The sequence below is a fragment of the Anastrepha obliqua genome, chromosome 3, assembly GCF_027943255.1.
Source record: "Anastrepha obliqua isolate idAnaObli1 chromosome 3, idAnaObli1_1.0, whole genome shotgun sequence".
NCBI classification, from domain to species: Eukaryota; Metazoa; Arthropoda; class Insecta; order Diptera; family Tephritidae; genus Anastrepha; species Anastrepha obliqua.
The window spans coordinates 67,991,504-68,063,592 of record NC_072894.1 but is presented as its reverse complement, the minus strand read 5'-3'; the positions used below and the strand labels follow the sequence as shown (position 1 = coordinate 68,063,592).

General features: G+C 38.3%; 2 protein-coding genes and 1 non-coding gene across 7 annotated transcripts in view; 2 read left to right on the top strand and 1 right to left on the bottom strand.

The window, feature by feature from the left end:
* Positions 1 to 2,698, top strand: part of LOC129242049 (uncharacterized) — a 3,137-nt gene extending 439 nt beyond the window's left edge. Inside the window, exons 1-2 of the mRNA XM_054878609.1 lie at positions 1 to 2,508; positions 2,562 to 2,698. The exon at positions 1 to 2,508 is cut by the window's left edge and continues 439 nt beyond it. Of these exons, the coding sequence (XP_054734584.1) occupies positions 1 to 2,508; positions 2,562 to 2,698 (2,645 nt within the window). The remainder of the gene's footprint in view (positions 2,509 to 2,561) is intronic.
* A 19,920-nt stretch (positions 2,699 to 22,618) lies between these two features.
* Positions 22,619 to 22,691, bottom strand: Trnar-ucu (transfer RNA arginine (anticodon UCU)). The gene has a single exon. It is a non-coding gene; the product is annotated as a tRNA-Arg (tRNA).
* An 8,829-nt stretch (positions 22,692 to 31,520) lies between these two features.
* Positions 31,521 to 60,541, top strand: LOC129242934 (uncharacterized). 5 transcript variants are annotated; one of them, XM_054879877.1, is made up of 2 exons: positions 31,521 to 32,090; positions 60,511 to 60,541. In XM_054879877.1, exons 1-2 carry the CDS (start codon positions 31,705 to 31,707, stop codon positions 60,524 to 60,526), a joined length of 402 nt encoding a protein of 133 aa, XP_054735852.1. In that variant the 5' UTR covers positions 31,521 to 31,704; the 3' UTR covers positions 60,527 to 60,541. The 5 variants fall into 5 exon arrangements, with proteins under 5 accessions (XP_054735852.1, XP_054735849.1, XP_054735853.1 ...); XM_054879874.1 differs by lacking the exon at positions 60,511 to 60,541 and adding an exon at positions 38,895 to 39,042; XM_054879878.1 differs by lacking the exon at positions 60,511 to 60,541 and adding an exon at positions 38,832 to 38,859.
* The last annotated feature ends 11,548 nt before the right edge of the window (positions 60,542 to 72,089 follow it).

Below are 72,089 nucleotides of genomic sequence, written 5' to 3'. Positions count from 1 at the left end.
TGCCTTTGTTAATGCTACCTAAATTTAGTGGGGCGTACACCGAGTGGAGCAACTTTTTCTCGATGTTCACCTCCGTCATTGACAACGATGGCGACCTAATGCAAAGCGATAAGCTGCAATACCTGCGTTCCTGCTTGAGTGGTGCTGCTTTGGATACTATCCAATCTTTGGAGATAAATGAAACTAATTATAAAAATGCATTAGATTTACTCAAAAAACGTTTTGATAACAAGCGAATTATATTTCAGGCACACATCAGACAGATCTTTGGGCTGGACAGGGCAGATGCATCCGCAAGCAAGTTGCGGGAGTTGACGGACAAGGTTACATCGCACATACGCGCGTTGCAGTCGCTTGGATCACAAGAACAAATCGCTGACTGCATTATAGTTGAACTGCTAATCCAGAAGTTGGACAAGGCTACTCAATCCAAGTGGGAAGAAAATTCATCAAGCAACGAACTGCCGTCGTGGGATCAGTTAGCTGCATTTTTGGAAAAGCGGTGTCGTACCCTCGAAAATGTGGAGCATGCCATACAAACCCAAACGGATCAAGTTGACAGAAACGGTAAAACTGTAAGTACAAATAAAAGAAAATCATTTGTCGTTTCGAATGCCTCAGTAGGTGGTTGCGCGTTTTGTCGGTGCCCTGATCATAGAATTTACCACTGTCAGCAATTTTCCACTCTTTCTCCAAATCTTCGCCAAAAGGAAGCCAAGAAGCTCTCGCTTTGCCTTAACTGTCTAAAGGGTGGCCATCAAATGAGAGATTGCAAATCTGGACCCTGTAGAGCTTGTCAATTGAAACACCATACGCTTTTGCATTTTGACCGCACATCTTCTGCTTCAACTTCTATATCAGGCCCAGTCACGCAACCACCCACGTTGCAATCAAACACCATAGCTGCAACATCATCTGTCCCTGGCCATGCCCTCACTTCGAGATCTCCATCTGATGCTGTGCTTCTAGCCACTGCAGTCATTTTTGTCAAAAATCGTGCTGGTACCTTCGTGCCATGTCGGGCGCTTTTGGATTCGGGTTCCCAGCTTCACTTTATTACAAATCGTTTTACTAATCAATTACAACTTCGTAGGACCAAATATTCGGCGGCAGTTTCGGGCATCGGGGATGCCAACCTGTCAACTGAAGGCTATTCGGTCAATGTCGTACTGAAGTCGCGGACTTCAGATTTCTCAACGCACATCACTTCCGTCGTTGTTCAAACAATCACTGACAATCAGCCTGGTTTTTCAGTGAGCATCGCGGACTGGAACGTCCCTTCGAACATCCAACTAGCTGATCCCAATTTCAACATACCTCAGCGTATTGACTTGCTTATCGGAGCAGGACTATTTTTCGAACTTCTCTGCGTTGGGCAGATACAGTTGGCGCCCGGATTTCCTGTTCTTCAAAAAACTCTTCTCGGTTGGGTGATATCAGGTGGTGGTCAACAGACTTCTAAGCTTTCGTCATTTGTGGCCAATCAAAGGTCTTCGAGAGACATCGACTCTGATACCCGTCTAGACGATTTGGTACGTCGCTTCTGGGAAGTAGATCACGTTTTTGAGCCAATCACTAAAACAACAAGGGAGGAGCTCGACTGCGAGGCGCATTTTCAGCAAAATGTTTCGCGTTTACCTTCAGGCGAGTACTCGGTTCGCTTACCTTGGAAACTCGGCACAGAATCATTAGGCGAATCATACACACAAGCAAAGCAACGATTTGAGAGCCTTGAGCGCAAGGAAGATAGCTCCACAACAAAGCTCAGGGTCGTTTTTGATGGTTCTGCTGTCACAACTTCGGGCCTCTCATTAAACGAGATTCTAATGGCGAGGCCGACCATACAACCCAAACTTTTTGATATTCTTATTCGCTTTCGTACGTTTCCCGTTGCACTTATTGGAGACATTTGCAAGATGTATCGTTGCGTTCGCGTCTCTGCAGCCGACAACTTTTTCCAGTGCATTTTGTGGCGGGACCTTCATCACATTTCTGATGCAGAAAGGGAAACCTTCCTTAAATTCGATGACGCGCGACACCTTAGAGGCACCAGAAATTCTAAACGGTCTGCACTATCAACAATAGCTCGAAAACCTTTTGAGCACATCATGGCTGATTTGCCTAAGAAGAAATGTTATATCAGCGTCTTCATCTGTTTCGCAACCAAGGCCGTATGGAGGGAGCTAGTGAAGGACCTTCCAACAGGTGCTTTTTTGGAAGCTCTCAAGCTATTTACGACAACACGCGCCATGCCAAGCTGTATTTGGTCAGACAACGCAACCAATTTCGTAGGCGCTAAGAACGAGTTGAGAGACCTAAAACGCCTACTCCTAAGCCAAGAGCACCGCAGCAAGGTTCATGTTCACTACCTCAACAATGGTTTCGACTGGCGATTCATACCACCTCGTTCACCACATTTCGGCGGCTTGTGGGAAGCCGCAGTAAAAATGGCTAAACAGCACCTGTACCGCACTCTTGGCTCCGGAATTCTTGGTTTCGATGAAATGCGTACATTGGTATGTCAAATCTCTGCTATAATTAACCTCTTGTACCTCTTTCAGAAAATCCAGAAGACCTTGATGTTTTAACTCCAGGTCATTTTCTTATTGGCGGCCCGCTTACAGCTGCTCCTGAGCCTAACATCACGCATTTGAATTACAATCCACTAGGTCACTGGCAGCGTGTCACATACTTCTAACAACTATTTTGGAAACGGTGGAGCGAAGAATACCTCACTCTTTTTCAACAAAGAGCAAAATAGCGCACGCCTCACCCCAATGTGCAAATCAACGATATTGTATGCATTAAAGCGCCTCTTAAGTGGCCTCTTGCGCGCGTCGTCGAAGTTATTACTGGTGAGGACGGTGTTGCACGAGTAGCTGTTCTACGTACATCCACTGGCCTTACACGTCGAGCTGTTATTAAATTGTGCCTCCTTCCGACTAAGGAATCAGTTGAAAGCCCTGAACTTTCAACGGAGGGGAGGATGTTGGGAGCAGCACCTAATTTACATGACATAATTTAAGTATAGGGTTAATTGTATAGTTTTTATTTAATAATTTAGTATTGTAGTCTAACTTATAAGATTGTAATATTTTTAACTCGTAACACCTGGTCACCCTAATCCTTGTACTTGTCCTTGAATTATATTAATACACATTATCCTATATTTGTCATTTTCCTAACGTTCGTATCAACGCATTCTTATGTACATACATTATATATAAGCTGTGCTAAGCAAATATTTCGAGACTTGAAGCTCGACATCAGCTGAGGCCGGTGAACTTAAATATTGTAAAGGGAGTAACAAACACACGAACGCGTAAACTCTAAGTGTGAAAAATAAAACTATAAAGTGGTTGGAAAATTAAAGTGTTTAATTTATTTCAAAATTAATAGCTGCCAAAAAAGCTTGGTGGCTCAACAGCGGCCATTCAGGTAATTCAGATCGACTTAGAAATAGTGTTTTGAAATTAATTTTTTTGGTTTTCTGAAAGCCTAATTACTTGTTTACAAAGTTCGCCAAGCGGGAAGCATCCTCAGAAGGTTCTTCATGTCATGTTCACCAGATTTCCGGCAACATTCATGAGTTTGGTAAGGTCAATCACCTTCACAAGATAAAAACATCACTAATTGCATCTATAACCACAGTAACGACAAACATAGACGAAGCTTCGATTATATAACTATATAATTAGATTAAAAAAAGGATCCCATTACATTTTTAAACTTTTAAATTAATACATTCTCATCTAAGCGACGCTCCCTATTATACATGAGTAATAGTATATGGTATGCAAGTCATCCCAGCAGAGAAGAATACAGTAAACTAGAAGACTACCAGTCCATTCTTCATTTCTACCACTTGTGTTAATACGGCGATGTCCTACGAAATGTCCGACTATGTATCGACAAAATGTCGGTTAACATACCAGTTCACACTAGGCAAAAAACTGCTGCCTCAATATTTTTCTAAAGTTCTAGACCAGTTAAATTAAGAACGAAAAAAACCATTCCATCTCTTCACACCAAAAATATATACATACTATGTTTGCACATAAAGTTACTCAAACTTCTTTTAGCTACAGTAATTAGTTAAGCCTTCAGAAATTGATTCAAACTTACGTTATTAGTAAATTCCCGAAAAATTTACACAAATTCTTTGAAAATAATTGTTGGCGTGATGATCCGGGTTGAATCTTGGACTCCCTCAATGACTTCGACCAAGTTTCACGATCCCTTGCAGACATCCTAAGTTTTTCCAAAGATTTTGGCTTATACAGCTTACCATTGTAGATGTTTCAACTTAAGGTGTTGAAACTTGATGTAGTTCCCGATTTGGAAGTCGATTAGCTCAGCGATGTCGTGTAACGATGGTCGACGTGATCTACTCGCTCCAGTCCAAAAACGTGGCGTAGAATTGTTCGCTTAAATATGTTAAGTTTTTCTTCAACCCTCTTACGCATCTCCCAGTTTTCGAAAGCATAAATGGAGAACCTAGAGCCAGGTATAGCGAACAGCGTACCAAGTTTCCCGCCTAGAGCTTCGCACTCACTTCTTGTTTCGCTGTTGCGTCCGCAGAGGTGATTGATCCAATTTATGTGAACTATGCTAACGCTCAAAAGTAGAACTGTCGATCCTTATAGCATATTTATATTAATTTGGAACTTTTTTATTGCACAAAAATATTGCTTTTGATTCGTTTGTGCGGAGGCACAAACTTCTGGCTGTATACTCAAGTTTTAGAAAATTCTTTTTCAAAACTGCTTTCCACCTCTATATTAGATCGCTGTCATCCGCGAATGCTAGAATTAGCGATGATTTTACTATCATACATCCGCGCAATCTTCTCCAGAGCAAACACGAATAAAGCTGCGGCAAGTCGATCACCCCCATGCTAGTGACAAAGGGCGGAGACAGTTGTCCAAAGAGTTTTACGCAATTTCCGCTATTTGAAATTGCCAATTTAACCAGTCTTACAAGCTTAGGAGGCTTAATAAAATCATAAAGTATATTGCAAAGTTTTCGAATGTTAACACAAATATGGTAGGTTGTAAGTAATAGGTGTATGGGTACCAGCTTTTCTTTAAAAATATTAATACTAATAAAACTGAATAATAAATAAAAAACTGAACCATCAACATGCAACAAAGTGAAAGCATGATCTTATAGAGAGAAGTGAGCCGAGAATACTAAATTGAAGCGCACCAGTCTATAACTGGAAAGGACGGTCCAAGTTAGGAAGGTGGATTGGCATCTGATATACGCTAATTTAGTTCGCAAAATTTTATGATAGACTCTTTAAAAAGACTTGCAGACTCCGCATGTAGACTTTCCGTTCATAAAACCGTGGAGTTTCGGGCTTGTAAGGCTAGATACAACAGAAATGAGCTTTTTGCTACCACAGTCTCAAAGAAATTCGAGTTTTAGAACTTAAACTTAGTTAGTGCAACAATAGATCACAATACCTTATAGACTTGTGGTGCGAGGCTAATAATAATTAATTGGAAATATAATAATCATGGAAATATTAATAATTTGTTGCCTTTATTTGATAGACTTATCCTCTACTCGTCGCAATGCCTTGGTGCGTCCAAAGACAATCCTTAAAAACAAGTCCACTAATTTGCAGGCAAATTTTTTATTTTACTACTCTAATCAATGAAAAAATGCGTCCGCCGGAGCCGAATGGGTTGGTGCGTGACTATCATTCGGAATTCACAGAGAGAACGTTGGTTCGAAACTCGGTGAAACATCAAAATTAAGGAAAACATTTTTCTAATAGCGGTCGCTCCTCGGCAGGCAATGACAAACCTCCGATTGTATTTCTGCCATGAAAAAGCTCCTCATAAAAATATCTGCCGTTCGGAGTCGGCTTAAACTGTAGGTCCCTCCATTTGTGGAACAACATCAAGACGCACACCACAAATAGGAGGAGGAGCTCGGCCAAACACCCAAACAAGGATGTACGCGTGTATATATGTATATATAAAATCAATGACAAACAAGTACAATTTCGTTTATTAAATTCCAGTATCTGCACTTGAATGTTTCCATTTGACTTTTCCCTGCAGGGATATTGTACTTACACATGTATGTGCGGTGCCATATGCGTGCACGTGTGAATGTGTGTATATGTTGCCCAGTTCATGCATTTATATGTTTATGTCAATGCCAGCAATGCAATCCATACAATAGTCATTCAGCGCATGTCGGTGGCACAAGAACATGGCGACATTTCCGTTTGCCTTTTCACAAAAGTAATCCGGAGAAGGCGAAAATGGTAAAGAAAAATAGAAAGTAATCTACGGAAAAAATAACAGCAATGCACGAATGACTTTTAATTACATTTCAAAGCTTTATATGTATATCTTTGGCTTCGTATTCTTGAACGGTCAAATGCTACAAGCCACACAAAGGAAATAAAACAATAAATGAAATTCAGCCAAAAGCAATAAAAAATTGAATTGCTAGGTATATAAGAAATGCTTGCTGGCAAGAAAATAGCAAAGGATATTTGCACCGGATTGCACGAAACGACAGCCACTGAATGCGGTATTAAGCTCCTGGAATAGTGAGGTGGAGAAGTGTGGGTGCACCAGGAAGGAAAGCAGGAAATCAAATGGCACTGGCATGCCAGTTAACAACACGCAGTTGAGTACTATCCATCGAATATACATACATTTATACGAATACATAAACACTTATTGCGATTCTACTTATGCATATGAAAGTATGAATACTGATGTGTGCGTGCGTATATAAACACCTAGCAGCTCCCATGCAGAGAACACTTGAAGTTATGAAGTAAGCTTCTGGAGAATACTATTTTCAGTACCACTACGCCCAAGATGAAAGGGCGGAGTAGGCGGCCAAAAATGTTTATGCCGTTTATAGACCAAATGCAATATCGAATGCAATAGCAAAGCGACGGAGCCTACGACTACATTCTAGTAAAATAAAGCATGAGGCACGCTCTGGTCGACGAATAGTCAAATGTTGATAAAAATCAGAAAAATCGTAGACGGGAATCATTATGTGAATTATTACTCCGTTTCCAAGAATTGAAGATTAGTCAAAAAACAGTTTGGTGCCATTTATTTCTTCCATATATTATATTTCCATTCATATATTCTAATTGACCTAATATTTAATACTTCAAACGATAAATTGATACCCAATTCCAATAAAAAAAAAACACACAAAAAAATAAAACTGGCACTTTTTACCTTTCTAAAAAAATCAAGTTCAGGTCTCTGTGAACAACGGTAAAATAATGCATAGTTTTGTTTCGAATAGATAGAAGCCATTAAATTTAATTTTTGCTCGGAACTATCCAAAAAATACAGCGCCTCGAGGTACGATTGACACTCCTGAGGTTATCACCGTTTACTAATTGCTTGTGATATTTGGTTATTAAATAAAGAGATTACCTCTGCTACTGAAAAAGTATACCTGCCTCAAGTACCAGAGACCGTCAGCTGTTTAGCATAAAACCTTCGTTTTCGCATGAGTGTAGACATAGCCACAATACCAAAAATTCTTGTGAAGTTCAATCAATGAATTCAAACTTGGAAAACCTCCTACTGATTTTAAAATTTATTGAAAGTAGTCTATGACAATACAGGTTGCTTGGTCCTCTATCAAGATGTTTTTAGACACCTCAAAAGTCCCTGTGTAAGAGCATCCATTTTAAGAAAGTATACGCCGGATCTTCCGACGTACGATTTCAGGTAGAATCAAAATTAAAAGGAACAAGTTGGAGTCCGCTGGGACTAGGGAAGAGAAAGTGACACTCGTCCTGAAGTTGCTGACAAACAACAGCACTGTTTCGGACAATGGAAAATTCGTGTGGACAAATAAAATCAAAATAAAATTCTCCAAAGCGTAACATTCGTTATTTAATAGCAACACCTCGTAAATACTACTTCGCTACTATTTCTCACCTTTTGCTCGTATGCTAGCAGTCTGGATTAGTTTTCAAATGCTCTGTTTTTTTGGCAACAACAACAACATACACACACACACATTCTGCAACTCTCATGTGGCGCTATTCCCTTAACACGAAAGTTTACTATTCCACTTCGATGGAGACAAATTCAATTAAAGCAGGTGAAATAATATTCATTGACTTTAGTGGCAGGCAAAATTATTGTGACAAATACAAATATATCTACAAAGTGTATTCGAACAAGTGTGCTAAGCCCTGACAGCGCCAGTACTCGGCTATCAAATTATGTCCAAACTGTAAAAATGTTCACAAAACTTGTAAGGAAGCGCTAAGTTCGGTCCGGACCGAACTAAAATTTAATTAATTTTTAGAATCAAACAAACGCTTAGAAAATGAAAATTATAGCTTGTAACGCTATATGGATGGATGGGAATTTAGCCTTAACACATAAAAAGTGGGCATGGCTTTTATTTGATCTCAATAATAATTCCATGTACTATGTCGGATTCAAATGAGGTAAGGAGCAATACATGCACCAAGTTTGAGCGACTTTTATCAAATCGTTACCGAGATACACGCATTCACCCAGAAGTGCGCGGCGCAGTGTTTCTTTTTAATTTTAGCAAATTTGAGGAATTTTGATTAATTAATAACAGACAATGAAGTATTTTTTTCAGTTTCACTAGATGCACACATAGAAGGCCTCCCGCAAAGAAATGTTCACCCGACCTTTCTCGATTTATTAAATTATGCCACGTTCTCAACAGGTGTATGGGATAGATGTTTCGCTATGTTGGATTACCCGCTGAGTCTTATCAATTACATAATTCTTAGAATATTATAACTTTTTTAGATAGTTAAAACGGCATACGAGTTTTGAAAATAATTTGCAGAATTTGTTCAATGCAACATTTTTTCTTTTAATGATGTGGAGAAGGAAACACTTGATAAAAAATTGAAAATTCTAAACTTCATCAAGCAACCAGTCCCTTCAAGCAAGGCTTGGTTAAAATTTTATGTATGGTTTTCATGATTTAATCGACTCTTTTACTAAAAAAAAGACCTTTAAATTTGAATTTCTCGAAAATGGTTAAGTTTTGGGCGTTATTTCATATTACCAAACTATCTGCAAATGCCCTTATTTTTCTATTTGTCCATAAGTATCTAAGACGACTTTCTCCAGCGAAGATAGACGATAGATTACCAGATCTGGACATTAGCTATAGTAACTGTAAAATAGTAACTTCGGCTGTCGTCAGTAAAATTCTGTCCGCTCATTTCAAATGTATTCACACACTCGTCCAATCAGTCGGTAACGAAATCACTGTCTTGATTTTTTTCGTACTTGTATATCACCAACTCAATCTCCGTTTTTTCGTAGGCAAACCGCTGTTATGGCCCCGGTTATGCCAGCTAGTCTGCTGATTCTTAAAAAGTCGCTGAAAATGGGTTAACGGTCTGATCTTGGACACAGCTCTACAAATATTTTCACCATGGACTTTCCCGGTAAGCCAGTATTTAGTATGTCAACATATATATACCTGGGTCCCTTTGTACTACCATTATGTGCTTAAAATTATGATTTCCTCGCACGATGCTCAGAATGCAAAAATGTGGCCAACACCAAACCGCAATGATTCATTAAAAGACGCCCGAAATGAGCAGGCACAATTCTGCTGTCAAGTCTTCTATGACAGGGCAACCAAAGTTACGCTCAGAATTCTGTTTCGGATGGCAAAACCTTATATTCTATTATTCTTGAATCCCTTGGATGCAAGTGCGCAGGTACAAAAAAATGTATATTTAGATCTTATGGGTCCTTTTTCTTCCAGTGTGCATTCATTATATTACTTAGCATACAAATTTGAATACACATTACTTACGAACATGCATAAACTTAGAGCAGTTGTTCGGGCACTAGCAATATTTATTAATTCCAGGCTTTCGCACTGATACCCACACTTCTGTCTAAGTAAAGACTCATTGACAGCCATTGAACCAAGAATTTCTTTTATTCTTATTTGTTTCTGCATTAATGACATGCATTTCTTAAGGCGTAATTGCTAATTTGGCACTGAGAGCTGAGTGTATATTCGTACCTATGTACATGAATATATTATATATGAATGTATATACATACATATTGGTTTATCTCTTTGCTATTTACCTATTCATTCATCTATCTATTTATTTAATATTGAATTCCAATCTACCTGCAAATTAATTAGTTTTCCATGGCCTTAAGTTTATTTACAATGAAATCTAAATAATACTAAAGTTGATAAAGGACTCGTGTTCAGAAAGCAGAATATTATTACTAACACACATCACAGTAAATTGGTTTTTTAAAAGCTTCAAATGGTGATACAAAATAGAAATAATGTTGGAATGATTTTTTTTTTATTGCAGTCTGGTAGATAATTTCATACCATTTATTTTTTCTCGACTGTTTTGCATAAATCTGAATAATATCGGGTATGGGTATAAGTTTCCGCCCTCGCAAAAGAAGTGTCGCTGCTGATACTATTTTTGTGTTCGCTCTAGTAATATACTGCTGATTTGAAGTTGAATATGTGAGGTCTTGACCGCAGCGACCGTTTGAAGCGTAAAAATCCTTTTTTATCTGACGTCAAAAATGTCTACTTTCGTACCGAAAAAACAGCATTTGCGGGAAATCATTCTTCATTTTTTCCTTTTAAAGAAAAGTGGCGCTGAAACGTTATGACACACGATAAATATTTACGGTAATCAAGAGTGGTTTCAACGTTTCTAAATATCGCAAGGCGCACCGAAAACATTCGAATATAATAGTCAACTACAACAACTATTGGATGAAACACATGTTGAACTCTTGATGATATGTCTAAAGAGTTGGATGTTGGCAGATCAACCGTCGGTAAACATTTGCACGCGATGGGGATGGTCTAGAAAGAAAGTTACTGGGTGCCACATCAATTGAATCAAAGAGATATCAAGAGACGTTTGGTGACGTGTGAGATGCTTCTTGAACGGCAGAAAAAACAATTCATGCCTCAAAGGTTCTGTTGCGCAATTAGAAGGTGTCATCTATTATGAACTCTGCACGACTGCAGCTAATGCGTATGAATCGAGATCTCAAAGAAATGCCACCGAAATGGGACAGTGGACATGACATACTGATTTTGCTTCATGACAACGCCAGGCCACACGTTGCTAAATCGGTCCAGAAATATTTAGAGGAACTGAATTTGGAAATCTTGCGCCATCTGCCGTATTCCCCAGACATTGCACCTTCGGACTACCGTCTGTTCCGATCAATGTAGTCAGCCTTTATTGAAGAGCGGTTCTCTTCTTACGAGAGCATCGTCAACTGGCTCATTGAATAGATCAAGTCAAAGGGACTCGAATTTTTCGTCAGATCAATCTGTTTGCTGCCTAAAAGATGAAGTAAATTACAGCTTGTAGCTTCCAATGGCACGTACTTCACATAATATCATGTATTATTTAATTTTTTAAATAATTCGTAACTTTGGCTAAGAAAGCACAAAAACTTATTCCCATACCCAATAAATTTTGTGAGTTCAATCAGCAAAAACGAGACGCAAAGGACGGTCAATTCTTGCTTCGAGCAGTATTTTATAGGCACGTAACCCAAGAACTTTATTGGGTCGAAGGGCAATGGCCAACAAGTTGAGAACGACGACAAAACGATCTCGGTGCGTTCTTCAACATTTCGCTCTATGAACTTCCCGAACAGATTTATTTTTTCAAAATAAATTTCCACAATTCGGAAGCGTTAAGCGATTTATGAAGACTTGTCAAACCTTACTGAAGAGGACTAAGGGAGCCTCATTTTGACGAAAGCAGTCTTCAATTTGATTAGACATGGCCATTGCGCCAAAGTTGTCTTGGCAAGCAACAGCTATTGGAAGCATCTAGGTCTCTTCTACTCAAGCAACTAAACTTATGTAGCCATACGTGGTCAAGAAAGCAATGAAGAATTTCTAGTATTCTTGAAACCTATCTAAAAATATGTCTTTAGTAGGGTTCACCCCTCCAACACACAATGACAAACCTCCGACTGTCTTATGTCGCCTCTCATTAAAGTAATTTTCTATACGGAAGCTGCGCAGAAAATAAATGCGAGTTTGCGCTCACAAATTAGACACGAAGTAGTCCAAGAGTAGGGCATCACCATTACATGAAGTTTCTACGAAGACTGAATAAAAAAACAGTTACTCTTTTTGCCACGTTTCATTTGTTAGTAAAGAAATCCAAAAGAAATTACAAAATGGATTTTGAACGGTACACAGATAGCCATTTTGTAGTTATGTTCTCAATTACCTTCATTCAATGGGTGTTAACAAAAAATTCGGAGCCCCAACCTAATATAAATGACCCTTACATCCTGACCCTACATTTGGCCGAGCTCCTCCACCCATTTTTGGCGTGTGTCTTGATGGTTTTTCACAAATAGAGGGACCTTCAGTTTCAAGCCGACTCCGAACGGCAAATATTTTTTATGAGGAGCTTTTTCATGGCAGAAATGCACTGGGAGTTTTGTCATTGCCTGCGGAGGGGCGACCGCTATTAGAAAAAAACTTGTTCTTCATTGTGGTGTTTTCCAGTTATTCGAACCTAGGTTCTCCGAATTCCGAATGGCAGTCACGCACCAACCCATTCAGCTACGGCGGCTGCTATTTTTGTTTTGCCATTTCATGCTAATGCATAAATGGGTTTGATTCGTCCAAAACTTTGCATTTTGGAAGAAACTTTCTCGCAGACTCCAAAGGGTTCCCTTATGTAATGTTGTCCTCGTTCAAGGTTGCCCCATACGCGGCCAGGCAGATCGCGCATTGTGCGAGACTTATAAAGAGTGATTTTGGTTCGACGAGCGAAACCGTTCCTACTCAATCCCCTACTTAATCAAAAGTTAGGTTGTTGGCAAAGGTACGTCTGTTGAATTTCGAAACTCACCTTATTGGCGGTGTTATTGCTGGTTAAAAAGTAAACGAACTTCATCACAACTTCAAAATTACAACTGCCAACAGCGACATGGGTGCCGCGATCGTGTATACCTCATCACCACTAGAAGCATGCGTTTCGCTTCTTTACTCAGGTTTAAATGCACAATAAATGGTGCGTTGTTAAGACCATTAATTTCAAACTATTGGTGCTTGAATAGCTCAGCCGTTGCTTTTTAGCTGTACTATTACTACTTTGTGGCCGGAAAACGGCACGAGAGCCTCGGCCTCAACGATTTTTCAAAGTAACATATGACTCAAAAATTTTTCAGTATTTAGACCACTTTTTCCACATTTTATCTATTTGCATCATTTCAAATGACGCGTTCTAACTTATTGACGTCCAATATGATCAGGGTAAAATAATACCTACTTTTCCAGCGAGTCATACCTTTTCTCGCCTATTTTTTTATTTTCAAATCTCATAATCATGATTGCCTGTCATTGAAAAAAGAAGTCATAAAGTGAATTTTTGTCTTGTTTTCAAATCCTCCAAACATTCACGCTCAAACACTATTGCACGTTCCATCCTCGAGCATACCTTCATGTGCACGCACTAACCTGGCTATAATCAGCCTTATCAACCATGTGATCTACTAAATGTGTCACGCACAAAACACTAATCCCACTACCTATACATACACTCGAGTGGCTGACTTCGTAGCGAGTGACGAAAGAAAGAACAATAAAAGATACAACAAAGGCAATTGTAACAGTAACTGAAAGGTTGACAATTGTAAGCGTCAGATGTCAAAGTGTAATTAATTTTTGTCATCACAGCACACAAATAAAAAACAAAACAAGTAAGGAAATACTAAATTCGGTCCGGACCGAATTTTGTATACCCAAATTCAATTTACAAAGAGGCGGTTAGAAATTTAGTCTTGACTTATAAGAAGTTCGCGTAGTTTTTACCTGATTTCAGTAATATTTATGCCAGATGAGAATGAATGCATGTTCCAATTTTGGACGAGATTTTTGAAGGCATTATCGAGCGTATTTAATCAATAGTGTAGTGGTTTCCACAATTCTTCACAATTCTGCTCTTTTAATACTTATTTTTTTAGATCCGCCTCTTGTGCCAAATATGTGTAATCTTACTGTGCTTATAACAGAGATATTATGCTTTTTCATTTTTTGGAAATTAAACAATTACTGACGATATTTGGCTTAAGATGGATAAAGATCTTGTGGCTTTTTTAACACTTCTTGATCCTTCTAAAGCATATAGCACTGTAGTTAAGGTTGATAGAAGTTTTTAGTTTCTCGTCTTCAACGTTAAATCTAGTCAAGTCGCATATTTTTGACAGTTCTCAGGCTGTCTGTATTAATAATGCTTTGTCCAGTTTCTTGTCCGTAAAAGGTGTCACCTGAGGTTCTATGCTTGGCCTTCTGTTATTTGAGGTACCGTATGGCGCAGCAGCTTGGTCGATGACAACATCCGAGGAGGAATCTCTGGGAGTGTTTGAGAGGAAGATTCTGTGGAAGATTTTTTACATTTGCACGTCAGCGAGTTCTACGACGACATAGAGGTAGCGTAGCGTATTAAGATCTAGCGGCTTCGTTGGCTGTATCATGTTGTCCGAATGGATATAAACGCTCCGACTCAGAAAGTACTCGATGCGGTAGCAGAGGAAGAGGAAGGCCTACACTACCTTTGAAAGATCAGGTGGAGAAGAAACTTAGCTTCACTTGATGTTTCCAACTGGCGCGCTTTGTTAAACTCGGCCAAAATCGCTGTTTAACCGATTTTTCGGCAATGAATGAGAAGAAGAAGAGGCACTTAATCAATTAGAGATAATTAGATTACTCCTTGCCAAAGCTTATTTGATTGCATCTTTGTTATATGTAGGGTTGTGAATTATTCGCCAGCTGTGATATTATCTGCTGGATATATTACCGTGCTAAACGCGCCGAGCACATTTCAATACTCGCGCCTAAAATTTATTCCATGCCCCTGGAAAATTTATTAAAACTAAGATGTTTATATTATTTTTATTATTAGGCGATTCAGCACTGCAATCCGAATGGTCTATTGCGCCCCATCATTGAGAATATTTCTCTGATCCCAATTTCCTTAACAAATTTTAGTATTTACCCTATCTATTATCTTTCCTTTACTTACTAAATACGAGCGTGGAATTTGCTTTTTCTTAAGTCACAAAAAAGCCATGGACCAACCACTAAATGGGGAGGCCGCCCCTTTCTTAATTTATTTATCTGCTATTTCATTCTCAGTAATTCCTATGAGGCCTGGACCACATACGTGGCCTGGAGCCCTGAAATGCTCAAATATAGACTTTATATGGCCAATAGACGTGATTATTAACCGATTTCGCCTATTTTAATACCAAACTACTTTGGGTTGATAAATATGAGAACCAAGTTTCTTTGAAATATACATATGTATTATTTTTGCTCAGACATGGCTAAATCTATTCTCATCATTCTAAGCATTTTGGTATATACATATGTACTTATATGCATCTCTATCGGTCCTTTAGTACAACATAACCGTCATGGGAACAAAATTATAACAACCCTGTGCGCAACTACACGCGGGTATAAAAATGCAAATGCACACTCACATGCCGAAACACAAATACGAAATTGGGAAAGGTAGAATATGTGGTATTCTCGTACAACCATAGGTAGTACGTAATGCAAATGGATTGGGTAAGCTAAGCAATTCATGTAATATCGGTGTGCGGTGAATGCAGTATAATTGGTTTAATTGAAATTCCACAAGCATTTGCGGGTGGCGGAAAACTAATCATTGTGAGCTAAACATCGGATAAGACATACAACAGAATAGAAAACAATACACTAATCTCGGCGGTGGTGATGAACTCAGAGGCTCGTTAAAAATCGATCACGCAACGACGGTTGATCGTCAAAGGCAGATATAAAATTTACGAGCTGCCTTAAAAACTGTCACAACTTGATGTGAATTTCCACAATAACACTTGCATAAGTTTGTATGTATATTATGTAGAAAGTCATACACCCTGCAGGAAAAACTCCACAAATGAAGAAAAAGTAAGGGTATAGATCGCTGTTTTCGGCTATGGCGATAGTTGGTTATCAGGGCAACGAGGGAGCTAACCAATTGATCAACGATGAAACTTTTCTGAATGAAAGCGAATGATTCAAAATGAAACATGACGCACATTTGGTCCAATCACGAGATATCAAGAACAGAAAGCTTTCTATGAAGCTTAAGATTGAAAATTTTCAAAGTAACAGCCTTCATTACTTAACATTAGCTCTATGGTCATCATTCGGTTAAAATGTGTAGCCTGAACCTCAAGACTATAGCTAGAAACTTCGTTATCCCTGCAAGTGCCCAACCGGGGGGTACAATAGACGCCAGCCACGAAGTATAGTGTTATTAAAATCACCTCGTACTCTTTGACTAACAAAAGCAGGTGGTTTTTAAATAACTGTGCATCGTAACAAGTAACGATATCAGGGGTTTCAAGAATAGGTAAAATAAATAAATTGATATAGCCATACCTTTCGTTTGCATTACACTCATTTGTTTTGTTTTACCGGAAAAAATTTTAGTTTAACAAAGGAATAACGAGGTGTTTTCGAATGTTTTTTCCCCTGAAAGTTGTAATGTATTTAAAAAAGTTTAAAATAAAATGCTCAAGTGGCTCAATAGTTTTCAATATGGCCGATGTGCTGTAGTCTCTCAAAAAATAAGTAAATATGCGAATTGCGGAAGTGCAAGTTACGGGTTTTCGGCCAAGACAATCATCGCACCCACGTACAACATACCAGTGTCAGTCCATCAATACGTTTTCTATCGCTTCCTTAGATGAAATCTGAATTTAGAGGACCGGGATTTCATTGAAGCTATACAAGAGAATGGGACATGCGTAGGGAAGAAGTTGGCATAAGAAGACTTTCAGTAGTGCTTTGAACAGTGGAAGATTCGATGGAGCATTATAGCGATGAAAGAGAGATGTATATTGAAAGTGATATGAAAAAGATAAGATACTTTCCATCTCCAGTTTCGTGTATCTGTTGGTAGGTCTAAATATTATATATAAGTAAACTTTTATATGGCAGCCAGCTTCGTTAGAAGTTTGTGTTTTATGGCCTAATTTGTGTACCTTCTCCTCTTTAACGTTCAAGTGATCTTATAAAGAGTTAAAATATGACAAAATTACAAGGCGAATAATTTATTCAACCAATGAAGATATAGAAATCAAATTAAAGTATCGTATAATGAAGACTAATAGCTATCTATAAGATCATTTGTGTACCGGAAATACGTCCCTAACTCTATGAAGCCAAAATGTCTCCTTAATAAAAGTATACATACAATATATTTTTCCGTGGTTCCTAGGTAGAACAAATGGCCTCAACATATTGTAATTTGATTTATTTGGCAGAAAAAATTGTATTTGCCTCCTCGACTAGCCCGCTTTCTGCGCCTCTGCGCTTTGGTTACACCTGCCGCCTCCAGGTGTTGGCTAGTCTCCCCGACCTGCGACTCCCTTGGGGATTCCAAGCCAACGCAGCTCTTGGGTTGTCATCCGGGGGTTTCGCAGTGTACGGTCGATCCATTTCTATTAGCGACGTCGTACTTCGAGGAGGATGGGCATTTGTTCAGTAATAGCCAAGAGGTCAGTGTTTTAGACGAAGATAATCGCATAATTTGGCGTAGGCAACGATTAAAAAAGTTTGCATCGTTTACAAGTCGCACGTGTTCAGTTCCACGTCTCACAACCATATAGTACCACCGATTTTACGTAAGCGTAGAAAATTCGCAACTTCGTACGTGTGCATACGTGTGCCGACCTCCAGACTTTATCCAGCATACCAAAGGCAGAACATCCTTTTGAAATGCGATACAAATATCTGACCCTGACCCGCCATTTTTCGAAATCGATGTAAATGACGCCTGAGCGATGTAGGCAAAAGCCGCCGAGCTCATTGTGTACATCCTGCATCAGCAAGATAGACAGCCTTCTGTAAATTATATAGGCTTTAAGTTTGATTTTTAAGGTGAGCAATGTTATCCGTTTCCAATTTTTGCACTCAGATGAATTACCCTGCTTCGAAGAAAAGTAATTGCACCTTCTATCAGCTTCGATGGTATCTTTACGGAGAACCAAATGCCGCCTCTTAGCGTTGAGTAGTTCTGGGCGAGACTCTGTTATATAGGCAAAATAACTCTTGAAGCTCATTCAGGGAACGCAGTGAATTGTGACTGACTTTATACATAGGTAATTGATGATTCTACCCATTTTAAGCCTGACTAATAATGAATTTTAATGAGTGTCATTGAAATTGCTGATGCTGCTAGTCGAAAAGAAATTATTTAATTATGAAAAGTAAAAAAAAAAAAACAAAATATATATTGTAAGGTCAATTGGCACTTTTTGTTATTGCAAAAAACACAAAACACATACATATAAGTTCTACTATGCGCGTACCCGTTCGATACGCATCAGTTTCCCTACAGGTCATCTAACGTTTTGGCCACCGTCCAAAGTGAATATAGATATGTATCAAATTCAAAGAATGCGTAACCAAAATCTACATTTGCTGATACAAGTTATAAAATTTAAAAATATTTAAAATGTCGGCCAATGAAAAAATCATGAAAAGACATGCTAAGCGCACTTTAGCCAGTAACTCAAACATGTGTATGCGGCACGAGTTTTATGTGTTTTTCCTATTTTAATGTTTATGATGTTTCAAAATTTTATGCTCCATGATATGGAAAATTATTCTTAACATTAATTGTTGATTTTTAAGAGATTTATGAGCCACATGCGATAATTAAATGTCACTCAGGTTCGGGGACCTGCTCGTTTTTTCAGGTCATAAATACTTTAACACGATTCATTCAAACAATACAAGCAGTAACTTTTGTATTTATTAATTTTCCAACTGCATGTTTTTATTATTTTTATCATTGTTTTTTTGGTCATAAAATACATGAAAAATGTGCTTTTTTGCTTTAAATACTTGTTTTGGCTTGATGAACAAATTTCTGGTGTTAGGCGCTTATGTGGCGCACTTTTGGCTTGAAAATTTCCAAGACTATTATTTATGATGAAAACCGAAAAAGAAAAAAATATTTATGATATTTGGTAGGTATAATTTTACATTTTAATGTGTTTTGGTTGGTCGTCTTTTTATATAAACTTGTTATTTGAATTAAATTTTAACTACCGTTTCGAATTTAAATGTAAACAAGCCATAAATATTTTTGTTGATAACCATTGATATTTAAAAAATATATAAAATACATACGATGCATACATACCTATGTACACATCGAAGTCTTATAATAGACTCCCTCTATCCAAAAGTTTAACGGGTTGAATGAGTTTTTGATGATAACGTGAACTCTGACTTTTACTCCAACCATGTAATTTTAAATTTAGCTTTAATGGGATTATAATCTCATTTTGAAAACTCGACTATTATTATATCAAAAGAACAAAATACTTTTTCAACACAATTAGCGTGTTTCCTTGGGCTACCCAGCTCAGCATCATATTTAGGGGTTTTGAGAGTACTGATATAAAACTTCTCTTTTGGTAATATGAAGGAGAAGAAACATAAGCAATCTTCCACGTGAATTGTTACAAAAATGCATTCGAGATGCTTAGACAAAATTAAAATCTGACAGCGTTAAGCGGGACTTCATTTGGGCGGCGACGAAGAGATGTACCTGATAAATTTATACCTTTAATACGGACAACATACGAAAATGCTTGCTGCCGTGTGCTACAAAAAGGGAAACTGTTGATATACAAAGCGGCGTTCCCCAAGGGTGTGTCCCATCAGCTGTGCTGTTTTTGCTTGTTATTGGTGATGTCTTGAAAGCTGCCCTGCTACCGCGTTGAAACTGCGGACTGACTGAGATGAGGCATGCTTAGCTAGCTTCGACATCTCGATTGCTGACGATGTATGCTTCCTAGTGCACAAATACCGGAATTGAACGATATGGTTGATTCACTAGAGAAAAATGATATAACTGCCGGCTTGAAAATTAATTGTAGAAAGACAAAAATTTTAAGTTGTCTACAACTCAACTGCCACTGTAAGTATTTCGGGTGCTCCAGTGGAATGTGTTAAGTAATTCACATATCTTGGTAGTGAGGTAGCAGCTTTTGGTGGTACGGATAAAGTTGTCAAATCTCACGTTTCAAATCCAACCTAGTATCGGTTCTGCTTTATGCTTGCTGCACATGGAAAGTGACCAAATCCATCACCTCCCGCACCTTCCAACATTTTCCGCATTTTTTGGACCAAAACAACTTCGAACTCAGATCTACCGAAAGAAAGCAAGTGGAGGGAGTCGAAACGCTTATAAAGCGCCAAATATGGATGTGGATTGGGCACACACTGGAATGGAATGGAACCCTTTCACGAATGTTGGTCGCAGGCCTGGTAAACTAAGAGAAACCTGGAGGCGGACACTTGAAAGGGAAGCTGGAAGCATCGGCAAGAGCTGGAATCAACTGAAATACATTGCCAAATGCCGTATGCCCCACGTGGGATTAAGGACCTGAAGACAAAGAAGAAGACAATCAATCATTACATAACAATGTGACAGCATGGGAGATGAAACATGTTTAATAGAAGTTGAAGGACTTGTAAATCATACACATTTTCAAAAACAGATTTATTTCAACTGAAAATCGGCAGTTTTCAAGAGCTAATCAATTCAAATGTTATTAATTTATAGTAGTAATAGTAGCGTAGCATTAAAATTTTTCCAAATGACCTCATTTAACATGGAACTTAGCTCTGCTCTTCTGTGCTTACATTACGTAGGTTTACGTTCACTTGTAAGTGCTACCAATTACAAAAGGCTGTACAGCCAACTTAATGCCACAAAACAAGACGAACAGAACGAATCATAATTTGAACCAGATTGCCATCAGGATCACATCCTTGTTCTTGACTTTACGTGCAAAATTTGTATCTGGATCCCGACCATTGACTATTGAAAAACAATAAAAAACTTTCAATAAATCTGAAAAAGGCAATCCCACTGACATTTACCCGTTGATGAAAGTATCTAAAGGGTGATCAATTTCGAGGTATCGGATTTTAAACTGAATCAAAACAACGAAAATTCAAATTGATTGGCAATCTTTTTGTATAATCATGCATGGAATTTATTTTTTTTTTAAATAATACTTTTCAAATGTTGTTCGTTCTTTCATAAACATCAATTTTGAATGACTCACTGGCGGACTTCGGTCGGTATCTCGTTAATAACTTTAATAATGTTGGTTTCCAAAGCCTTAATTGCAGCTGGCTTACCTACAAAGCTACAAAGCATTTAGATTTTACATACCCCCACATATAAAAATCCAAAGGTGTGATATACCACGACCTTGGTGAAAAATCCACTGGTTCGAGACGAGAGATAAATTGCTCAACGAAACAACGACACAGTAAATCTCTTATTTCACAGATTTTATGGCAGTATGGCAGGTAGCGCCGTCTTGTTGGAACCAAATGTTGTGGAGTTTACGGGCTTGAATTTCGTTTATCATTGCCCGATATCGTCCGCCATTCGCTGTTACATTGGCGTCAGCCTCGTCTTTGTGAAAACATGGACCGTTGATTCCTCCAGCCAAATTGTTTGTTTTCAATGGATGTAATGGCTGCTCGATTAACTTCGGGTTACTCTTTAGCTTAGATACGGCAAATTTTGCTTAATGAAAGCTCCATTAAACAAAATTCAGGTCCCAAAATGTGGATCTTTGGCGAGTTTTTAAGAGCCCAACGACTGAAATTATGTCACTTTTGAAGATCGGCCTTTGCATAAAATCGCCCAAGTAGTGCCATCAGATAGGTCAAGTCGTTGAGATCGACGCCTCCTCAAAACTCTCATTTACAGCCTCAATATTCTCTTCACTTCGGTCTATACGTACTGTAATCGGTCGTGTATCATCCAGTAATGTAAAACTATTCTCAATTTTGCCGAATGGTGCGTTCGGTAAGACGGTTTTGTACACTATAAGTTGGTCTGAGTGCGAGATGAACACTTTTCGGAGAACGTCGATTATAACGCAGAACGTCGACGTAATATAATACATTTGTATGACTTGTAGACGTTGTTGCGGCGTAAGTCTTTCCATGATGAAATGTCAATGAATACCCGTGGTCTGTCGAAACCATCCTAATGGAAAAAGGGCGGCCAATCTTACCACCCTTTCTGATAAAACGTCTAGTGAGTATAACGTTAGTTCTTCTAAGAAACCAGCATATCTTTGTGTGGTGCTCGATAACAATCTCTCTTAGAATGCTCCCTTAGGTGATGTTATCAAGAAGGCGACGGAGGTATTTTTCGCCTGCACAAGTCGTTTTGTAAAACATGGGGAATCTCACAACAGCTTACTAAGTGAAGAATTTTTCGCCCTATACCATAAGTCCCCGTGCTCATATGAAATATTTCCAACAGAGTTACAGGGGTAAAAAGGGAAAAAATAGTATCACTACTAGTAATGAATTGAAGAAGGTATTATTGAAGGTATTACCAACTTTTTTAAGGATGGGGTGGAACTTCCAGAAATTTTAATATAAATGTACGCTTAAGCCATAAAATTGTGTTTCTTTTATCGAAACGCATCTTACGATGTATAGTAAGGGAAAATTAAAAAACTTACACTATCTTGAGCTCTTGCAGGATTCGAACCCGCGACGTTTGGATTAGAAGTCCAATATGCTTACCACTGCACCAAAGGGCTGAATTGAAATACCTTGAAAATAGCGTGACCAATATACTTGGCTTTTCACAGAAGGTCAAGAAGATGTGAATGACGAAGCTCGCTCTGGATGCCCCAGCGCATCAGCAACCGATGCACATGTTGAGGAAGTGAAGAAAATTGTATGGAGAATCGTCGACTCACAATTAGAAAAGTTGTTGAGACTATCGGCATGTCAACATATCGGCTATAGGTTGGCTCATGCCATACAATCTTCTCGGAAATTTTGGGCATGAAGCGTGGGAAGTAAAGTTCGTTCCAAATTGCAGAATTTAGACCAAAACAATGTCGCATTAGCATCGCTCAGGAAATGTTGAATAACGTCAATAATGAGCCAGATTTACTTAACAGGGTCATAACTAGATAACATCGGCATATGGTTGTGACATCGAAACCAAAGCATCCCAATGGAAGAGTCCAGGAGAGCCAAGATCAAAAAAAGCACGCCAAGTTCGACTAATATCAAAGTTTTACTCACTGCTTTCTTCGATTACCATGGCATAGTGTATCAGGAGTTCTTACAACAAGATCTTACGGCAAATAAGGAGTATTATCGGAATTGTTGAAAAGAATCATGGCTCTTGCATCATGATAATGCACCTGCTCACTCATCTTTGCTTGTAAGAGATTATTTGGTCAAAAACAACACCGTTATAGTGCCTCCGCCACGGTGTTCACCAGGTTTAGCCCTCTGGGACTTTTTCCTGTTTCCAAAATTGACGAGACCTATGAAAGGACGACCTTTTGCGACGATTGAGAAGATAGAAACCGATCGCTGAGAGAGCTCAAGGACATACCAAAAAATGCATATCAGAACTGCTAAATATTTTTTGAAAAAAAAAGTGAAGATTCACCTCATTTTTTAACACTCCTGGTATTGGTACTGTAGCGTAAAGTGTTGGTAAACAACATTCAACATCGATACCGTTCTCGGTAGATGTTCTCAAAAATAGTTAAACCCGAAACAAACAAAGTTTATATAATATATTTTATTTCAAAACAACATTTAGGCGCGTATTTTGAAATACTCTTTACATGTAATTGGTGCTTTGTTGGGTGCTGTGGCCGCGCTTAAAGAAAATGGATGTATGCATCTTGAAGTTGTTTCGCAAATGGAGCAGCATACATTTTTACGTCGACTCCGAAAGCAGATGATTTTTTTTTAAGTGGAGTGTTTTCATGGCAGAAATACACTCGGAGGTTTGCCTTTGTTTGCCGAGGGGCGACTACTATTAGAAAAAAAACGTTTTCTATCAGTTGGTGTTTCATGCTCGAGATTTTAAACCTAGTCACGCAACAATCCATGCGGCCACGGTGCCCGCTCCACGGCTGCCGCATTTGAATATCTGAGCCAGCAGTCGTCAGCCCCAAGAGGGGATGGTGCCAAAGGCCGTAACCGTAACCTAGTCGTTATATTTTTATGCGTATTGCTTCATAGTCGCGCAACGCGATGGTATTTATTTTTTGTTTGGAAGACCGTCGCAAGAAAGTAGATTCTATAAAGTACAAAAAAGTTTGGGAACCCGAGCCTTACATGGTTAATGAAGCCAATAAGAACAGGTAGTTCAAAAGAATAAGCTCGAATATTTAACGACTTTCGTCAGATTTTAGACGATCGTTTTATCAAGCCCAGCTAAGCCTAAAAATAGTTTAAAAATTTGTGGCTAGAATTATTTACACCGGAAATGCGTACGTAGAACCAAATTATATGAAACGAATATAAATGTACCTACACCTTAATTCCGTTTATGCCTTCATGAATATAAAGATTTAAATACTAAATATGGTAGTTGATATATAGTAATTCATCTTCTTGCAGAGATTTAAAGCCCAGCAAATCAAAAATGAAGCAATGGTGTCGCGTTTCTCATTTTATCCATTCGAAAAATTTTATTCGTCTTGCCAGCGCACAATCGAAGGTGAGCATCGAACCACCCACACGCCAATGTCAGGGCAAGCATTTCGACGATGCAATTTGCTACAATCGGGTTCGATGGGCGATAGAACAAGTACAACAAGCAACAGTGGGGGAAGAAAGAGCAGAAAGCAGAAACGGGAACAGCAATAACCACATGCAAGTAATAGCAATGGCTTTGGGGTGCAATAACAACAATTACCATAACTAAAAATTGCCAACAAACTGAAAATGCTGTGCGATGGTGCGACAACAACGCAAACATACATTAAAGAATATATTGCTTAGAATTCAATGTCAGCAAATTTCTATCGCCAGTGAAATTTCAACAATGCCAGACGCGCCAACGAGCAATGTGGCAACAAGTAGTTGTAGCAAGCGGCAACTGTGGAGCAGTCATGCGCGCCGTTCAACGAGCTTGCCACCGAAGTCTACAGAACTTGTATAAGTACAACATGCGCCGATCACTAGATTCACCAAGAGGCAGCTGAGCTTTCGCAGTTTTCTCCATACACATCATCCATGTATGTATGTGTACGTATGTAGATATATTCGTGCATACATACATGCAGTTGTTATTGTGCAAGTTGAAAATTGGGCGAACAATTGTTGCAGCTGCAAACATTGCATGCGTCTAACAATTGCCTATTGTTAAATTTAATAGCACCTTGGCAATGATAATTTCGGTTTTTTTTATCGCAGATCAATAAATTGGCATTTGCTGTTCGGTTTTTCATTTGGTGAGGAGGTGGACGAAAATCTACCAGCCGACCCGGTGATCAAATTAAATGTGCGGCACTCGGCAAGCTTTCTCTGTGTAAATGATGGTTGTGGCAGCGGTGGCAGTGACTCACGCATTTGTAGCGAGTGATGGCGATAAATTTGCAACATCTATGGTGAAGAATGTGTATTTGTAAATATGTAAATTAAACCTTCCTCAATTTAAAGACTTTTTTAAGATGCGGAAACATTAGGAAATATATAGACGTTCGTGACGCAATGGTGGCGCAAAGTTAACCATCCAATTTTGTGTTTGAATATCTTTTTTACTAAATAAAAAAATATGATTTTGAGAAAAAAACATTTACTTTGGTCTTTACTCGCTTCATTGCTTCCTGCTGTCTGTACGTCTATGACTGACGTACGATGCCATTTGTAAAAGTTATAAACCTTCCGGTAGGGTGATTATTTTAGCGCCACATTGTATATACCCTTGAATATGTATGCACAATGAAAATATTTTAAAGATGTGCTCTCTAATAGGCCGTTATTCGGCTCTGAGCGAGTTTGACAGAATACGTTAATGAGCTGTCGTCACTTGGGGTATGTTTACAAAAGGGCTGAGATTGTGTTAGGGATATACGAAAAAGAAATCAACCAAACACTTCGTTGCTGTCTGAACAAAGACTGACTGGTGGACGAGTGTGTGAATACATGTGAAATGATCAATTTTCTTTCTTTTTCACCATAAGTAAAGAGCAAACCATGAAATCTATCATCCCTGCCATATTTCTCTCAGTCACCTTACGGCTAGGAAAGCTTACATTTCTGATCTTAACTTTTAAAAGGCAGTCTACTATCAAGTTGGATGCCGCTAACACATACCATATGCCAAGCCATAAGCTCGCGTTAAAACTCGTTTTTTCCATTACATCATTTTGATATAACATCGATAGAAGTATATTTTTTCAATTATCTTGAAAGGAGATTGGCGACAGTTAAAAGTCAAATGCTCTTTGACAGGCACGCTTCTCCAACCACTGAACGTTTATCTAGTGAATTCCCTCGGTTAAATAGCCCTTATAATTTCAGTTAATTTTTATTTTAACACTTATTAAAAATATCTCTACTTTATGTTACGTAGGAAAGAAGTTTATCATCTGAGGTGTCTTTTCAAAAAATAAACTCTCGTGCAGTTTAAAGCTTATGCACACATGGCCGTAAAGTCGTGTTAATCTTATTCTTTAATCATACTTGGATGTTTACTGTTGACACAAATCGCTGGAGTGGAAATGTGAAAAGTGCAGTGTATGCTTTTGAAGCTGTTTTTAGTTGTTGTTGCTTTGTCTGAATTCGCCCACAAAACATAAGCAATTCACGCTACGATGCTGCAGATAAGCGAAGAGAAAGAACAGCAGCCGCCATAACAGAAACAAGAACGCAAACTAGCAGCTACACCATCAGCAGACACATCAACATACCAACAACAACATCAGCAATAATGTAAAATTTATTGCCAACTTGCGCAAGGACTCAACAAAAAAGAGCCACACGAATAATCATCACCCAAAAATAGAGAAGCGTTGGAAAATAGTCAGAAAATGCATGTTTTTCACACGACAAACACGCCAACAGAACAAAAGGCGAAAAAAGGGATAATCAGCAAGTTAAGCAATGCAACAAAAACATGAGAAACACCAATACGAACAAAAACAAGAACAACAAAATATAAAAAGTAAAACACATAAAAGTGTATTTGTGGCAACGATAAACTATGCCGAGAGGGGGCAAAGTTGCTGCTAATGCCATTGTTGTTTGTTGTAGCTGTAAATAATGTGCGCGCTCATATGAGTTTCCATGCAATTGCATGTGTGTGTATGTGTGTTGGCGACTGTGCAATTTAATGCACATGTAAAACGCTTCCTTAAATATTATCACTGCGCGTGTTGCAACCATTTTTGGTCTAACAAACCAACCAACCAACTAACCAAACAGCCAGAGCACCAAGTAACAAACCACAGAACAAATGAACGAATGCAGTAATGCTGACCGCAACGACGGCGACGACGACTACGACGATGATACTATGGAGATGTGGATGAGTGGTTGAGGCAAGTTGGCGATTTAGCACCAGTTGGCAACAGGAAGTGTTGCAATGATCACACCTTTCTTGCGGCCGTTTGCGTTTTTTGCTTGTTGTTTTTGGATTAGGCTTTTTCTTCAGCGCATGCAAAGCATTACAAGTGCAAAAACGGTATCTAACAAAAAAGGTGAGCGAGCGCAGGAAACAAATGAAGTATCATCTTTAACGCCAACAGCAGTAACGTGCGATTGTGTGTTTGTGCACAAACAAAGAACACACAATTAGAAAACCGTGAAACTATGGCGTGAAAATTGTGTGATGTTCCTGTAAACCATACGACAGCGCTAAGGTGCAGCGGCTGGCTGCAACGGTGGAATGCACGAGTGCCCGCCAAGTGTGGACATTATGCAATTTTCGAAGTTCACGTGTGTGCATAATGAGTAAATTCTTTTCCCTCAGACACTGAAAAAATGGAGAAGATTAGACAAAAGTATTCGATATTTTTATAGTGAAGTAGGATTGTAAGCGGTCGACACAGCTTTGTAAAAGTGCAGGTCTTCAGCGGACACCACAAAATGTGAATACATGCATTGAGACTGAAGTCCTGTTGCCGCAGTGTCTGGAAGATGATAATATGGAATAATCGTCCTGCTTTCGCGAGGCTAACATTTATTGGGTATGGGAATAAATTTTCGTGCTTTCTTAGCCAAAGTTACGAATTATTTAAACAATAAAACTATGTGAAGTACGTGCCATTGGAAGCTACAACTTTACTCCATCTTTCAAGCAGCATACGGATTCTCCTGATGAAAAATTTGAGTTCTTCTAGATCCATTTACTGAGCCAGTTTGCGAAGCTGTCGTAAGAAATGAACCACTCTCCCATAAGGGCTGACTACAGTGATCGGAACAGATGGTAATCCGAAGGTGGAAAATCTGGGGAATACGGCGAGCAAGATTTTTCAATTCTGTCTCTCTAAATATTTCTGGAGCGATTTAGCAACGTGTGGCCTAGTGTTGTCATGCAGCTAAATCAGTTTATCATGTGCGCTTTTCTTTCAGAACTCGGTTCAAACGCATTAGCTGCAGTAGGTTTCGTCAGTGATGGTTTCAGATGGTTTAAAGAGTTAGTAATGGATGACACCCCTCTGATCCCACCAGAGGCACAACATATCCTTTGAATCATGAACATTTTTTTCCGTAGTCGATGGGCCTGCTTTAAGTAGCAGGGTTTAACATTTTCGAAGCTTAGAGTTATCATAATACATCCATTTTTCATGGCCAGCGACGATGCGATGCAGACAACCTTTTCTTTTTTGCCATTCAAGGAGCATCTCATACGCCACCAAACGTCTCTCCATTTGCCTCTCGTTTACCGACGGTTGATCTGTTAACATCCAACTCTTTGGACATGTCATCAAGGGTTCGACATGCGTCTTTATCCAATAATTGTTGTAGTTGTGTATCTTTGTATTTTGAATTCGAAGTTGCCACTTTTAAAACGTCGAAACCACTCTTTACAAGTTGTATTTAATGGAGCGTGATTTCCATAAATATTGATCAATATACGACACGTTTCAGTTGCACTTCTCTTTAAAAGGTAATAATGAAGTATGACTTCCGGAAATGCTGTTTTTTCGCGACGAACGTAGACATTTTTGACGTCAGATAAAAAAGAATCTTTACGCTTCAAACGAATGTCAAATACTGTGGTCGAGACCTCACATATACACCTTCAAATCAGCAGTATATGTATTACTAGAGTGAACACAAAAATAGTATTAGCACCTCTTTTACAAGGGCGGAAATTTATTCCCATACCCAATACTTATTTATTAAGCCAATGAATATAATAGATTCTTATAGGCTAAGTGGACATATTTTAAGGTTAATAAGCAATGGAAAAAGAAAGTACAATTAAACAATTTATAATAAATACTCAAAAATTTCACAAGGCGATCTTTTGAAATTAAAAAATCTATCTCAACAAATTTAGAGAGCCCAACTTTTGCAAATATGCGGTACAAAAGTCGCAGAAGTAGAAGCATTTGGTTGGCTCGCGGGTCTCATCAATAAAAACGGCGTCTCGGCAGCTGATATACGTAGCCGAACGTCAAAAGGCCGTGCAATGCTTGGCAAGTTGAACAAGGTGTGGAGGTCATCACATACATATATCTAGGCGCACGAAACTCAGAACATTCGAGTCCAAAGTCAAGCCAGTGTTTTTATACGGATGCGAGGCTTGGAAGGTATCTGTGCATGACAAATGTGACCTAGTGACATGACAAGTTTTTAAAAACCGCAGTAAGATCATGCGCATTTTATTGCCTAACACTGTCGCCAATAACATTCTCTGGGCTGTGGTAAGACAAAGGCCTGTCCACCTTGAAATTCGGCATCGAAAATGGAAAGGGGTTGTCTATAATCTACGAAAACCTAATGGAGACATCATCAAGCACTTTTAGACTGGAACCGCAAGAAAGTCGCAGATGGGACAGACCACCGAACACGTGGAGCATGGAACATGGCCGAAGTACTGCCGTCTGGAGCAAATCTGCCTCTGCACGTGTTTTAGATTTTTGCACAATTTTAAAATTGAATTTAAATTTGCAATAACGAGTTTGTATTAAATTTCGCTTTAAAAATAGATTGAATGCTGCGGAAATCTTAGAAGTGTTGGAAAACCTTTCACTTCAGAAAATATCGCGACTCTATCAAGGATGACGAACGTAGTTGCAGACCGTCGGAAACTGATGAAAATATCAGTAAAGTGAAAAGTTTATCAATAACGCCAAATTAACCATCAGAGAGGGGACAGAGATTTGAGCATTCATTATGGATTCGCTCCCGGCCTATTAGTACAATAAATGATTTGTGTTCGTGCCGAGTTGCTGTAAAATTGGTCCCAAAGGACCTGAATTTCATGCAAAAGAGGGACCACGTTGATATCGCCAAAGACAAGGCCGAGTCCGATCCAATATTCATCAAACACATCAGTACTGGATTTATGAGTGCAACATGCAATCCAGACATCAAGCGAGTGAGAGGAGAGCTTCAAATGAACCAAGACCAAAAACCCACGTCGTTTTCAGTCAAAAAAGAAAGTGATGCTCACGATTTTTATGGATTGCAACGGTATTGTACACCATAATTTTTTGCCAGAAGGTCAGACAGTTAATACCATGAAAACTATTGTTTGAGTTATCGAATTCACCCGATATGGCTCCCTCCAAAATTTTTCGGTTTGATCGAGTCAAAAAGCCAATACGGGGAACGTATTTCTTCAGTCGAAAAGAAGTTTTGGAAAAATTCAAAACCACACTGATGGCTACACCGAAAGTATAGTTCTGGAAATGTTTCAAGAGCTGGATCAAAAACTGGCATAAATGCGTTGCAGTTGATGGGGAGTAAATAAACTTGTATTTTAAATTTTCTGAATATATATTTGTCGGCATATTTTTGTAAAAACTAATTTTCTGTAAAAAGAAAAAAAATATATATTTTAAACACTGGTGAGTCTCTTTTAGAACGGGAATAAACGATTTCTCCTAGCCCAAATGATTTTGTTGGTCCTCCACCTGTTGAGTTGTAACTGTCAACAAGTTACCCGCATTTCTGATATTATATCTAAGTACCTCATGAAATACCTCAGTCTATGGCCTGTTGGCCAGATATTTCACCTTTGCGTCCAATTTCATTTATAATTAGGATTTTGTTTGTATTTTTCAATCTAATCATCAACAGAGCCTTGGCGCCACATGCCACATGGATACGGCGAAAGAAAAAAAAAAACAAGTCAGTTAATTTAGCAATACAACCTTTAATAGATTCACCTTGAACAAGGCTCTAAAAATACATTTTTCGTGTTAGAGGAAATTCTGCCATTTTAAAGATAATCGACTTGCTTTGACTATCTGAAGACCAAAAGCAAAAACCAACATGTAAATTTTGTTTTTGAACTACTGCTATTAATATACCTTGAAAAGATTAGCTTTGGATCGTTTCTAGGTACCTTAATGCATACATACCACAGTAGAGAGTACTTGTTTTGGATTATTTTACATGAATTTTGAATTTTGTTGTCATTCTGAAACTTGAAAAATAAGAATAAAAACGAAAATTGTTTGCTAGAAAAAATCGTCTAAGTATAAATTTATTTAAATTTTGTGTAAAATAAAAATTTTTCTTGCAAAATTTAACCAAAACGTTGAATAACTTTTCAAAAAGTGTGTATCTAGTTTTTTTAAATGTTGTAAAAATTCGACCATTTTTAGTGTTATGTTATCTCGAGTAATCTTCGTTAAAATCGACACACGTCGCGTGTTCGCAGTACGCGTTTCTTCTACCCGTCCACTCTCCTCGCTATTTAAACATCCGGAGTTTCAATGCACTTCCCTACTTCAACAACCCGTATATTCTCAGGGAAAGTGCTATCATAATGCTGAGGCTGAATCAACTGGCGCACGACGACAACAACATCTAATAGAGCAACAGAGTAAGGCGAAGTTTCAGCCATTAAAAAGTGCGTCTGGCACAAACAACAACAAACGCTTTCTCATACCATCGATGACAACCCACAAACGGCATCTCGGCCCACTTCAGAGCCCATTGACTGGACCAAAGCCAACAGCCGCACCAGCCACCGACAGCGTTGACATTATAAGGTGATACATGCAAATAATTAATAGCATTATAAGATGCACTCACGAAATCGCGCGTGCAACATCTCGTGTCGATGTAATAATTTAGTATGACGACAACAGCAATGGCTACGGCCAACAGTCTGCAAGCTATATGCTAAAAACAACCAATAGTGAATCCAAAAACGAACGTGACTTACAAAAAACAAAAAAACCAACAACGCTCAGGCCGACACCAGCCAACGTCCAGCGCAGTGCAATCGCACATTTGCACTACACATATGAATGCATAATACTTCACTTCATTTGCTATTCCCCAGCCTTAATTTACGGCAGCAACAAAAGTTGCAAGCGAAAATGTTGCGTCGCTGTCTGTTGCAATGTTGCATAATATATGTTGCAATATGCGATGAGCACTGCACTGTGCATGAAATACACAATCCACTTCAGTTGTTGAGCGTGTGCGTGTGTGCTTCGACCTGGCTTGACCGGTCCAATGATCAGTAGTCGTAGACACGGTTGTTATTGCCTTCACCTTTGCTGTTGCGCTGTCTCTTACTTTATTATGTATGTATTAAGGTGTGTAAGGATGTTGGAACATGTGCGTGTAATTGCTGTCCTCTTCACAGGTTTTTGTTTTTAACCATAAGTAGGGCCAAGAGGAACATTAGCAGATATAACTAAAAATTAAGCTGAAGAAAATTCATTGATATGCACGTATGCATGTACAAACAGAGTGATTCAATAAAGCACAACAAAATTTGTCGAAATTATTTTGTTTTCAGTTTATGAATTTATGCATGAAGCAGAATATCAGTAAAATACCCACCACAACTTCTCTGACAACGCACGATGCGCATATCAACATTTTCCAGGACTTTTTGGCATAGTTCGTGCTGTATATTATTTTTAACGCGTATGATTTCGTTCCTCATAGTCCATGGCCCCAGGCACAGAAGTCCAATGGTGTGAAATCGCAAGATCTCTACGGCCGTTTGACCCCGTTGTTTTCTGAGAAAATGCGTCCTTCGTTCGCGATAGGCCCATTGTTTCATGCGCTATGTGGCAAGTGTCACCGTCCTGTTGAAACCACATATTGGCCAAGTTCAAGTCATTTAATTCAGACCATAAAAAGTTTTACTTATCCTGCCACGAGAACGTTCGCCGTTCACCGCTCACCGTTCCCCGTCCACCGTGACAGCATTACCGGTCAGCTAAAAACTATACCAAACAGTGACTCGTTGCGGATGCATAGTTTTTCTTGAATGACTTGAGAATTTTCAAACGAAAACGGCGGATTGTTGATTTAGATGGCCGATTAAGTTAGCCTACAAAGTCACCGGTCTTGCATAGCGGCCATTTTCATAAAACATTTGCACCACTTTTACCCGTTGTTCAACTGGTATCACTCCATAAGCAAATGTGTAAACGATGTCGTACCAATTGGCTGAAAAAAGCATGGAAGGCAAAAATCGATCTAAATCGAACTTTACATACCTGCGGACATATTAGAAAAATCTAATTTGGGCTAGGTGATAAACTTTGGAATCGAACAAGCCTATGGACAAATAAGTTTTATAGCATGTAACATCAGATGGACTTCGTCAGTCGGCGGCCACCGTAACTGAATGGGTTGGTGCGTGCTACCATACGGGGTACGTAGGTTCGAATCTCCGTGCATGAAAAACCAAAATGAAGAAAAAGGGTTTTTTGCCGGTCACTCCTCGGCAGACAATAGCAAACCTCTGAGTGTATTCTGCCATGAAAAAGCTCTTCATAAAAAACACCCGTTTAGAGTCGGCTTAAACTATAGGTCTCTTCATTTATAGAACAACAATAAGACGCACATCACAAATAGGAGAAACTTGGCCAAATGCCAAACGAAGTGTACGCGCCAATTATTTATTTATTTTTTGTACCAAATTCCCGCAATTTTGTTTCATTTATAACAGAGATACCACGTTTTCTTCTTTTTTGGAAATTAACTTTTTATGGTGTGGTTCTTTTTTATCAATTTTCCGCAATTTCAATATAAACCTACCTCGAATGAAGAATAATATGTATGTGTACCGAGTTTCATTAAAATATATTGTTTTTTGTTCGAGTTGTCATGGGCAGACGGACGGCCAAGCGTTGTGTATATACTCGTATAAATGACCATATCTATCTCGATTCCTGTATGCAGTTCCATACATCCATTATTTGAACATAACTATAATACCAAATTGTCCAATTCCACCTTAGCCCATGCAAGTCTTTTTTCGATGTGTGATAGTAAAACTTCCTCGGATCGTGTCGTTGGATACCTTAACATCACTTCTTCATAAGACTGTTTCAGCTTCACCCAACGCTAAGCTCGGCTTTGTCACAAACACATCAATTATTTTCTGATCTTGCTTTGAAAAACCATATTTTTTGGACCTCGTCCGACGAAGTCGCCAATCTCTTTAACTTCGGTATACCGTTGCACCCATTTATGTATGAATATCTTCGACTTCTGCAAATATTTTGCTAGAGAAGTACGTACAATTTTTGGAACTTTTATTTATTTTCCACATTTTTATAATGGGAAATACAAATAAAGGAAGCCATGGAATTCATGTCCAAACGAATAATCGTACATACATACATACATTATATTAATTTTATGAGGAAAAAGAATATTTTTCATTTATTTATAGTACTCTCAATTTAATCACGTTTAAAAAATAGTATTTACTTATAAATTCAACAAATTTACAATATACTGCAAGAATTTTATAACAGGATCCCGTTGCACTTTTTTAAGCAAAAATTGTTTGTTTGTTTTTAGTTTAGATAACATACATAATTCTTGCGCAATGGGTCTATCAGGAAACCAAAGAAGAACGCAAGCTGATTGTCAAATAGCATGAAGAGCTAGAACCTTTTAGAAAAATGGGCAATTTAATGAACAGAACTTGTTCTACAATGTCATACATAATAGGATGGTACAAAAGTGACTCTTCGATTCCAGATAAAAGTCGCCAAGGGAAGAAATTTAATGTTCGCTCAAATCATGCGTTCATTTTAAATGAAAGTTAAAAATATTTCTTGGGAAAATAATAAATCATGAAGTCGTTTGCGGGAAAATAGTGGGGTTTTTTTTAAGAGCTATAGGAAAGTTTTTCAAAAAAACACACATACAATTCAAAAAAATGCATGTAATTTTTATTTAAATCGTTAGTACAGTCCATATAATTTAATGTTTGAAGATTATTTCATGCAAATTTTGACCGCTACTTCGCTTCAAATGGTCCACCCGCTTAGTCCAATTTTGGCATACTCTTTCCAATGTTTCGGCAGGTATCTCACATATAAATGCTTTAATGTTGTCTTCCAATGCGTTAATTAAATCAGGCTTGTCTGAATAGACATGAGCTTTACATATCCCCACAAAAAATAATCTAAAGGCGTTATATCGCACGATCTGGGTGGCCAATTGACAGGTCCCGAACTCGCCTCTCAACAAATCCATTGTTACACGTGCTGTGTGGCATATGGCACCGTCTTGCTGAAACCACATGTCATGCAAGTCAAGCTCTTGCATTTTGGGCAAAAAAAAGTTGGATATCATTTCACGGTAGCGCTCACCATTCCAAGAGCCCATTCACCAAAAATTCTGCGTTGCGGTAGGTCGTTCGACTTCATTTCTTGCACCAGCTGTATTTTGAAAGGCTTCACACTTAAATCCTTTCCCAATATTTTCCACGTTGTTGAGTAACAGAGGCCCAATCGCTGCGAACGGCGACGAATCGATAATTGATGGTCATCGTTAACACTGGCCGATACAGCTGCGATATTTTCTTCAGTTCGCACTCTACGTAAGCGTGTTGGTGGTTTGATGTCCAATAATGTAAATTTGGATCTAAATTTAGTCACAATAGCTCGAATAGCCGCTTCAGTGGGTCGATTAAACTGACAATAAAATGGAAGAAGCGCGAGATAAACTTTCTTAACAGAACATCCATTTTTATAATGAAATTCAATGATTTGCAAGCGTTCGTTTGTAAGACGATTCATGGTTAAATTATAGACCAAACTGAAGATGTTTGACAGTGAAACGAAGCACGAAACGTGCGTCAGCTGTTTAAACCAACTGTTTAAAAGGATAATATTATAGCTAAAAAATCACCCAATCAAATACTAAATAAATCAACATAATTTTTTAACGAATTCTTTTTGTCACATTATTTTAACTAGGGATTATTTTCGGGGGATGTCTTATTTTACAAAAAGTTCCGAAAATCACGATAGGGCTTATCGAACTTTCTTTCCTGCCAACCAAATAAATTCCAATTTTTACGTTTTTCTTTCCTTCGGTCAAGCACGAGTTTATGATCTTACTTACACTTATTTTTGTTTTTTCATTTTTGATGAGCCTATCGGGGGTTATGCTGACAACGCGGACGCACCTTTTTTCGAGGGGTCGCCGGAAATGACGTCACAATGGAGGAGTTTTAATGTTTTTTTTTTAATTTCAGAAATTATTCTTTAAATATGTATCTATAAGACAGAAAAAAGTTTGAATTAAATAAATAAGTTATTACATAGAAAAAAATTGAAAATAGGCCGACGAAACCCATGTAACCCCTTAACTCATTCGTTTCTTATATTATATATTTTCTTCCAGGAAGGGGCTTCTCAATCGCCGGGCATGGTAGCATCGGCGTCAGTGACCTGAATACAAAAAAACAAATTTTTTTTTATTTATTAATGTCATAATTTCTATGTCAATTAAAAAAAAATGGAAAAAAATCGCGGAATAAAATGCATAAAAAAATGAATTTTGGGGCGAATTTTCCTGCTATTTTTGCTTCGAAAAAATTATTTTTTCCAAAAATTTTCGAATTGTAAATTCATATAGAAAGTAATATCATAAAAATGATGCGTGCAAAATATCAGAAAGATCGGTCAATAACTTGTCGAGTTATCGTGTACGCCAGTTCGAAAAATATAGTTTTGAGAAAAACGCGACTAAAGTTTGAATATATAACTATACCTCTCCCAGCGCTCGAACGCCACGGTCGACGATCTATAATATAAGAAATACTTAAATTTACGTTCTAAAATTTGTTTGACATATTCTTATAGGATTATGTTAACAGTTTATGAAAAAAAAACAGTTTTTTTTCTTTCGAATTTTTACAGGTATCTGTCTCCTTAAACAAGCGCTGATACAAGAGCCTCCCTCTTTGGAATGTCAAATCACAACAATCACAAAACTCTCCGAGCGGCGAACTCTAAGGGTTCTTCTTACAATGTGAATTTTTAGTATCAGTAACACTTGCAAGGGAACTCTTTCAAACCCAGACAGTTGTTAGATAAAAATAAATTAAATCAGATTAGTTAACTGAACTTTTTGAAAAATCACTGGCATGGGTACTGGGATATACGAGCTATCATGCGAAAACGGGGAAAATTGAGCGTACAAAAGCCTTGATATGCAAATAACCACACAAAAAATACCAAAAGTGGTCATGTAAATGAGAAATTTGGTTTGGCCGATCAATACTAAGCTTACATAAGTCAGAACTGGTTTCTAGTGTTGCCATGAGAGAGTGTATGGCAGCGTAGCCTTCAGATCCTTCTCGTGCAGTATAATCACTATAATTAACAAAATGTTGTAATGTGTCCAGATAATTTCTGCTTTGGACGTTTTAAAACAAAAAAAAAGGTTTTCCAAGAGGGAGATGGTTTTTTATGAGAAGCTTTTTATGTCAGGAATACACTCGGGGCTTGCCATTACCTACCGAGGGGCGACCGCCATTAGAAAACACTTTTTATCAATTGGTGTTTTGTGCTCGAGGTTCGAGCCTATGCATTTGCGAATGGTAGTCTCGCACTAACTACGGCGGCCGCCATATGCAGTTATATTTAGTACTCATTATGTTCAAAGGTTCATGCTAGATTAGTCTATGGACTTCTTCTTTTCGCCAAGCGTGAGCCAGTGGCAAATAAATGAAGCAACTGGTATAAATGAACATATACTGACGACGCTAGAATAGAGCTGCCTTACATTACATGTTTGTGAGACAGTGAGTTATACCAGTTTAATGAGGTATAGCCATACGAATCTTGCTCGAAAACTTTGTTGTTATTTTCGCGTCCAAATTTTTCGTTAAGTTAATCGAACATAGAAATAGCGAGCGGGGAAGAGGCGAATAGAAGAGGTCTTATGTTGAGTGTCTGGGTTATATTATCCATTTACAGTCAATCAAAGCAGGTGTCCATTTCATCTAGCCAATAGCTTAACAGTAATTTCTCACTTCTCCTCTCTACCATCGACTGCCAACCCTTCTTGAGATAACACCAAAACTTTTTACAATAGTTTGTTATCAGCCCTATTCAAATGTTGTTTAGCAATTTTAAAATCTTGCAGAGCTTGAACTTTGATGTCCGAGCTAAAATGGTTTCTTATAAAATATTTATTCTCTGAAACCTCTTTATTACTCTACTTTTCCCTTTTTACTTGGCTTTAATATCAAGTTTTAACCCTTTCCATCACTCTGTAATTTTTTTCGAACGACCTTTTTAACAAAAATCTCTGTAATTTATTTCATCTACTTGTACATATGTACATACATCTACTATAACGCGACACTTACCACTCACCGCCAATTGTGACCACAATGCGAAATCACGACGCAAGACACTTGCCACTTGAAAGGCATTCGCAATTGGCCGGTTTTCCGGTCTGCAACCGACGCGTCTCGCATTCGAACACTTTTGGGTAATTTCATTCAGAAATTCAACGTAGTTACATAATTCAGAAGGTGTTAATGCAAATTTCCAAATATGCTAATGAAGGTATTGCCGACAACAAACACAACAAGCAGCTTACTTGGTGAGCAACACCATTAGCGTCAACAACGTGCAACAATACACCAAAAAGCCAAATGTGGATAAAACAACAATTGCAACAACGGTAGCTGTTTTCTGAAATGGGAAAACAGGACGTTAGGGCCAACGCTAAGATGTCACTGCGAGCCGATTACACATACATACAGATATGCCCACATACAAATATACATAGATACAAGTACGAATGCAGCGAGTAGCATGACTTAATGCGATTTCAAATAGCACCTATCTAGCCGTGGCTAATGGATGGGTGGAAGAGTATGAAGAGGCCAAGTAAGGAGGCTCCAAATGATGTGCGTTTGCATGTGTTGGCCGAACAGCGTTTTCGTGATTTAGTACAACAGCGTGAAGGCAATAACAACAGCAACATTTATACATAGCGAAAATATATAAATAAACAAAGCACAAGCTTTGATGATGGTAATTCCAAATTTCCATTACAATGCCACAATTTGGCCTTTCCTGACATTTTAACCAATTATTATTTTTTTAACATATTCATACTCAATTGCTTTTGATTTTCAACTGTTTTCTGAATTTTGAAAAATATACCCAAGTGCGTCTGCTGCAATTTAAGTTTTATGCTGCGTGCATGGCTAATTTTGCAAAATATATTCGTATATACTACATACTCGTACAAACAACTGTATATGCAGGTAAGTACGTCTAACCAATTTGTTTTTACTATACCTATATTTTGTTTTTGTATTTTGAATTATATTTTTTTGCCAAATTTAAACTTTTTACCTGTATTTTCCACTTCGGAATTTACGACATGTGTCAACGGCGCTGTGATTTATTAACTCTCACCAAACTTAGGCAATGACAATTTTCGGACATTGATGGCATACTGACAGACAGTACGACAAACGACTGTGCACACGCACCTATACATATGCATGTATGCACTAGTGTGTACCACCAGTCGATTGTTTGCTCCAAAATTACTCGCGCTAAATTGTTGACCACTGCAGTTGTAAAGACCAAACGAGAATTAAAATAAAATTTCGGCATGTTGCAGCAGCATGAGTGCGACGTTAAGTGCCCCACGCCAATACGTCTTCGAGGCATTAATAAATTTTGTCATAAGAACGAGAAGCCATAAAGCAGCCGAAGGGTTACAACAACCACAAAAGAAGAAAAACAAACCTTTCGGAAACAGAAAAACTGCGCATAATGAAATAACGCATTGGCAACTGAAACTCAATGACACCCGACTTGCGTTGCCGCTCCTGCTTTATACATTGTATGTGCTTACAGGGTGTTTCAACAATATGCTTCAACTTAATTTTTTTAATACGCGTGAAGGCAACAACCTTTTTTTCCAACCGCGAGTATTATTATTAATAACTGCAAAATAAAAATTTAGATAAAACTGTTCAGATATTGATTCCTTTAAAAATTTGACTTTGATGTGTTCATGCAAGGGTCGCTCTACTTCCCGAAAAGCAGCTCAAATATTGCTTCTGAGCACTTTAATAATTGCGTTTTCATAATTTTTGGAATAACCCAAAACTTCGAGAAATTTCGAGAGCAGCAAACTTTTTATATAAGTACAACCAAATATTGCGCGGCAGCACTCAAAATTCCTAGGGAACTGAAAATATTTTTCTTATACATCTTGTCGGGTAAAACAAGAATCGAAATAAAAAATTTGCCAAGCACTTCAAAATCTTGACTTACGGTTTTTCGCATCTCTGCGTGCTTATAAGCCTATAACTTTGCCGATTTCTTTTTACAAATACAATTTTTGGCAGAATGCCGCAACCACCACCCACAAAAATTCCAAAACGTAAAAAAAAGTAGAATTAGTCCAACGACGAATGCAGGGGTCGTCACCGTTCAGGTTGTCAAAAAAGGCCGTTAAGGCCGCAGATCATTTGGTGCTATTCAGAGTGCATCACGCGGAGGCGACCTGCCCTACACTCCACAAAAATGCTTACTGGACTGGATTATACCGTGCATCTGCTTACTTATGTACATATGTACGTATGAAAAGATGCTTTGATTGATTTGCAAACGGGCGTAATATACGAAAACTGCGCAAGAACAGCCTTGTACGCATTTCAATATAACTCGAAAAGCTATGGGGATCCCATTATAAAACTTGCTGGGATTACTGAGCATAGTCCAAATAGTTGATAAAAAATAAAAAACAAATATGAGGGGTCGTGTTTTCCAAAAATGAATTGAAAACAATGTTTCTCCAAAATTTTGAACAAAAAAGTAACTTTTTATTCACCAAATTTTTTTTTTAATATATTTAACCCTAAAAAATAATAAGGAAAAAATTTATATAAATCTTTTTTGAAGTATATTTACTCCTAAAAAATAATATGGAAAATTTATAAAAATGTAAAAAAGTGAATATATTTAATTTTGAAGAATTATAAAATTTTTTTCCAAATTTTTTTTCATACACTCTTTATTATTCAGCCTACAAAAAAAACCATTTTCAAAAAATTTAAGACCATGTTCAAAATATTCTTGGATCGTCTGACATGGAATCCCTGTAATATAAAAACGACCTCTAAAAGACTACCGAATCTTTAATCCGTAAACTCCTATGCAATGGCCTCAACGAACGACTTTGACGTGCTCTTTTCGGTCTGGTCTCGCCTTTAGCACGATATTCGGTTGTTTCAGGATGGTAAGCATAAATCCAAGTCTCATCTCACGTAATGATGCATTTGAGCTCGTCCTGATAGTCTGAAAGCATTGTTTCACACACATCAACGCGACGACTTTTTTCCAAGAAATTGAGAGTTTTCGGTACCAAACGAGATTTGACTTTTCGTAGGCCCAAATGGTCTTTCAAAATGGTTTTCACAGATCCTTCTGATATTGCGATCATATCAGTAAGGTCTTTAACAGTCAACCGACGATTTTTGAGCACTAACTCCTTCACTTTATTGACGTGTTGGTCATCTGTTGACGTCGATGGTCGTCCGGAGCGCTCCAAGTCATCAACACGTTCTCGACCCTCTTTGAAGTCTTTGTACCACTTATGAACATTTTTCTGCGACATGGTCGAATCACCAAATGCCTTCTGCAACATGCTAAACGTTTCCGCAACCGATATTTCATTCCGCAAACAAAATTTGATGGCACTTCTCTGCTCAATCAAATCAGACATTGTAGAAATCGAAAAATGCACTCTTGGTCGTTTGGTAAACACAAGCGTAAATACAGGGTAGGCCATTTAAAGCGGGCCCATCTGGCAACCCTATAACTTTTGACAGGAACGTCAGATCGACTAATGACATAGCGCGTTGGAAGCGTCAGTCCAAGACAATTTTTACCATGGAGCAGTACACTCCAAAAGAACGCGCTGAAATAATTCAGCTTTACATCCAAAATAACTTCTCAATTGTGAAAACTCAACGTGCGTTTAAAAAAAAAAATAAAGTTAAAAGTGCGCCATCCAAAAGCACTTTACAGCGTTTATACGCAAAATTTATTAACCACGGTAGTCTCAGCAATACCAGCCACGCATCCAGACAACGTACACGACGTTCTGCTGAAAATATCGAGGCTGTACGAGCCAGTGTTGAGGAGGCTCCGCGAACATCGAGTTATCGTCGTTCTCAGGAATTAGGCATCGCCAGGACAACACTCAGGCGCATAATTCGCATCGATTTGAAATTGTTTCCGTACAAAATTCAAATGGCACAAAAATTAAACCCGGCTGATTACCCGAAACGGCTTGATTATGCCAAATGGGCCGTCGAAACCGTTCGAAATGAACCCGACTTTTGGCAAAAAATCATCATGTCAGACGAGGCTCATTTTCAGTTGAATGGAGGCGTATACAAGCAAAATTGTCGCTTCTACGCTGCCGAAAATCCTCAATTAGTTGAAGAACAGCCTCTCTTCGATCAAAAAGTGACTGTGTGGTGCGGTGTTTGTGCGGGAATGGTCATCGGACCGTTCTTTTTCGAAAATGAAAATGGAGCCTCTGTCACCATCAATGGAGAGCGTTATCGTGCCATGATACGCGATTTTGTTATGCCAATCATCGAAGAAAATGACATGGAAGGCTACTGGTTCCAACAGGACGGGGCTACATGCCACACTTCACGCGCTACAATCGATTTTTTGAAGCCATTGTTCCCTGGAAGGTTGATTTCGAAAAATGGTGATTTTCCGTGGCCACCGAGATCACCAGATTTGACGCCACCGGACTTTTATTTGTGGGGTTATCTGAAATCCAAGGTATACATCAACAAGCCAAGGACTCTAACTCAACTTAAAAACAATATCCGACGCGAAATCGCCGCCATACCGGCCGAAATATTGGCCAAAACGATGGAAAACGCCGAAAAAAGGACACATTTGGCCATCAAGGCCAGAGGCAAACATTTGAAGAATATCATTTTCAAAAACTAGCTGGAACAAATCTCCTTGAATCAAAATAAATGATTTTTCATATCAACACAAAAAAAAATGTTTTTTTCAATGTTTTTTTTCAGAAACAAATGGGCCCGCTTTAAATGGCCTACCCTGTATATTACTGATAATGACATTCACATGAAAGTTGGCCCAGATGTAAAAAAAAAATAACTAGAGCGAAATTTTAATCCCTCGAAGTTTGACAAATAAATTCACCTTACTTTTTGCTCACAGTAGTATATACAATAGCTTCTGCTTAAATATGAACGAGACGTTATGTATAAAACGGTCCGCGGATGACATATGGCAAAAATAATTTTTTTGTTTTTTGGTAGGACTGTTATAAGCTTACATGGCAAGTTTCAGCGTGATATGCCACATAGTTTGTTTTCTGTGCTATTGTTATTGTTATTGATATGAGTTGGAATGCATGAGGCAAAGCTTATTAGTGACTTAGTGTTGAACTATTTATGCGTTGGTAAGCATATCGGGATGTTGTTCGCCTATCGAAATCATTGGCAGAGAAAGGGTAAATATTTCTGCTTTAAGCTAATGGTGCCCGCCATCTCTGCATGCCTGTCTAGATGTGTATATGCCTTCATTGAATAGATACTTTTGATTTTGAGAACTAGCAATATTTTTGCTTTAAAAAGGTGTGTTGGAAACCCCTATCAATCTACTCCGATTCGTTTGGAACCAGGTACAGCTAAAGCAGCACGAAAACACTACAATCAGTTTGAGTGCTGTTTGCGAAATTTCAACGCAACAAACTGTTATCCACGACCTGCTGGCTTTACTCAGAATATTGTGTGACTGAGTTCGCCCAATGTCTACAAATGATATCTGTAAGCTCTGAGTACCTTCATAAGTCCTCAACTTACAAATTGTATTAATAACGACCAGAAAATAAGGTACTTTCACACAATGGAACCATAAACTTCATGATATCTCTTTGCACAATTTCAATAATTTTTATAAATAACCATGGACTGAAAAGCACTGGACCTAACAAAGAAAACACGCTTTTGTTTTGTTCAAAATTAACTTTTTTCATCAACGTAATTTCCATGAAGATAATACCACTTTTGTGAAACGATTTATCTTTTGCCTCAAATTATTGTGATGCTTTGTTTTGATGGTGAATCAAAACAGTGCGCAAACGTGGCACCCACTTTGAACAAAGCTTTCTTATAGTCAATGCTCATGCAATATAAAGCCAACACATTGCTTGGACATCTTTACGATGTCAGCTTACACAACTACATTTTTCGATCATACAACACGATCTTGTGGATTTTTTGATGTTTTCTTGAGTTACCATCTCATTTGGACGTCCCCTACGTTGTGCATTATCGGTTAACTTGCAGTATATAAATTCATTACCAAACTGTTTTTAGCCCCATAACATTTCAACTAAAGCTGGTTGATCCATTTATAGTTTGGAGTTCCAACCATCAATTTTTTTCTTTTGAGCTACTTAATTGAGTTTCGAAAATGAGACAATCAACCGATGTGGTGCTGTGAATTGGCCGCCTCGAAACACTAGTTTGACTCCCAAAAAATGTTGTCTATTCATAACTTTCTATTTTTTCCGTGTTCGTTTCTAAAATAAGTGCAATCCGGCGAGAAAATTCTGTGTTCGACTCTAAAATTGCCGCATTTTCTTTCTTGAGAAGCTTTGTGTGGGAAGTTGGTTGCTCGGAAAATCAGCTGACTACTTAAAAAGCTAATATTAAGAAATGCGTGTGCCAGACAAAACCAGCTACATAATCGAAGTGTGTTGAGTGCGTCTCAAGTTTTTCTGAAAAAGGAAAAATATGTATTTTTACTGGGTTGAGCGCAACATAGAATCATTTGTACACCGTGGAGAGGCAACACTTTTTTGGATTAAAGAAAATATTATTATTAGACAAATTAGACAATTAGACACATTTTTGCACAGCGCTGTTAAGTATAAATTGTTCACTAACCATCCAGATGCAGTTCAAGAGTGGGATCCTTAACATTGATAGAAGTCCGAAAGTTATTACGACAAACACCCTGTATATATTTCGCTTGTCGCAATGATTCTGCTTTCTCCCGTTTTTTCGACGTTAATGGTCTTGCGCAAAAATATTGATATTCAAAGAGATGCATTTTTTTTGATTATTTACTTCAGTCATTTTTTATATCCATAAGTTTATTTTATTTTTGTTATTTTATAATGGAAAATATGTATAATTAAATTTAATGCTGGTGCTTTTTATTCTCACATTCCGTTCATTGTCACATCAACTGCTGATAATTTACCCATTGTGCTGTATTTAGTTAATATTCATGAATTGTTGACCAATTTACCGTAGCAGCCTGTGTGGCTCTCGCCGATATTTATTTCGCATTGTTTTTTAATAATTATCGTATTTCATTCACCAACTACCGGAAATGTTACTGCTTGTCGGGGGCAGTGTCAAGCTGTCAAGCGTGGACAGCTGACATTTTGGTCAAGTGTCATCGCCATTTTTGGTGTGCTGATATGTTAACGCGTGAATTTCAAGAAATTTATGTACGATTTTGTGGAATTGGGGGAAAAGTTTCTCGAAGATTATTATAAAGGTATTTAATGTATGTGTATAGGTATATTCATGATTTGAATGCATATATTTCCATATGCATGTGCACAGCTAATAAGATTGTAAAGCTTTCAACTAGTTTAACTTTACTGCACAATTGTCAAAACGAAGCCAAACAAATCCAATTCGCTCTTTAATTTTCCTACGAAATCCATCCACCAAAACTATATGGAGCTAATAGTTTCAAATACGGGGAAACGAGTGACCCCACTAAAGCCTAAGCAAATGAGATTCCTAGTGCAGTTTCGCATGTACATAGCGAGATTTTAAGCTGCTTTACGTCAGACCCTGCGTCCCTGCTTACTTCCATCCGTCTGCCAGTACTTCTGCAGGCCTCTTGTGCGCTGGAAGTGCAGAGCAAATTTTGCAATTTGCATCAACCAAACCGACGACTACTGCAGGAGTAATACTGGTAGCAACTTCAGTTGGAGGCAAATAAAGGCTAAAAAGAGGTACACTATAACGGCAAAAAGCGGTGAACGAGCTAGCGATGTACTTTACTAATTAGATGGCGTGAAATGTGGGTTAAAGCGCTTACGAAAACAACAACAGTAGATACTAGCACAAAAGCATGAACAATGTCATGCGGAAAACTGCAGCAACAACAACTGCACGTAATGCACTTTGGCAAGTAATTAATTAAGACAAGAATGAAAACGTGCCAAAAACGCAAAACTTGCGACAAAAGCGCGAACACCAAGTCACAACAACAACAATAATGACTGTAATCATACAAAGTTGCTATGAACTGTGCAATAACAACAAGAGCACCAATCGCAACAATAGCAACGAAGGCTGGTCTCAAATGATGATGATGGCGAGTGTGAAAGGTTAAAATCAAGTCGATGTCGCATGCCACAATCTGCGCAAAGGTGAATGTGGCAAGCAAGTATAGTCAGTCAACTTACATAAGCACACGCATGCGCTTACAAAGGTATATACATCCATGTACTTCCACAGTCTAGCTGTCTTCGCTCGCTTTAATCTGGTTAATTACCGCAGTGACAGCAACAAACAACAAAAATGGAATTACCCAACTGTAATAAGCAATAAGCAATAAGCAGCTGTTGCTTGCATTAAGTGAACACCCAGTAGCCAACTTCTACCCCTATGCGCCTTGCATTGTTTGGGTAACTGTGTGCTCCAATGGAAGCGATAAAATTGAATGAAAAGCGAAGTTAATTACAATTGAAAAATGCAACGCTGCTAATTAAATATCTATGTACATGCCACAATTTGTTGGCCTGGCAAGCGTCAACTAAAGTTATCTACAAACAATAGCGTGTAGCAGAGACTCGCTTCCTTCCATATGGCACACGCGTGCACTGCATGCGCACGCTTCACTGCGGCTGTTACATGCCTGCACACATACATGCATCCATTTAGACCACCCATGTTGACTCCAACTACAACAATGAACTCATACACATAGTTAGACCAAAGAAATTTTATTAATTTTTCTGTCGCTGTGAGTTTTTTTGGTGTCTCTATTATTCTATTGCACGCGGACATGAGTGATTGTGCGTGTGAGTGTGGGCTTGTTGTGGCAACTAAAAACAAATGTGAGGTACACTCCTCCACACATTGCTGCTATTATTTTGGTTCTAACACCAACAGCTCATCAGTGCCGAGCCAAAATAAAACAAACAAACCGCAAAAACTTGTTGCCACATGCCTTCACAATGTGCCATCCCAGTAAATGTTCTATATTACGGACACTATCTTGTTATACCCCTGAGCACATAACGGTTGTATGTATCAGTATAAGGGAATCGAGATAAATATTTATAAATATAAAACTATACATCAAAAGTCTGAAAATGACGAGAGAAATCGATTTAGCCTTGACTGTCCGTCTGTCTCTCAGTAGGGACGCACACGGCACGGTGCCTCGCCCACTTTTGGTAAATGCATGTATCTCAAAAACAACTTGATAAAACTTACCCAAGCTTTACGTATTACACCACACCTATTACACCGCGCCCACTTCGCATATCCAAAATGTCGAACTTGACCATTGTACACTTTCGAACTGAACACAAAACCGTCATCTAAAACGTTTTTTATTTACCAAAAGGCTGAATTAATTGATCGTCCTTTTAATTCGTCCTATAATTTGCGCTTAAGCTGATTTTGTGAAATTTTTCGTTTTCTAGGTATTCGTACGGGTCAATAATTCAAACGCCGATATTAGAGTACCTGAGGCAATATTGTAATATGACTAACTTTAGAAACTTATGCCTCTTAAAAATTGTTCTAATTTTACCCCAAAAATTATTTAGACTTATATTAAATTTAATTTTAATCACTGTCGCACGGGACATGTTGTTATTTTCCATCAAGGTATTTATGTTATTCCCTGTTGCTCTTTCACGAAATTAAAGTTTAGTAGAAATGTAGTTTAGTAAATAGAAACATGAATGCCACAACTTAGAAACTATTTGACCAATTCGATTCTGACAAACCCCCTTGTATGGGCTTATAATATGTATTATATGCCATATATGTAGGTATTCCAAAAAATATATAGTCAGCATCATTAGCTATAATGGCTTCATATCTCCGAGTCATTAATTAATTTCTTTTCGAGTTAATTTGTGGGCAAGTTGTGGAGGTAATCGGCTCCAAATCAGCCGACTTTTCCTTGATAACTCTTGAACCGTCCATATTTGTTTTATTTTGAGTCTTTGCTTAACGGCCACCGTAGCCGAATGGGTGGGTGCGTGACTACCATTCGGAGTTCACAGAGAGAACGCAGGTTCGAATCTCGGTGAAACGCCAAAATTAAGAAAAATGTTTTTTCTAATAGTGGTCGCCCCTCAGCAGGGAATGACAAACCTCCGAGTGTATTTCTGCCATGAAAAAAGCTCCTCATAAAAATATCTGCCGTTCGCAGTCGGCTTGAAACTGTAGGACGCTCCATTTGTGGAACAACATCCAGACGCACGCCCCAAATAGGAGGCGGAGCTCGGCCAAACACCCAAAAAAGGTGTACACGCCAATTATATATATATTATATATAAACTATTTCCCAAACATTTTAAAAATGGCTGGCACCAAATGACTGTGAAAGTCAATTCAACATTTCAATCCCATTTTGCTGTTTCCACGCCACACACCTTCGGCCTCGTTGTCTTGCTTGCTTGGGTTCGCTGTCTTTTTGTTAAATCTAAGGTTGACTAGTTCTTCCAAACATCTTCATAGCTGATAGTAATAATGCTTTTTGGTAAATTTTATTCTTCAAAATTGCATTCAAAGTGGCATTAACACAAATAAACGGCCAAATCCAAATCAATGAGTGATAATGAGAGCAGCGGTTTTTCAAGGTGGTCCGAAATTTGAGGTCTTCCGAACGTAAACGTCCTCGAATCCTGTCTTTGGATACATTAACACTACTTTACTTTAAAACCGCTTCAGCTTCAAGCGACGAAAAATTCGGGTTTGTCACAAATAAATCTTGCTTTGTAGAAATCTTTGTTCAGGCCTTGTTCAGAGAAATTGGTAAGGTTTTTAAATGCGGTGTCACCCATTTATTTACGACTTATACGACCTGCGACTTATCTCCGACTTCTTCAAATATTTTGCTGCAGACGCACGCGGCATTTTTGGGCATTGAGGGGGTTGTACACAGGAACACTGCTTCAATTCAATTTTCATACGTGACGCTCATTTTGTAAAAGCAACGTACACTTTCTAAATTTCTCACAAAAGCGGCATTTCAATTTTTTTATATCTGAAGTTTGAATTTCGCCGGTCACGCTTCTATTAGACACACTGTAGGTATATTCAATTGTTTTACATTCAATTTAGTTATTGTATAGGGTTTTTCAATAAGAGCGGGTAGATGTTGAAATGGAATAAAATGGCGTTTGCTGTGTGGCACGTAGCGCCGTCCTGATGGAACCACATGTCGTCTAGGTCCATATGGTTCAATATGGGCCATAAGAAATTGGAAGGGCCACCACGTCTACCGAAAAATGGGCGCAATGCGTGCAACGTTACAAAATGGATGCCACAGGGCGCCAAAATCGACCCGCGCCAATTGAAAAACCCTTTATTATTTTGAAAATATGCTAAAACAAGGAGTTTTTATAAAGTTTTAATATTTTGGCTGCGTTGGTCCTGCTGATGAAAATGCCCATATTTTAAGTTTTTATTTTCAATCAACCATCTAATGTTAAAAGCTAGCGAATTATCATTATCTATGAGTTTGTTTGACTCCAAAAATTAACAGCTTGTGCAAAATAAATGTTACTTAAATGTGCTCGGGTCCGAACCGCATTTAGTACCACCTTACTTATTTAAATGTTGGCAGTTGTGTGTGGCATTAATTTGTTGATAGGTCCATCATTTGATTAGACCCCCCAAAGCGTTGCGGTAACAAATGTTTTTGTTAGATTTCGTCTTATGGCCATAATTTAATACATACTTATATACGTATACATATGTACGAGTAGATGGGCAATAAGGATATGTGTGTGCGTAACATTTAAAATGACCTCGAATTGGTAATTGATTTGTGGCGGTATTCAAGATATATTCATGGTCGGTGCTTCTGTATTCTCTTTAATAAGCGCGACTGCATGAAAATTAGATTTTTGGCCATTTTACTTTCCCCAACAGTATCATACGGCAAGAAATAGCACTCTTTTGCAGCCTTAAAAGCAGGTATGATTTAGAGCACTGGGGCTCATTTTTGGCGTTTATCGCAAATTGGCGTATAAAGCAAATTAATAATTTTGTCTGAAAAAAGAAATCCGCATTTGATTCCTAAATGATTTCGGGTCGCTGAGGTTATTGAAGCTTTATTAGTCTTTAAGTTATAGCTCATTAATGCAATTAAAGAAGTGTAATTTTTTTCAGTAAAGCTTCGTTTAGAGGATCAAGAAGTGTTTATCAAATATGTTCGCAAGCTGGTTGTGACTGGATCAGAAAAATTGTTTCAATATGTCAGTATTTGAATGAATTCTTGAATATCTTTCGCGAAGTTTCTTAAAAAGAAAAGTGGATAATAATATCAGTTCCTTGTATTAAAAACAGCATTTTGTCAAACAAAAATTGTGCAACACCTAAACAATAACCTTGATGAAAAATTTCCCGGAAAAGTCAGACGCTCTAAGTCAGTTGCTTTGAGTTCTGTTTCTTTGTTAGGTTGCCACATCTGTTGTTAACATTCTCACCGAAATTGTATCACCATTGCTTGACATTTTCAAAAGTTACGCCATCTTGAGTAAATCTACCTCTGCACGTGTTTTCGCTTCTTACAGGTTTAAAATTGGATTTGAATTTGCAGCAACGAATTAGTATTAAATGTTGCGTTAAAAATGGATGCAATAGCGAAAAAACTGTAGAAATGTTGGAAAGGTGTTTCGGTAATGATAATCTAAGGAACAAAGGCCAGTGACATGAATTCTACGGTAGCTATCGTGGATCAATTGAGGATGACATACGTGAACAAATGGCTGGCCGACGACATGGAAAACTGATAAAATCATCAATAAATTGTAAGAAAAGTTTATCAATAATGATTTCCAAGGCTAGATCTGACGCAACATTCATAAAGTACATCATTACAGGAGACGAGACGTAGACTTATGAGTACGACATGCAAATCCGACATCACTAGAGTGATAGGCGAGCTCCGAATGAAACAAGACCAAATAAACCACGTCGTTTTCAGTTATAAAAGAAAGCTTTGATTACACCACGAATTTTTGCCAAAAGTTCAGACATTTAATAAGGACTGTTATTTGGGCGTTATGAGACGTTTACGTGAAGCAATTCGCCAAAAAAGAAAGTATTTGTGGGAAAACAAGTTATGGCATTTGCATTTTTGACCAATAACGAAACGAATACCATCCAACAGCCATCGAATTCACCTGATATGGTTCCCTGTGATTTTAGCCTATTTAATCGAGTCATAAAATCACTTCAGGGAACGCGTTTTAATGGCTGAAAAAAGTAATAGAAAGATCTAAACGGCTTTGATGGCTATACCCTTATAGACAAAATAGAGTTCCGGCAAAGGAATAGACCTGGAGAGGTGGAACAATCGCTGACATAAAAGCAGTGCAGTTGATGGGGGGTACTTTGAAGGTGATAATATCACTTTCGAGAAATAAACTTGTATTATGGAATGTATGTATTATGTATGGATTCAAATATATTCCAGAAGCGTTTGGATCAAAACTGGTATGCTTTTTTCATCGTACAGCTACTTGATGACTAGAAAGCTTACATTCTGCGCCTTATTAGGGGCTTAAAGTCGCTTGTATTAGAGGAAAGGTACAAAATGGGACGGAATCGTTTTCATAACGAATACAAAATTCAAAAATGTAATTTTATTTACCTTTCGTTTTATTTGTGCTGTATACCACACATCTAAAACAAACGTTCATATACCATAACTGGCCTTAGCTATAAACTTTATCACCCACCATTCGGACCGAAAAATTCACCTGACCTACGTTGATATTTATTTTTCGCTTTTTCCAAACAACTTTTCTTGTATGACTAAGGAAATAAATACACGTAGCTTTGTATTTGTATGTCCTTTGCCCAATATATACATACATACATATGTAAGACATATATGGCGCTTCTTGTTGCAAACTTGTATGCAATTTTAACTACTCCACCTCCTTTGAGTGTGCAGTAACACCCTGAAAGTGGCTACGTGGCTAAGCTCTTGACTTTAGCCACAACCACAATACCGATAACACCATCAGCCTCCTCAGCCAAATCCGCCACGTCCGCCACCGCATCATAAATGCAATACGTAAATTATGGTCGGCTATTGGCATTCAATATTAATTGCATTAGTTCCTGCACATTCCGCGTTGGATGGTTGGGCAGGTTGCTTAGCTGTTTGGTTATTTGGTTGATGGCTAGCAGGTAGACTACCACAGCCACCGACACTACCACCACCAGCTGCGACACTAGAGCTTGCTGAAGGCTTACTAGCAGCTACACACCGAAGAAGGAGTAGCCCGTACTTTGTGAATCATTATGGAGGATTTGAATAAATGTATGTGTGCAGGTAGTAGTTGTGTGCGCGCAGCAGATGCTCTTGCAATTACAAAGGCTTGCTCACATATGAACAAAATAGGAAAAAGGTGTTTAGTTCTTAAGCATCAGCCAAACTGTTGTCTCCATTTGATAGCAGGTTTCAAGACAGCAAATACAGTTTCGGTCAACTTATTAGCAACTGCATGCTACTTAGTCCAAATAAAATTTAAAAAATAAATAGTATATCATTCGGTAAAGCAAAAATGACTCAGTATTTCCAAAAAAATTTAATGACCAAAAAAATTGTACGCGGAAGCCAAAATTCACAATAACGCATGCGAATAGTACAAATAGAAAAAATCCTTACGGGCCGCAATTATTTAATATCCGAGTTTGTAATTTTCACGATACCGGTGGCTCTTAGTTACTTATGTGGCGCTTCAACCATGTGCGGGTTTTTGCAGAGTCCAAAATAGAATCTCGAGTGAAGACAGTTCCTGCAGCGCTTGGTCCTTCCAACAGATATATTGTCTTCCTCTTCCACAACTTCCTTTTTGGGGTACCGTGTCGTAAACTCACCTTGCTGGAGCCCCGTCTTTCATGGCAAAGCCAGCGTAACCGCTGTATTTTAAAACGCTTAACTATGTCCACATACCTATATAGCTCATGCAGTTCGCTGTTCCACCGTACGCAGTATTCCTCCGTAACGCGGAAGGGGCCAAAGATGTTACGTAGAATTTTTCTCTCGAAGGCTCCCAAAACGGGAATGATGAGCGTTTTATAGAGTGCCAGTTTTGTCCTTCGAGGGAGCTCTACATGTGAGTTGCCTACGAACTCAAAGTAACACCTGTTGCCAAGAATTATTCTCCCTTTGATCTCCAGGCTGACGTCATTATTGGCGTGTTGACAGCAGGTACTGTTTTTGCCCTCATTCACCGTGCAGCGAGCCTCCATTTAAAAAAAATCACTAATGAATGATGCAAATAAGCCTCGAATAAGGACTCCCACTTTTGAAACGGTGGCTCACTATGTGCAACAATTGCTAACGAACAAGTTTCTTGGAAGAATTATCTGCTTTCAGAACGAAATCGCATGAAAATGACGAAAACGCTCCCAATAAATTATTATCACTAATCAGTAAATAATGGAAAAGGGTACTAGTTGCGAATGGAAGGAATGTAAGCCCGATTTTTGTGGCATCAAAATCATATTTACCAAAATATACCTGTAGATACCATGGCGAAACTCAGTGGAGGTTATTTACCGTTATAATGGTATTTCCACTGTTATTACGATAATCACTTGCCGGGCGTAGGGTGACTTGATAAGAACGATAGGGGAATAAATTTCAATAAAACAACTATCAAATTGGTACTGGCTTTAGCTTAAAGCTGCATTCATTTTATCTCGGCTTTGCTGGCAGCGCTTCAAGCAATCGGTTACATCTTTTGTGACTCGGTCCAATATATGGGGCATCTCGATTGATGACCTGGACATTGTTCAAAGTAGTTGGCTTGAAAGGGTAGACTACTAATCGAAGCGTGTCACAGAAAGTCGGTTAACATCGCTCTTTATCGAGGACCGCAATGGTATCTCTTTCGTAGTTTCGAAATATATAATATAAGGTTGGTTAATATCGTTAAGTCGGTGAAAAATTAATTGCGTCGATTTCTCACCACCACTTCTCGTCACCACTTCTCTGATCGCTATTCTCTGCTCGAATAACTTTTTTCCCCCAAAGTAGCATATTTGTCATTTCATTAGCAATTCTACTTTTTATAAGAGCATTTATGGGTTAGTTAATATTATTGCAACTATCAATAAAATTCGTTTTAAAAATGCATTACAGATACTGGATCAATTTCTTTTAAAACCTAAGTGATATGTATTTCTAAGATTGGGATTTGTATAAAGTCGATCGGTCGTTTGCGTTGGAGTCGCATGAGTTCTTGTGTAGGGAGTACATTTACTTCGTTGTTGCGGTGTGTTTCTATCGTTGCCTGGTACTTTCTGCTGCCCTTTGTTATTTCTTCTTTGATTGTGGTAATGTCCAGTTCGGCATTTGAGATATATCGGGGTGCACCAGTTATTATTGTTAAAATTTTAAATTGCTGCTTTTGTGTAATATTAGTGTTCGATTTTTTGGCTGTTCCCCATAATTGTATTCCATAAGTTCAGATAGGTTTTATAATTGTTTTGTAGATTCAAACTTTATTGTACAAGGACAAAGTTGAGGTTTTGTTTAGCAGCTCGACTAACTTAACGAAAGATTTGGATGTGAAAGCAACAAAAAATTTATCGAAAAAGACTCGGTCCTACCTCACGAAACTGGTATAACTTACTAGTTTACAAATAAATGTAAGTTTTGTAAGCTCTATTCCAGCTCTGCCAAGATATGTTTATTTATACCAGTTGCTTCCTCTATGTGCCACTTGCTACCGCTTGGCAAAAAGAAGGCGCCTAATCTTTATATATAAAAGTGAATGTTTGTCTGTATGTCATCGATGAACTAAAAACTACTGGACCGATGATTATAAAAATTTTTCCACGGAGAAGGTTTGTAGAATATGCTCATAGATGTAGCTACAGAGTAGCAACTTCTGCCCCGTTCAATCGATTGTCATGAAAGTGGTGCAAAAAGTTTTCCCAAACATTGCAAAAAACTACAACTTGATTTGCCAGGCATGCCGCCGCACGTTCTTACATTGAAAATTGGCGTACCCATCATTCTTCTTCGAAACATAAATCCACCACGACTTTGCAACGGAACCAGACTCTAAGTCAAGAAAATGATGAACAATGTTATCGAAGCAACAATTTTGACTGGAAAATTCAAAGGCGATGACGTACTATTGCCACGTATCCCAATGATCCCGACAGATATGCTATTCGAATTCAAACGTTTACAGTTCAAGGTGCGACTCGCTTTCGCAATTACTTTTAACAAAGCACAGGAACAATCGTTACAAGTGTGTGAATTTAATTTGGAGAATCTATGCTTCTCCCATGGACAGCTCTATGTGGCTTGCTCACGTGTCGGAAAACCTCACAGCACTTCAATAAACATCGAATTGAAACTAAACTTTTTATCGTCACAATTTTTTCGAAATAAACAAAATCAATAAAATCGTTTAGAATGAATTGAATAGTTGTGTACTGATTTTTCTTTAAAGTTATTTTTCTTAAATTTATTTTAGTTGTTGGCGTAGCAACGCGCGCCGGGTACAGCTAGTATCTTTATAAAAGCTAAGCATTGTTAATTGAATGCGTATAGTATGTATGTACTTTAAACTGTGCCGAAAAAAATATCTCGTGAACTTCTGAGTCCAAAGTATGAAGGGAGGGGCCACTTTTTTCAAATATTCGTTACATTTTCTGCATTTACAGTCGGGTCTTAAAGTATTATACTTCGATATTCTTGTCTCGCTGAGACAGCTTTTTTGTTTCAAAGTTCATTGAAAGTACGCCGTTCTAGTATTTACATATAAAATTTCAGTTCCTACCACCGTAACGTACCTGCATAGTGTCACTAAATTAAAACTCGCCAAATTTGTTCAAGTTTTGCTAAGGAAGTTTTTCGATTCGAAAGCTTTTTAATTTTTGTTTTTTGACTGAACGCAGGCTTTTCTAGTCGGATCTTAAAGTACGAAGTATCGTTGTTTTCACTTCGAGGTGAACATTTTTTGTTGTTCACTTTTTCAAGGACTTGTCATGTATAAGGTGTCTCCTTTTTAACGATCGCAAAAACAAAACTTCGAAATTGCCTTGCAAAGCTACTTAAAACTCAGAGATGTATGGCACGTTGTTGTTTCTTTTTAAGTATAACGGTCTAACGTGCATGTGTGTATGGCCGGAAGGTTGAGATGCATACATATAATTTGTTATTAGGCAAAATATAATGTAAACAATTTAAATATGGCATCCACAGATGACGTTAGTTGACAACTAGCAGATTTGTAATTAAAATCGATAACATAATTATGGATATGAGCGTTTATACTACTGCGTTGCTAATTACATGGCCAAAGCTGTATATTTACTTCATACGTGCTTTGTAATTGTAATCAGTCGTTGCACATTCTTGCTAGTCAAGATAACGGTGCTGGCGATGAGCGCCGATAATTATTGATTGGTTTCATTGATGTACACTGCCTGATAGGCAATTGGAATACATATGTTGCAACATGTTGCACAGTGGCAACAAATAGCTACCGCTTACTTACCCACCGGCGATATACGTACACATATGCATGTATGTAGAGCATAGAGGCGTGTCACCTTGATTTCATGTAGAACGAAAATTTAATTACGAGCGGAAAAACAATTTGCGGAGTGTGTAGTGTTGTGGGCAGTGATGGTGGTTGCGGTTGTCGGTGGTAATATGCTGAACTGTAAACCTCTCAAAAACTCATTTGAGTTGCAGTAGAAATTTATTTACCGCAACATGTGTTGTGTCTACATAAAAATACATACATATAATTATATAAATACGTATATATGTACTTATGTATATATACATATATTACAATTTTTACTTGATATCTACGATTTACTGCAAAGCAGATGACTTAAGCAACTTCCACTTAATTTCCTTATCGCAGTATTATGCGATTTTGCTTTCCATTTTATTTGCCGACCAGATTGCTACATCTCTCAAAGGGCTTATGAAATGGTAATGGCCTATACCTGAGCATCGAGATTGGATAATTATTACAAATCTGATGGACGGAGAGCAAAACCCCTAACCAAACTACAAAGAAGTGTGAACTTGGGTATCACAGGTGCTATGAATAGGACATTTGGTGATACGCTTAATGTCATCCTAAACTTGGAACCTAGAAGATTTTCAAATTCGAAAGGAAGCGGCGAAGGTGGTGCACAGGCTGAAATTAAACGGAGTCTGGGGAAGCGAAGAAAACACTGGCCACTGTCAGTTATGCCACCAGTTTTCGGAGCGGTGTACACTATTCTCTATGTCAGCGGAAAATCGGGTGCCTTACGTTAGCTTCGGGAGGGAGTATGACGTTTTGGTCACAGATAGATATCAATTGTTAAGTCTAGAGAACAATTTAACGTGATTTCAGTACACTTTCTACACCGACCTATCCAAAACCAGTGATGGTCAAATGGCTACGGTATTCTTAATGGAAGTCTATGCCATCTTGAATGTTGCATACTGACTAATTGAGAAAAAGTGGTGGGGTACTAGTATTGGAATTTATAATGACAGTGAAGGTGCACTAAAAGCCCTTGCTAACCCACGCTGCTCTTCGAAATTAGTCGGTGAGTGGAAACCGAAACTGAACAGAATTGCAGAACACAATAAAGTTTGTCTTATTTGGGTGATAAACTGGCTAATGAAGGCTCTGCAAGCATACCACTAGACCTGTTTGAACCCTTAACTCTTTCTAGGTGTCAATTCTGAATCGATTCAACAATGGATTGACGGCTTCACGCGGTCTACCCATGGAAGACGTTAGTCTGAGCTGGGCTCCTGCAAAGTAGACAAGTGCTTTGTGAAAGAATCAAACAGGAAATTAGCGACCTTTGTCCTAAAACTTAGTAGGAAGCACCTGAGAGTAGTGGTGGGTGCCTGAACTTAAGATGTTGGCCGACAGGAAAAACACCCCAAAATTCAAGCAGTAATCTCGGTGGCTTACCGAAGGTTTCCGGGCCGTGGCGTTTTCTTATAAGAACAAAGCCGGCGGTCTGGTGACTGACATCCAGAGCTTACTTAAATTATGGAAGAAACACTTCTCGAACTTGCTATATTATATAGTGACAACTGTGTATGTCATAAATGATGTTAAGATCCCGGTCCCCCAATCTTAGTCACGGGCGAGGTGAGAATAGTGATGACACAGCTAAAGGAGACAAAAACAGCTAGAGCCGATGAACTGGCGGCTGAGTTTTTAAACATGGCGGCGAGGAGCTGGTCGGATGAAGAAAGCCCAATCCATAAGAAGGGAGATCCTGCAATCTGTGCCAATTACCGCGGAATTAGTATTCTAAATATCGCGTATAAGATTCTAACGAGCATATTGTGTGGAAAACTGAAGCCCGCCATCAACCAGCTCATTAAATCTTATCAGTGTGTCTTTAGACCTGGAAAGTTCCTGGCTGGGTGATGTCGTCCGAATGGATACAAACGCTCCGGCTCTGAAAGTATTCGATGTGGTACCAGCTGGCGGCAGCAAAGTAAGAGGAAGGCCTCCTCTGCGTAAGAAAGATCAGATGGAAAAGGACTTGGTTTTACTTAGGGTGTTCAACGGTTAACACGACTGGCGGGCTTTGTTAAGCTCGGCCAAAACCGTTTAAGCAGTTATCACGCCAATCAAGAAGAAAAGAAATGTTAAAGAGATTTCGTACGGTAAACACCATGTTTTGGAGTGATGAAGTCCATTTCCATTTCAATGAAAGTGTAGATAAGCAAAGCATAAACGGCCATTTCACAGTTCCAAAGTGACGGCAGAGAAGTATGTGGACCATATGTTTTCGGATATCGTCAAAGGCAAGCAATTTCTGTGGATGTAATAGTAAGAGAATATTCTTTCAGTGTACATGGTTTCAGCAGGATGTCGCCACGACGCACACAGCCAGAGAAGCCATAGGGATATTGCATGATTTCTTTCTTAACAAACTGAAACGCTGTTTCAGAGACATATTCTGACCACCCAGGTTACCCGAACTTAGCGTTATGATCTTTTTTCTATGAGTGTACCTCAAAACTAGAAGGTAAATTCTAGTAGTTGGCGCTCCAAGCAGGAAGGAGCAGTTTAAATGGCGAGCTCCCCTATTTATATATTTTCATCACCACACGCTTTACAGCTTTTGTGCACGCCTGGGAGAGACAAACCAATTTCGATTATTTCATAGCTAAGCTGCGACACTTTCAGCCCTTTTTTGATTTGATACGTATCAATTGACTGCGTTCTTGCTCTATTGTTGTTGGAACTTTTATATGTATTTGCTGTTTTTGTCACCTTTAAGTAATATTTGACGTTGCTGTCTATGACAACTAGGATACCGCTGCCAGCCGTTTTGCTACTGGCAATGGCTTTTGATTTTGCCGTTGCTTCCATTATCGTTGTTGAAAATATTTCTGACTAAATGCATTCATTGTTGGTGGCTGTTGCATGCTGCACGTGTTCAATGTAAAATGCCAATCCGGTGGCAGAGGCCGCGCTAGCAACAGCCAATATTCCCATTTGCCTGCCCATATGTAACTGTACATACCCAAATTCTTTACATATAGTGTATTAAGGTGCAAGTTTCATATAAAACAAACCGGTACTTTTCTCCATCGGTAATATAAAATTTAGTATATTTTAAAACTTTCGCCGTAATATTTCGGAAAAATTTTGTTATTTAAACAAGCTGGACCGATTTAAAAATACCTTCACTGATATGAATAAAATTAAGTCTTAAATATACTTTTTACAAAAAATAACTTTATGGGGGTATTCTAATGTAGAAATTTGTTGATATTTTCAAAGTTTGACCTTTAAGAACTCTCTGTAAAAAGGATTCGCCAACATTTTAATTATTTCCAGAGATATAGTCATTTAATGACACGATTTCAAAACTGGCTCGGTTGGAGTGAATCAAACAATGGTCGAAATGTTTAGTAGATCAATTCAAAAACACCAAGAAAAATATATGAAATACATTAAGGATGGTGATACTAAGACTTTCAAGGGATCCCTATTATAATGACCCAGTTGTTAAAAAAAAGAGTGCGTGCAAGATTACGGGAGGCAAAAAAACGAAAATAAAGGGAAAAGAATTGGCGGAAATGTTACAGGGAAATTAACTGATAAAGTGATAAATAAACTATCTCTATATTACGAATTAGCGATTCGCCGGATTCCGGAGTCCATAGAATACATAAAAAATGCAATTTGGGCTATCTTCTATCACAATCATTCCACAAATGAAAATCCGCAACATTTTTATTGTCCACCTGGTCCAGAAAGCTGGTGTAAATGGCAAAATGCTGTACATGAAGGTACATCTAAGGAGTTCGACCATGAAAACCCGCCTCTGTCTGACCACGTATTAGAAACTATAAAGCCAATCTAAGATAGTTTATCGTCAGAGGATTTACTGGTCGCATGTTTAGGAGACCCGAAATAATAATGAGTCCTTGAATTCATTAATTTGGACTTTCGCACCGAAGCATATAGATGCCGGAGTACACATAATAGAAATTGCAACTTTTATTGTTGTTTCCGTAATTAATGAAGGCTTCATTCCTATTTTGAAAATGATGTTTCTTATGGAAATGGACATTGTTCCAGAAGCGCATGCATTCGCCATGACACGAGATGGTTTCTGGATTGATCGTTCAGAAATCCGAACTTCTAAGGCCTCAAAGAAAGCCAGAAATGCGGAAAATGCTTTTTAGAGGAAGGCCCATTAGAGCAGGAATCGCGGATTGAAGAAATGTAAGTATGAAATGTTATTTTATGGTTGACACTGGGCGTAATTTTATTCGAAAGTTTGAGCGCGTTTTTCTCGAAACTACATTTTTCAAAACGTTTGACATGATATCTCAAGTTCTACTAAGCCGATTCACTTGAAATTTAATTGGAGTCTTCTCAATACATGTCTCTCTCGTTCAAATTATTATTTAAAAAGAAAAAAAATTTTACTATTTCAAAAAATTCAGAAATGTCCAAAAAAGAATGTACTATTTTTAATTTAGCAAAAAAAAAATTTCCCACTTTTTCTTAGTTAGTGCGATAGTGGCATTAATCTAAACTAATAATCTTTTTAATTTTTTTGTTTCAAATAATTAGAAAGCTTGCAATCATTACAAGTTTAGCGCGTAATTTTTTTTTTGGACCCCCCACTTCAAAGCTTATAAAATTTTCAGTTTTTAAATTTTTACCTTTTTTATGTATTGTTAAATGATTAACGATTGTCTGCTAAAAAACGGATGGTAAAAATATTTTTCGGTTTTTATTAATAGCACCCGCAAAACCACCTCAAATTCATGTATAGGGTTATTCAATAGGTGCGCTTCAACTTTTTTCCGATAGGGAGGGCGAACGACGTAATATTTTTTATTTTTCGCTTGTCATTTGTAAACTTCATTAGTATACATTTCATCATGGAACGCTACACACTTGAGCAACGATTGCAAATCGTGCAAATTTTTTATGAAAATAATCGTTCTGTCGTTTACGGTCCATTTAACAAGCCGTCCCGTCTTGGGGTTATGTGAAGTCATTGGTCTACAGTAACAAGCCGGCGACGATTTGGGAGCTCAGAGCCAATATTGAACGCGAAATTGCTGGAATTTCGGTCGATTTATGCAAAAGAGTGGTCGAAAATTGGGTTCAACGATTGGACTTCGTAAAACGTGCACGCGGTGGTCATGCAAAAGTAATCGAATTTCATACTTAAATGTATATGTTCAAACTCGATAATAAAAAAAAATTAGTTAAAAAAGTCAAACCGTTTGTGTTTTATTCAAACCCTACATATACTCTAGAATACCCCATATATAAGAAAATAGTTGAGTTTGAAAGCGCAGCATGAACATATTTCAAAATTGTATCAACGGAATAGAAATGATGGCACATGCAAAACAAAATGTTGGACGTGAATGGGTTAACTTAATTAATGAAAATAGTAATAAAATACCTTTCCGAAAGCCTTAAAGTTAATAATTTTCATTATTACTGTGGACAAAGCTCAACTTTTACTAATGAGGTGCCCTAATGTACATATGTACATACATACACATTTGCAATCTACATCCCCATTGATTTCACAAAGCAGCTTAGGCCTAAAGCCTTTACGCAGAATGAACACATTTTTAGGCGCTAGTCAGCAATTTGGGTTTAATCCGCAACAAACTGGACACATTTCTATACAAATGATGACATCCTCCACCCCAACAATGGGACGTGTGAATATAAAGATAGTTCAAGCACATATTTGCAAATTTGAAGTTTAAGTTTAGCTTTTAGGTGAACACAAATTTCAGTTATAGCTAATATTTTTTTTTGACGAGTAAAAACAAATTTTTTAGACTTATACAATGACAATAATTAAAATTAGAGACTTATAGTTTATACTTACCTTAACTTTTGTAAGCAAGTGACTTAGATACAGAAATCACTTTACTGCTTTCATTTAAATATAAATATTCTTGCTTTTATGAACGTTCGCCAAAGGAAATAATAGGAGTACGATGAATTCATCTTCACCATAATTCATCCAGCCCCGTTGCGGAGCACAGTGGCGATAAAAGCAAAATTGTTCCACTCCGTTCTGTTCGCTATTTTTGCTTTTACTTGCTGCCATGTAAGGTTTTTGTTCACAGCTTTTATTTCACTTTCGATGCAACAGCGCTATGAGCCCCTAGGACTGCCTCGGTCCCGCTGACACTGGGGACTCCAATCTAGCCTGTTGATCTCCGCACCTTCTTTGTGCACTTCCACTTGCGCTCCCTGTTATCTGCTCTCTGATTTTCTCTGCCGTGAATTTACTTGCAAGAAAGCCGTTCACTTTGTCAATTCTGTTCTCTCCAATATTGAAGGACGCTTCATTCGCACTTATCGCCAAATATTTATTCTTTACATTGACTGTGAGGCCAGCAGTGTTAGAGTGTCTTACACGGCCGTTCAGTTTATTTTACATGCCTGAGCCGCACTGAGAAAGCAGTACTATATCGTTGGCAAAATCAAAATCCTCAAGACGCTCCATTGAAATATGATGCCACTACAATCTCCTTATATCATTATCAACTGAAGTGGTTATTATAATCATCATCAGGAAAAGAAGAGGTAATAAGAAAGCGCTGCATCACACCGGCTTCAGTTCGTATGAGCTCCGAAATTATTCCGTCATGCGAAATTCGTCATTCAAAAGCCCCGTATTATGCATTGATTAAGTCGACAATCTTGTCAGGAGCTCCTTTCCCTAGTAGGACACACAACATATTATTGTGTTTTAGTCGCTCAAATGCTTTCTTATAGTCAATAAAAACGAAACACAGAGATTCTTTTAATTCGATGCATGATTTTTGACTGTGAAAGCCAGCTTCATGGAGTCTAGGTAGGTAGGTGAAATGGTTGAAGTACCAGTCTGGCACTCTCCAAGTAGCACTAAAGCGCCGTTTTGATACCATAATGAGACCTTCAAAAGGCATATATCTACAGCCAATCAGAGCTGTTGATATAATGGAGAAGATTGATGGGATTTAGGTAGGCGCACTGCTCCAGGCTGTCGAAGAAAGGAGCGCCCACTAACCTTAATCGTCTAGCTGCCAAAACTCGGAGAAAGTGCTCAACAGTCTCCTCCTCTGAAAGATCCCCACAGCTTCTGCAATGGGGGTTAAATGGTAACCCTAGCTTTTTCGCGATTGAATAGCGAGGAGTCCAAAAGACTTTCTGAGCCCTTCGTATATTGTACAGGGGCCTAAGGGTTTTCGAAATAGCACATGAAGAAATGAAGCTCCATCTTTTCTGCGCTTTTCTGAGAAACAATTTGTGCAGTTCCCCTTTAGGAACTGTCAGGGGGATGCCGATTTTCGGGTAGGAGGTCTCTGAGGCCAGTTCAGTCCCCTACCTGGCAAGCTCATCAGAAATTTCATTTCCCTTTATGTTCCTATGTCCTGTAACCCAGATCAGAGAATACCCAACAGATTTGATCTCCTCCTTACAGGAATTTACTAGTTTCGTTCTGCACCATGGCGTCGTCAGAGCCTTGATCACAGCTTGACTATGAGAGAAAATGTTAATATCTCCCTCGTTCCCGCGTTCCCTAAGTATTTTGCATGCCTGCAATATCGCAAAGACATCTGTTTAAAAAACACTAGCAGTATTCGGCAGTTTAAAGGAAATAGATAAATTGGCTTCAAACTTTGTACAAAATTCACAAAGATGTAAAAAAATCGTTATACAATTTTAAGCGCTTTAACCAAAATGTTTAGAAACTTTAGCGTATTCAGTTTTATAGCCCATTCAAGTTTAGTAGAATAAAATATATATAGGGTTGTTAATATTCGACAGACCCATTTGGGAACCCTGTATCTTTTGACAGAGACGTCAGACCGCGTTGGAAGCGTCAGTCCAAGCAGATTTTTACCATGGAACAGTACTTGCCACGCAAGCGCTCCTAAATTGTTGAAATTTACATTCAACAAAAGAAGTCAATTGTGAAAACTCAACGTGCGTTTAAAAAATTAAATAATGTGAATAGTGCGCCTTCTAAAAACACCATTAAACTTTTGTACGAAAGGTTTTTGACTGGTGATGCTCTTTCTAATCCAAAGAGGCCAAATCAAAACCGACCAAGGCGATCGGATGAGAATATTGCTCTTGTACGGCCCAGTGTTGATACGTCCCCAATGACATCCCAAAATCGCCGTTCTCAGCAGTTGGGCATTGCTCGGACCACTTAACAACGAATTATCCGCATTGATTTGCATTTAATCCCGTATACGATTCAATTGACGCAAAGATTGTTGCCTGCGGACAAGCCTCGTCGATTGGAATGAGCCCAAAGAGTCATCGAAAAACACATGGGTCCGTCGAATATGGGCAACCCGTAGTATAAACCACATTTTTATTCACTCGGCCCAATGTCAAAACTTATTCCCTAACTGCAATGCCGGCGAAAACGTTCCACTCTACATCCATTTCTAACCAGAGTGAACACTGTGAACTTTCGCGTTTTGGACTAAATTAAATAAATAAATAAAAAAGGTGGATAGAGATGGTAGATGAATCCTATTCCAATTTTGTCAATTGGCGTTACGACGTGTGTGTAGATATATACACCTAAACATGTACAAGTATGTGTGTATGTATGCACATATACATCCTAATGCATACGTATTGTATTGACTCGACATGTTGGGAGCAGTGGAAGGGGCCAACGTTTATAGCAATTTCCACCGTTTTTGGTGGGCATGAAGCTTCGGCATCGATTTTCCATCAATGATTTTTGTATTGGCATACTTTCAAAAAATATGCACGCATTTTTGCCCAACTGTTGAAATTGTTTGGCTTGTGTTGCCTTAATTTAATTAACTCTTTCCGCAATGATGTTAGCAGGTTGAGCTGATTAGGCTATACATATGTATGTAATTGGAGTGTAGATTCTCTGTTGCATTTTTGGCGGCGATTGGGATATGCGCCAGTAAAATCAATAATTCCGCTTTGACAGATTTATTGATGCCTTAAAGTATTTCCTCCGGACGCCCCACGTGCAAACAATATTGCAATAAATACCTTCAATTTTGCTTGCGTAATTATCCAGTTTTTCCCCAAAGCTCGAGAGGCTTCTAACTCAATACAAATACTTATATGTTCCAAAATATGGTTGTAATAGGAACACAATAGCGGCTGTAGTAGGTACACACACGGGCCAATGCCGATAACAAAACGAACGAAGGCTGAGTTGCTTGTTAGAAATGGTTGCGCTGCTTTCATTTTTTTTCTTTTCAAGTTCAATCAAATTGCAAATACGTGTATTGGATTTATGTATGTATGTATGTAATTATCTAATATGGTGTCGAAATAAAAGTGCAATCTTTTCTATTTAATTGCATTTTGGGTTGCGCGACGCAATTCCTACTCCGGAAAATAAGCATAAAAAATGGTACGAGAGAGGGTTTCTAATAGATATTGACCTCCTGGAAAGGCAATTCAAAACATTCAAATACACTTCTGTCAAAAAAAGGCATCACGCAAAAATTGACTGCCCCCTCTGTTCCGGCATAAAATAGAAGAACCTTCCGTTCGTAATAAATAAATTGGAGAGAAAACTCGAACAAAATTTTATAACTTTACATGCACTACGAGAGATGTTATTTACATGCATACATACACATAAAAAATGTATTTGCCCTTCATGCCAATAAATGGGTTTTGCATGCGCATGAACTAATTTTCATAGAACATTTTTCACTCACCTGCAAAATAGATGCTTTTGAGCACAAAAGCCATTGTCCAGGCTATATTTCCTGGCTTGAGTGTTTACAAAAAACCTTCTGGTTTCAAGTCACGTCTGTATGGCGGATGACGAGCTGATTTTATATTTAAGAACCGTTTGCTCAACTTCTTCTTAAAATTTATCTACACATTTTTATTTCCTCGACTACCTTTTCCAGGTAAGTATGCCATCGAAAATTGTTAACATAAAACATTTCATTTTCATCAGCTTTAAGTCAATTTGATATATAGGGTCCGGTACTCGAAGTGTAACCAATAAAAAGGCCTTAAATTTAGTTTGGAAAATTACTTTTATTAAATTCAAAGTCAGAAATGTGAAAATAAAACAAAATTAAAAATCAATTTACTTTTGCTCGATATGACTACCTTTTGCCTTGACTATGGCCTTGGGATGGTCCACAAGCTGCCCGAATATGACTTGCAGGTATTTTGGCCCACTTGCGAACAATGGCTTTTTTCAGCGCCTGGAGACTGGCGAATATTTTAGTTCGGATCTTGCTCTTCAAAATGTCCCAAAGAGAATAATTGCATTCGCGTCTGGTGAATTTGAGAGCCATTGTGTGGACATTATGAAATTCGAAACGTTATTTTTTAGCCATTCTTGGTTCACTCGAGCTTTGTGAGACCGTGCCCAGTCTTGTTCAAACATCCAAGGTCTGCCACCGAAATGTTTGTCGGGGCACGACTCTAAAACAACCTCCAAAACACCTTCCCCACAATATTTCGCATTAACGTCCCAAACCTTTGCGCCCGAATCCATTACCCGTGACGAGTGCTGCCTCCTGGTGGCCAATCGATGACTCAAATTCTCGTATGAGTCGGTCGATCAAATAAATCATAGTTTTTGGAGCTTACGAATGGCTTAATTTAGAAAAGTTTGACCGCTTTCGGTCATGCGAAGCAACTCCATCGCTCTCTCAAGTCTAACTTGTTGCTGGTTTGGTGTGAGATCATGCGCCTTGTGGAGCTTGTAAAGCTTTGAGATCATTTTTCAGTATGCGGCGGATGCCACGATCAGATGTTTTCACTTCTTACGCCATTTGATTGGCACTTCGTCGAGGATTTCGCTCAAGTCGCTTCACTTTTTGTCACTTTTTGAACCATTTCACGTGACGTTGCAGTCTTTTGATGACCACCTCTATGACGTTTCGCGATGCTACCAGTATCATTGTAACGAGTAATGGTGTGATACACAAAAACATTATTTACTTTAAGGTGCTCGAGCTCACGAACAATCACTTTTTTCGCGTTTATAGATATATACCTATATCGCGTTTTTTGCGTTTACTCTCGACAAAATGCTTACGCGTGCTTGTAAACCATACTCTGGACTGTCATTTAGCCATTTAACTGACAGCTGATGCCCTATATAAGCACAATAACCACAAGAATAAGTTCAATCAATTCTGTTGTTTGCAAATACTAGGTTTTTCAATAAGTTTTGCGGTGCTATAAGAGAGGGCGTTGCTATTGGTCCTAGCTTTATTTATTTTCATTTGTGTTGGTACACTCTTCATATGAATGTAAAAAAGCAAAGGAAATTTGTGAACGAATGTTTAAAGTGTATAAAAACGTTTCGCCATCAATTAACACAGTAGGAGATGGGTCGCTGAATTTAAGCGTGGTCATATCAGCCTTGAAGGCGATCCATATCAAAGACGTCCAAAAACAGCAACAACACCAAAAATCGTAGAAATCGTTATTTGAATACAGGATATCGTATAGGACAACCGTTGATTAATTGAAAGAGATTTAGTAGCAGCCTTAAACATCTCATTGGGCATTGTAAGTAATAGTTTGGTTGAAGTATTGGGTTTCAAAATGTGCTCAATGCTCGCTAACAATGGAACAAAAATACATTCGAATATGAATTTCTCAGTAACATTTAGAGTATTTTCGGAAAGAGAAAGTTTATTTTATGTAACAACTTATGACCATGAATGAGACCTAGCTCTATCGTCACGATACTAAATCAAAACAAGAGGTGGGAACCCGGTTCTTCGACTCCAAAGCGAGTTCGTATCCAAAAATCGACCAAGAAGCAATCGAAGAGTCAGTTTTTTGGCTGTGAAAGGAATTTTATTTCTGGATAACTTGCAAACTGTTAAACATTAAATTTTGAATATAATTGTAATCTTTTAGACCAGCTGAAGGAAAAAGTTCGTGAAAAAATAATCAGTTTGCAAACGAAAAAAAAATTTTTCATCAGGGCAATTCACTGTGTAACAAGGCCATTTTTGACAAAATTGTTTTCCTCCAAGTATAAAGAAAAAAACTTTAGAGCTCGTTAAGTCTGAACTCCCAATGCTTCAATCAGTGAGTTCAAAGAGGACATGGCGAGGGCCGATGATTTTTGAAAGAACTACTGAGATCTCGTGCTTGGACAAAGAACATCTTAACGAAGCGACACCAATTTCGGCTTCAAAGAATACAACGCCAGAATAATGGGGGAGACCTTAAAAGCACATTTCAACTCTTTATAAAATAGCAATGCGGCTTCTCTGTGTACATTTTAGAACGGGTCCCAAATATACAAGTAAATATTGAGTGCTTCTCCCCGTTATTTTTGTGGCGTCGATAACATTAAGCGACTATAGGTCTGAACTTGTGATACTGAATAATTTTAAGAAAGCAAAACATTCTATTCATAAAAGCTAGTCCTATGGATTCTTCTGGATCAACTGATATCTATTCGCCTATGGTCACCTTCACTCTATAAGTAAACTGGATATGTACAGTGTTCATTCTGCAGCATAATAACAGAGTTTCATTCCACCTAAACCTGTCAATATGCATATTTCACAGCATAACCTGAAACATATTTCTTTTCATCGGTCTTGGTTCATAAGCGCTACTTAAAAGATTAACATACATATGTATGAATGGATGCGTGTGTATGCATGTATATGTAAATATACATACTGTAAGCTAAAATTCACAAAAAAGAATATGCCACAATTCGTTGCATACATAAACTTGACGTCGCTTTTTCATTCACTTATTGGATTATCCGGCCGTTAAAGGATTTGCATTTAATCGTTGCCCTTCTAATGTAAACACGTCTTCATGGCGCTCCTTGCTGGCTTTCGCTTTGCAGAGTACCTCTATCTGGTCGCTTGTCTAACTGCCTACTCAACCATTTGCTGATTAATCGCTTGATCGTGTTTAAAAAATTAAAAATTTCAACGAATTTGAAAGTCAATTAATCATCATTGTGTGCGCACGCGGTGGCGACGGCGACTTCAGTACAAGTGGACGCCGCAAAACATGACCGGCACAATAGCCGCCTGGCTAGCCTCCTTCTGCCATTCAACAGCAGCCGGCTACGCAAACACAGGAACAACAGCAGCAGCCCGACAATGTTTTTAAAATTGGTAGCTGCTATACCAAAGATGTCTATGGCTGTAGGCTGTAGAAATATGTACACATATACATATAAAGTGCATTCGGAGCCGGAGACCGCTGCTGCATGACAACGTTTTTCAAGCGCTTACAACACCCATAGAGTTGATCAGGAGTGTAGCAAAGTGTTGCCGCCGACATGCTGACCAATCATGCGGCTGCCGCTCACAGCGAAAAGAGTCGTCGAAGAACGGATGTTGATTTAGTTACATGGTGGAAAAAAGTAGAAACATTTGCTTGGAAAGACTATTTTGAATTTGATAATTCTGTTACTGGGAACTAATGCAGGGCGATCTGTGTTATGGTTTCTCTAGAAATACTCCAAACTTGATCTTTCTACTTTAACAGTCTGACTGTCAAAGACTCGCTGAATGCATTGCATAGCTACCAAAATCTTCAAATATATTCAGGGAATTTATTTAATTTATTTTGGCGAATTTTTGAAATATTAAGAGAATTTTATTTCATTAGGCACACTTTTTATTTGTATGTGTCACTTTGTAAGAAATCAGGCATCGTAGGACCGAATCTCCGTGCTTGAAACAGCAAAATTATCGGCCCTCAGCAGGCAATGGCAAGAAAAGTGTATTTCTGCCATGAAAAATTCCTCATAAAAATTTTGATATTCGAAGTCGGCTTAAAACCGTAGGTCCCTCCATTTATGGAATAACATCAAGACGCATGCTACTAATAAGAAGAGGTGCTCGGCCAAACACTCAACAGAAGAAAATTATTTATTTATTTATGCTGTGTATATTTCTCTTACTTTTAGAAATGGTCAAATGTTGCATTTGAAGGCATTGGTTGGTTGTACGTTCTCGGCGCAAATTGCATGTTGGGCCTGATGGCATGATTTTAGTGACCTATTCACGTCACCTGTCCATCAGAATATCCTTAAATATTCCATATTCCCTCAGCCTCTCTTCACCCATGGATATTCCCTTGTTTACGGTCATGAACTTTCAGCTCCTGGGTCAGTTGGCTCTTGCAGGAGTGCAAAAAATTAGTGTTGAGGTATGCGAAAGACAAAGTTTTCCTGAGTGAATTAATTAACTTGGATTCTCGTGCATATTTTCGCAAACAAGCTGAGGTTTTAAGCCACCACCGAATGGTTTTTTTGAGAAACTTCTTCATGTCATTAGCCGCGTAGTTTATTATTAGCGTTTCCGGTAATACAAACCCCAACCACTGTTGCAGTTATACTTTTGATTGCCACCTTGTCTGCCGCGGGAAGGTATAACCTTTTCATTACAGTCAGCTATTTTTCTCAGTGTCCGAGATTGTAACTTCTCCACAGGAGTGTCGACTGCAACAATGTGCGACCTAGGCAAAAGAAAGGTACATATTTGTATTCTATGGTTGTTGCTGGTGCTACATTTTTGATGCATTCAAATATATTTTTTCTTTACTTGGAGCATTTTCCCCGCCAAAGGTGGGGATCTCAAAGTCAGTGCCATTGGCATAAGTAGAAGGCCGATCAAAGGGAGGTGAAAAGAATCACCACTGCCATTGTCATAATAATAAATGAATTGCACACCTAAACCGCTGTGCAAACAATATTCGGAAGCGCTTTTCGCGATATGAAATGTCCATTGCACAGATAAAGCGAATTAAGTGCATGTCAGGCTTTATTTGAATTTGGTGTTAATTGATGGCGATTAAGGTTGGACGGCAGTGATGCGCGATACGCGATGCACAATACCACGCGTTCAACCCAACCATGCAACATACGAGTATACTCATGCATACATAAACAT

Bases quoted from the DNA above. Each gene is read 5' to 3' on its own strand.
- LOC129242934 (XM_054879874.1), top strand. From the start codon at position 31,705: ATGTTATCTCGAGTAATCTTCGTTAAAATCGACACACGTCGCGTGTTC. The intron at 32,091-38,894 runs GTGATACATGCA...ATGCTAATGAAG, and splicing joins GACAGCGTTGACATTATAAG to GTATTGCCGACAACAAACAC.